The 68,628-nt window shown below is 40.6% G+C and overlaps 2 protein-coding genes across 2 annotated transcripts; both read right to left on the reverse strand.

Moving 5' to 3' along the window:
* Positions 1-22,891: 22,891 nt before the first annotated feature.
* LOC147335080 (uncharacterized) lies at positions 22,892-25,737 on the reverse strand. Its single transcript, XM_086275922.1, has one exon. It carries the CDS (start codon positions 25,696-25,698, stop codon positions 24,595-24,597), a length of 1,104 nt encoding a protein of 367 aa, XP_086132048.1. The 5' UTR covers positions 25,699-25,737; the 3' UTR covers positions 22,892-24,594.
* A 16,832-nt stretch (positions 25,738-42,569) lies between these two features.
* Positions 42,570-58,085, reverse strand: LOC147335081 (uncharacterized). The gene is made up of 3 exons (XM_086275932.1): positions 57,656-58,085; positions 46,894-46,971; positions 42,570-44,925 (listed from the first exon to the last, which is right to left on the reverse strand). Exon 3 carries the CDS (start codon positions 44,804-44,806, stop codon positions 43,667-43,669), a length of 1,140 nt encoding a protein of 379 aa, XP_086132058.1. The 5' UTR covers positions 44,807-44,925; positions 46,894-46,971; positions 57,656-58,085; the 3' UTR covers positions 42,570-43,666.
* Positions 58,086-68,628: the final 10,543 nt, after the last annotated feature.

Here is a 68,628-nt window from a genome sequence, read left to right on the forward strand (position 1 = left end):
AAAGTCCCAATCTGAAATACCAAAGGAATCTTTTTTTCCACTTTCTTAAAATTTCTGATATATACCTTTACATACATTACCATTCAAATGTTTTTGTGATTGATTGCAATTCAAGTCTTTCAAGTCCAATGATTAGCTTAAAATTGTACAAAGGTAAGTGTTGAACTGCTAGAGGTTTAAAATAATAATAGGGCTGGGTATCGTCACTAATTTCTATAGCTGACTCGATTCTGATTTACAAGCTCCCTATTCAGCTTTTATTTATTTTATTTTATTTAACACAGTAGCTTGCAAAAGTATTCGGCCCCCCTCTGCACATCACTCTGAACACACCAAACTGTCAAATATGGTGAATCATGCTCTGGACATCAGCGGGGACAGGGAAGCTGGTCAGAGTTGATGGGAAGATGGATGGAGCGAAATACAGGGCAATCTTGGAAGAAAACCTCTTGGAGTCTGCAAAAGACTTGAGACTGGGGCAGAGGTTCACCTTCCAGCAGGACAACGACCCTAAACATAAAGCCAGGGCAACAATGAAATGGTTTAAAACAAAACATATCCATGTGTTAGAATGACCCAGTCAAAGTCCAGATCTAAATCCAATCGAGAATCTGTGGCAAGATCTGAAAACTGCTGTTCACAAACGCTGTCCATCTAATCTGACTGAGCAAAGAAGAATGGGCAAGAATTTCAGTCTCTAGATGTGCAAAGCTGGTAGAGACATACCCTAAAAGACTGGCAGCTGTAATTGCAGCAAAAGGTGGTTCTGGCAAGTATTGACTCAGGGGGCTGATTAATTATGCAAACCCCACTTTTCAGTTATGTATTTGTAAAAAAATGTTTGGAATCATGTATGATTTTTGTTCCACTTCTCAGGTGTACACCACTTTGTGTTGGTCTTTCACGTGGAATTCCAATAACATTGATTCATGTTTGTGGCTGTAATGAGACAAAATGTGGAAAAGTTCAAGAGGGCCAAATACTTTTGCAAGCCACTGTATCTATTATACGTTCAGCCCCAGTTTAAGTTTCATGCTTTCCGCCCCCCCCCCCCCCCGTTTCAGACTTTATAATGTGTGTGTATGGGACAGAATGTTGGAGGTTAGAGTGAGACAGCTCAACTACTAGAGTGGGAAAAGGGGGAAATTTTATGTTAAAATCTTCTCTTTAAACTGCGTGTCCGCAGTGTCTGTACAATAGTGGTGGTGATTTTATTTTTGCCACCTTTTATGAAGTACCGATGTTTCTCACTGCACTGGCTGAGCTGCTCCTCCATTAGACTCCATTCCCAGTTGCCTGTGACAGCAAACATCTTCATTTTTCTATTCAGTGAGATTTATTGTAGGGCATTGTTTTTCAACCGTTTTTGAGTCGCGGCACATTTTATAGGTTAAAAATATCCAGTGGCACACCACCTACCAAACTTGCTCCAAAATGACACATTGTACCTTCATACAGTACATATAATGGCAAGTTAGTCTCTCAGTTTGTTTATACTCACTCAGTGTGAAACCTGGGCTAGTCTAGATGAACATAAAGATGATATTCTGGCAGGAATTGAAGAAAAGCATACATGAAGTTCTTCCTTAACAGTTCTTAATCTCTCTCTGTTTTTAGTTTTTATAGCAGCCATGCTCGAAAAGCTTTGCTCACATAGATATGTTGTAGAAAATGGGAGCAATGTCAAAATGGCTCTGTTTGCAAGAATGGGGAACTCCTGGGCAGCAGTCAACCAAAAACTGTCCAAAGATAGATCAGCAAAGCTCAGCTTTAAACCACGGTGTTGTCTCAGTTCAGTTAATTCCTCCTGCTCCTGCAAAGTCATATCCTTTCTGAAAACTGCTGCTGAGCTATATGGGCCCCTTACCCAGTCAAGGCATTCAGTGGAGACTGAGGGGAAATAATTGGACAAAAATTCAAACGTACTGCTCTGCTGTCACTTCCAACATAAATGAAGACAGAAAACTAAACAGCAGTGACGTTTGTAGGGTTACTGAAGTTGGGCTAGGTGGTATATAATGACGTGCTACGTGATCGCTAGCGACACGGCTATGTTAGCATAACATAAACAGTGAAGCTCCAGGATGAAAGCTACCATTTTTCCACTCAATAAAAGTTAACGTGAAGGTTCCTGATGGTTAGAGACAAATGCAATCGCACGGACCAAACTTCAGTCAGGAGAACAACTGACATAATCCATCCACAATATGAGATTAGGGTTATTAATATACTGCAACAACATGGGAATAGAGCAGCTGTGATAGAATACAGCATTAATGAATCAATGGTACAGAAGTGGAGGAAGCAAGAAGAATGAGTTGAGTAGTTTGATTTATCTGACTGCTTTGTTTAGCTTAATGTGTCTTATAGGCCTAATCCCGTGCACCTTATGTTCAGAAAAATACATATTTGACTTTTTTTATTTGGCACACTGCAGTTTAATGTTGCAAAGCACCTCTTTTAACTTCAGTGGATATTATACATGGTTATGCTCAGGATATGTCAGCCCATTTCTACTGGAAATGCCTTTTGGTTAAACTTTCAGCAAGGAATTTGCATTTGCACTGTTACATTTTTATATAGCTTTATAGCACATAAAAAAAAAACAGCTTCTTGCTTAAGTGAAAATGAATGGATGGTGTTTTTTTTGCGCTAGTAAAGTTGTGGAGTTGTATTTTGTCTCGCATCAATTGTATTGTCAATTATATTGTTATCGCAAATTTTCAAATATATATCGTGATAAATATTTTTGGCCATATCGCCCTGCTCTGCTTGTAGTAATTATTAAATTGTATTTTTGGACCAATTGTGTGCCGCGGCACAGTGGTTAGGAAACACTGTTGTAGAGCACTGCTGCAGAGCGTTGTATTGTATGGCATTATTGTGCCTCATAGAGTCAGTAACAACTAGGACTGGGCCATATCATACCGTTCATACGGCACACTTAAAATCAATCCTTTGATTTTTCTGATAATCGACAGTGCCCCTTATAATACTGTGCGCCTTATGTATGAATTCTGGTTGTGTTTACTGACCTCAAAATGATTTTATGTGGTACACAGCGCTCGAAAATCTGTCAAATGTTTTAGTATGACTTTGCTAAGCTACGAACCCGCACCGCTTGATGGATTGTCGGAGCATTACGGCTATCGTAGGCAGGAGCCTCGCAGAGTGATACATACTGTGCTTCAACATAATATTACCGTATTGTGTGTGTATAACCTCTTTTTAAGTAAAAATAAAAAACCAAACGTACAGCTTATTGCACCAGCATGCATCTGCTCTTATATAATTATCATTAGTTTACAGCTTTAAGTGTTTAAGGTATGTGCTAACTAAAAATAAAGACAAGATAATATAAATTTTAATGAAATTTGCAGATTGTTTTGGTGAAGTTGAATAAACTCTGTCGTCTGCTCCTTGCTATTTAAAATATAACAGGACACCGGAGTATATTCTTGAGCATCTCAAACTTAAGATAATCAGTTGTCTGCTTGATGTTTATTCAGCTGTGTAAAAACGATAACTTTAATCTCAGCCAAACCGATTTACTCAGAAACAAATAAAATACTGAAAAAAAGCCAAACAAAACTGAAAGAATAATAAGAGTAATATTAAAACTAACTAGCTGCCGCCATTGTTGAAAATTGAGTACGGCCGCGCTATGAATTCTGGGACACAGCTTCTTCTTCTTCTGGGTTTAACGGCAGCTGACATCCTTGTGCATGCAGTGCTGCCATCTTCTGTTTCAGTCCGTTATTACACTCTTAAATCCTACTACTTATTCCTGCGAGGTAGTGATGGCCAAATGAAGCTTTCCGAAGCACTGAAGCTTGTATTGAAAAACGGTTCATTACTCGAAGCTTTTCAACACAGTCCTCTCCGGTGACATCTGGTGGTGAAAATTTTGAAGAGCAGCTTGAATCTGCAAAATAAAACGGACTGCTCAATTATCACTGCTCACTCAAGAGTGGAGTTCTCTCTGATATTGGGCCACCGTTCCGTTGCTTTGAACATGTAATTGGTTTTGTTTTCTCGATTGGGGGGCTGAAAAAAATGTAATGCGTATTTGCGTAATACATTTTGATCAATAAACTTTCCCTATTTAAACATGCACTATGGTGTGGCCTTTCTTTGCTCATAACTCCTTGATGTTGGTAAATACAATAAGTGAGCAATATATATAATATACATATGAGAATGCACAGCACATTATGGAGTATGCCCCTGCTGTGAAGTCCTGCCTCCATCTACTTGTCGTTTAATCACTGGACAGCTGGACAGGTTCATACAAAATATTAGATTAGGCCAATTGTCCTATACATATTTTTGACCTAGGGGTGGGATTGATTGTGAACTGGAAAGGGAAAATGCTTAGGAAGCTGAGTACGGCTGCATCGTCACTGATTTGTAGAATCATTTTGATTCGATACAGGATCCGATTCAATTTGATTGGAATCTGGAAAGTTTTGCCTCAGTCAGAAATATTACAAGTCTGATCATTTAACAGTATATATCCATAATTTCGTATCTATTAAAAGAAAGCTGACACATGTGAGACTTAATTAGAGATGTAAACAGAGAGTTATGAAACCTGCAGCTGCAGAAGCCAGCGGGAAAAAAGAGGCAAACACAGCGCGGACCTGACGACACACCAAAATCTGACTCTGACGCGTCGGGTCCGCGCTCTGTGTTCACGTTTGTATGCAGAATCCGTAAACCTGCTCCCAGTTACTGTTTTAGCTGCATGGTGTTTGACGACATGTTGTGAGGTTTAACCTGAGATGCTGGCGTTTCAGGCATAATAACGTTAATTTACAAATCGACACGGGATTTTAATGAATCAATATCACTTTATTCAATTTAGCATGGATTGTAATCAGAAAGGCGATAATCAAAACCCACCCCTAATCAAGAACTTGCAAAGTAAAAACATGATCAATGTAAGGTAGCCCTTTTGTTATTTACAGTTAACAAGAGGATTAGTGTTACTGTGCGCTGGCTGAGTCTGTTTCTTTTCTTAGAAATAGTTTCTCCTGCCCTGGAGAAAATCCACTTGCATGGAACAGAAGAGGCTGTGGAGTGCAGGAACTACACTGCAAGCTGGTAGATATGCAGGTATTCCTGGGTCCTGCAGACTATCACCTAAAAACAATAAACAAAATGATTTTCTAAACTGTGTAGCAATGTCATGTACGTATAGTGTCAAATACATTTTTGTAGTCTTCATCAGCTTTAATTCACATGGAAGTGTTCCTAAAGTCATATGCTGTAATGATATTTCCATTATGAAAACATGATTTTGGACATTTCAAGTTTTTCACTTCGGCAGATAAAATGAATTGAGCAAAATCAACTCAAAATATTCCCACACGCCAGAACGTCCTCTCTTCCTCGCTGGCTCCATATCTGTCAGTGGAATGATCACCTCGTCGCTATCTGTCACCATCAACACACTCCACGAATCCCGTGGATGATTCACTTCCTTATATCCGTTTGAATCAGGTACCGAAGCAGTTACGTGCGTAATGAAGCTTCGGACGTCACTGGTCACGTGACTTTTGCCAAACGAAGCAAGCCTCGACACAGTGCTTCTGAACCAGTGTGTTGTTTTTTTCGACACACGCTCCGGAGCGTCAGCTTCAAGCGGGCCATCACTACTGCGAGGCGTCGACTATTAAATTGGATTAGTCCACGATCATGACTAGTCGACTAATCTTGGCAGCCCTACTTCATATGAAGGAAAACAAATAGGTGAACACAAATGATTAAAATAAATAAGGTGCTGAATTGCTGGAAACTCCAGTCAGACAAAATGACAGGGGCCGAACAGAACATACAGACGAAAACAAAATTAGCTAAGAGAGAGAAACCCTGTAGACAGTTATAGAGTTAGGCAACCAATATAATTATAATGTACTCACCCTCGATCCCCTCTGATTCAAACTAAAGATCCACGCGCGGAGAAGGAGGCAAGCGGGGCTTTGCAGTTGGACTAGGACTGGTAGAGACAGTGGGCTCACTGACCTCCACTCCCCAGCATGTTACTCCCGTCAATCACCACGAGGGCAAGTTATTTGTTTACAGGTGATTTATTCCAAACTGACCGACAGGATGACTTGGCGTTGTCACCGAGAGGCCAAGCTGCGTGAGCTACGAGAGCGTATATCTTTCCAATCAAGCATCAGAAACAGAAACTTGATCTGCCGGAGACCAGAGGGCGAGCAGTAAGGAAGCTCAGCACAGCCACACGATCTTTGCTTTAGCCGACTTGAAAAAAATATAAAAGTCCCCGTGGAAGATAAAAGTACGATCCACCGTGTTCTAAGCCCACTTTCTGCTCTGTGGACGATTACTTCTTCTTTATGTGTGATGGCGGTTGGCAAACAACGTTTCTGGTGCATTACCGCCACCAACTGGAACAGAACAATGAAACATGTTTTACTGTCTCGTTGAAAACAAAAGTCTAATTTCCCTGCACCATGGCTGTGTCCCACTCCAGCTATGGCGTTATTTTTGTGCCATTATTCTGAGCGCATGTTAAAAAAATTGCAGGTGCAAGTGTTGCATTTTGAGAAGAAATTTATTTTGAGTGAAGAAAAACCTAAATTTGAGTGAACTAAATTCATTGCTGCGTGCAAAAAATGTATTTCAGTGTTTGCTATTATCCATATACACACACAATAGCAGCCCCTCTCGCTCAGTTTTTGCATTTGCGCTTGCTCGCAATGTGTTGCTCGCGCTCTCAACATTTCTGCCCGTGCACGCTCAACTTTTTCCTTTTTCCTGCAGGTTAATACTGGCAGTGTCACCATGCCAGCTGACAGTATTTCATCATCAGCCAGTGTTGTTCTTTATACATCAATATTACCAAAGTTTACCATAAGGCAGCATAGAAAGTATTTACTTCCTTTCAGGTTTTATTCAAATGTTAGTCTTTTCAGTTGTTTCCCCATTTTTTTCCAGTTTCAAAATCAAACACCAGTTTGTGAGAAGATTATCTTCTTTTTTTTAACAGGCATTGGTTTTGCATTGGCATTGGCTAATTTGCCAATTGTATGTTAAAAATGTTCGTATTTTAATATTCAAAAATGTTTTTGCCCAAAACATATGTGCACTACATGTCAGTAAAAATACTATGCAAATATTGATGTCCTTGACTGCTGAATAAACACTGACTGATTGTATCTCTTGTACTTTATCAACGCAGTATCTAAAAACTTTGCACCATAGTGGTTAAAATCTCATTCTAATAAGAGTTAAAAGCGCATTCGGTTATTAGTAGTGATGGCCCGCTTGAAGCTGACGCTCCGGAGCGTGTGTCGAAAAAAACAACACACTGGTTCAGAAGCACTGTGTCGAGGCTTGCTTCGTTTGGCAAAAGTCACGTGACCAGTGACGTCCGAAGCTTCATTACGCACGTAACTGCTTCGGTACCTGATTCAAACGGATATAAGGAAGTGAATCATCCACGGGATTCGTGGAGTGTGTTGATGGTGACAGATAGCGACGAGGTGATCATTCCACTGACAGATATGGAGCCAGCGAGGAAGAGAGGACGTTCTGGCGTGTGGGAATATTTTGAGTTGATTTTGCTCAATTCATTTTATCTGCCGAAGTGAAAAACTTGAAATGTCCAAAATCATGTTTTCATAATGGAAATATCATTACAGCATATGACTTTAGGAACACTTCCATGTGAATTAAAGCTGATGAAGACTACAAAAATGTATTTGACACTATACGTACATGACATTGCTACACAGTTTAGAAAATCATTTTGTTTATTGTTTTTAGGTGATAGTCTGCAGGACCCAGGAATACCTGCATATCTACCAGCTTGCAGTGTAGTTCCTGCACTCCACAGCCTCTTCTGTTCCATGCAAGTGGATTTTCTCCAGGGCAGGAGAAACTATTTCTAAGAAAAGAAACAGACTCAGCCAGCACACAGTAACACTAATCCTCTTGTTAACTGTAAATAACAAAAGGGCTACCTTACATTGATCATGTTTTTACTTTGCAAGTTCTTGATTAGGGGTGGGTTTTGATTATCGCCTTTCTGATTACAATCCATGCTAAATTGAATAAAGTGATATTGATTCATTAAAATCCCGTGTCGATTTGTAAATTAACGTTATTATGCCTGAAACGCCAGCATCTCAGGTTAAACCTCACAACATGTCGTCAAACACCATGCAGCTAAAACAGTAACTGGGAGCAGGTTTACGGATTCTGCATACAAACGTGAACACAGAGCGCGGACCCGACGCGTCAGAGTCAGATTTTGGTGTGTCGTCAGGTCCGCGCTGTGTTTGCCTCTTTTTTTTTCCCGCTGGCTTCTGCAGCTGCAGGTTTCATAACTCTCTGTTTACATCTCTAATTAAGTCTCACATGTGTCAGCTTTCTTTTAATAGATACGAAATTATGGATATATACTGTTAAATGATCAGAATTGTAATATTTCTGACTGAGGCAAAACTTTCCAGATTCCAATCAAATTGAATCGGATCCTGTATCGAATCAAAATGATTCTACAAATCAGTGACGATGCAGCCGTACTCAGCTTCCTAAGCATTTTCCCTTTCCAGTTCACAATCAATCCCACCCCTAGGTCAAAAATATGTATAGGACAATTGGCCTAATCTAATATTTTGTATGAACCTGTCCAGCTGTCCAGTGATTAAACGACAAGTAGATGGAGGCAGGACTCCACAGCAGGGGCATACTCCATAATGTGCTGTGCGTTATCATATGTATATTATATATATTGCTCACTTATTGTATTTACCAACATCAAGGAGTTATGAGCAAAGAAAGGCCACACCATAGTGCATGTTTAAATAGGGAAAGTTTATTGATCAAAATGTATTACGCAAATACGCATTACATTTTTTTCAGCCCCCCAATCGAGAAAACAAAACCAATTACATGTTCAAAGCAACGGAACGGTGGCCCAATATCAGAGAGAACTCCACTCTTGAGTGAGCAGTGATAATTGAGCAGTCCGTTTTATTTTGCAGATTCAAGCTGCTCTTCAAAATTTTCACCACCAGATGTCACCGGAGAGGACTGTGTTGAAAAGCTTCGAGTAATGAACCGTTTTTCAATACAAGCTTCAGTGCTTCGGAAAGCTTCATTTGGCCATCACTAGTTATTAGGTTTATAGGGTTATTGAATTATGGTTAACGGTTGGTAGAATTGTTTTTAACATTATCTGCCATTTACATCTGCTACCCTTCTCCAAATCTGTGCCTCTACCTGGCCCCCCCAACAAAAATTTTCTAGACACGCCACTGCTTGGCAGCTGCACGCTTGACTTTTCTCAGTTCATGGGCAGTTATTTTGCGCCTTGGTTTTTCCACCTGCTTCTTGCGACCCTGTTGACTATTTTGAATGAAACGCTTGATTGTTCGATGATCACGCTTCAGAAGCTTTGCAATTTTGAGACTGCTGCATCCCTCTGCAAGATATCTCACTATTTTTGACTTTTCTGAGCCTGTCAAGTCCTTCTTTTGACCCATTTTGCCAAAGGAAAGGACGTTGCCTAATAATTATGCACACCTGATATAGGGTGTTGATGTCATTAGACCACACCCCTTCTCATTACAGAGATGCACATCACCTAATATGCTAAATTGGTAGTAGGCTTTCGAGCTTATACAGCTTGGAGTAAGACAACATGCATGAAGAGGATGATGTGGACAAAATACTCATTTGCCTAATAATTCTGCACTCCCTGTATAGTTATTATATTAATCATTCTTAGTTATTATAGCAGTGAGTTTGAACTGGCCAATATTATATGTATTGTCAGATTATTATGATATATATATATAAACACCCAGCACGCCCCTGCGGGCGGTTTATCCTTCAAGCTCGGGTCCTCTACCAGAGGCCTGGGAGCTTGAGGGTCCTGCGCAGTATCTTAGCTGTTCCCAGGACTGCGCTCTTCTGGACAGAGATCTCCGATGTTGTTCCCGGGATCTGCTGGAGCCACTCGGCTAGCTTGGGAGTCACCGCACCTAGTGCTCCGATTACCACGGGGACCACCATTACCTTTACACGTTACTGACATTTTTGTAGTAATTTGCACCTAAAACTTTTTTCATTTGATGAGTAACACTATAAAAGAGTTAATATTAAATTTAATTCTAGTTATGAGTTAAATTTTACTCTATATGGTAGTAGAAATTTTACTCCATGAGAGTTTAGTTTTAACTCCTATAAAGAGTTGAAAAATCAACTCCCGGAAAAGAGTTACTCTAACTCGGCACTAGAGTTCATTCGATGGTCACGCATGTACACTCAAATGTAGTTAATCTGAACTCCCAGAGAGTTTATTCCAAAGACCAGAATTTGCTGTGTAGGAGCTATTTGTTCTTATTTTTTATTATTTTGAAATTAGTTAAAGTTTGTTGTTAGTTTACTTATATTTTGGGGTTTATTTACAAGTTTATTTGTAGGTTAATATTTGTTTCAATGTTTTGTTTGTTTGATGTTACCTTGTTAAATTAGTCAGTAAGAGCTGTAGGGCCATTTTGTTTCTATAAATAAAGAGACTGGTATAGGACCTGAGACCTAGCTAATTAAGATGAGCACTCGGCTGTCAGGGTTCGTTTAGCTAATCTGTGCAGGTGAATGAATTTACCCGACTAAAGAAATCAAGAGAAACGCTCCGGGCTACTCAGTCACTAATTACTGTTACTGTACTTTTATTACAAGTATGATACTGTAAAAGCAACAGGCTGCACCCTGCCTCAGCTCCTGTGCAGAGCTGATTATTAAATATGTGCAAACAACAGCATGTTTTCAGTCTCTTGCCACATCTGTAAAGACAGAAACATTTTTTTTTTTTAAAAAGCTTGTACTTCAGTAACTCCTCATTAATCGGGAAGTATGGATTAAAGTACAGTAGTGTACTGTAATACTGAAAAAAGAAGAGAAGAACTTCAGATCCTGAGTGTGTGAGGACAGAAGAATCAGCTTTATTTCAATTTTGAGGGATACAATTTACATTTGAGTTTGTGATGATTCTGTTGTCTTTGTGACTACAGGAGCTGCCCTCAGATTCAGACCTCAGCACCACCCAGTGACAGCAGACAGATCATCCAACATGTTCACATGTTAACTGCAAAATGAACTGATGAAAACAGTACAAAGGTTAAAGTACCACATGTGCTGTGGTGAAAGCTGCAGCTTTATTGATACAGTTAAAGACAAAAAACAAAAGGATTAATCACTCATGTAACTGTGTCACTATATATCAGCATTAACAGGACCTCAGTTTGGTGTTTCACTTAGCTGCTGATCTCAGACCTGCACAGCTTCCATTTTAAACACTTTATGTACTCAGCTGCATGAAGAGCACGTTTGAGTTTCTCTGACACAATTAAATAAAACCTGATGAAGGTCAAAGGTCGTCACTTGTATGTTGAACTACAAACTTGTGATCTGGAATTCTTTCACAGTTTTTTGCAGATAGTGTGTTATTTACCACAAAGTGATTCAAAGTTATTCATACCAGAGTAACCAGAGAGGATCATATGTTTTTAAATATATAAGTTTCTACAGGACTGAATATAATATCTTTATGTAAAAGTCCGGAGCCTCTGGGGAGTATCCGAGTATTTATAACATTACACAAACCAAAGGTCTCCATCACAGTGTTCATGAAATGCTGGGTTTATCCATCTCCTGGGGCGGGCCTACGGGGGAGCTCTGAAGATTTCCCTGTGAGGGAGCTGTTGGTGAAGGTCATGAGTCCTGCTTGATCAATGCGATGAGCTTCAGTGTTCCTGTTGTTTCTTAAATGATGCCTCTCTCAGTGGGTCAACAGAACATCTGGCACAGGACAGCTGTGATGAAAGAAAGGGAAGAAGTTTCTCCAAACCTTTGGACCCAGGAAACCCAGGTCTCCCTCACTAGTTTCTGTCCAGGGTGAATGTAGCCATTGATATAATATGGACTCTATTATTAAATGAAAAAAACAAATTACACTACACTACTGAAACATTCTGCTGATGTTTTTAAAGTTTCCATGTCACCAGGCTGTAGAGGGCTCTGAAGATTTAAACCGTTTTAGATCCATTACACTCACAGTCTTATGTTAAAATCTCAAAGGACAGCATTATATTTTTGATATTAACAGTAACTCTGAGCCTCTGTAGAGTGTGCAGATGATCTCATCGCTGTCTAAAAATGGATAAAAAAAAAACCCTAAGAAGTGCTGAATCATTCAATAACACAGACTATTAGAGTAACAGGTGTGTAGCATTTCTAACTAGCAACAAGCCTCCAACACAGTGCGTATGCTAGCGGCTAATCTAGCTAACGAATTAACAACAGAGTGATTTTAGAACTATAAAATGATAAGCTGTGTTTCTTTTTTTTATAACAGTGACATGGTTGTATTTACCTTAATTAAATGAGTCGTCAGTCGCGGTAAACCAGCAAAAAACTCGATAACAGACACCAGGCCCATTATAGCACCATTGAAAAAGAGGCTCTTGCCTTACTCCTTGCGTTACAGCATTTTGAGGTCTATGTCGGGTCAAGTGTGCTGCCTGTGCAGGTGTTTACCGATCACAACCCACTGGTGTTTCTTTCCCAAATGCGCAACTCCAATCAAAGACTTATGTGCTGGTCGTTGTTATTGCAAGATTTTAACTTGGAGATCAATTACAAGAAAGGGAAAGAGAACGTGTTGGCTGATGCCCTGTCTAGAGCACTTTCTCCTTGAATTAAACATTTTGGGGGTAATGTTAATTCTTGGGAAAGGGGGTGTTATGACTGTGATCGTAATCATGTGTGAATTTGAGTGTCCAGGTGCTCCTCCGGGATTGGTGCATCCAGGGTGGATGGCTCACACCGATTGGCTGAGGACTGGGAGGCAGCGGATAAGAAGAGACCGCCAGGGATTGCCAATTCATTCATCCTCGGCCCAACCCAACCGGCAGACCGTTCACTGTGTCAAAATATTATGTTAATGTAAGAGCATGTAGGGGTGGACCGCCTTTTTGTTTGATCAGTTTTCTCCTGGTTTTGTTAGGCAAGGAGGAAAGTGATTGTCATTTGGTTTAGTTCTTTTGAGTAGGTAAGTTGTGTTTATTCCTGAGATAGGTTACCTTTTGTTTGTTGTTTTGGCCTTGGGTTCACCCTGAAGTTATGATATGCTCCCTTCCTTTGTTTAACTGCACTTATTGTAAATAAATCACTGTCACAAAATATTAAGTGTGTGACGTGCTGCTTGGGGTTGGACGGGGATGGATCACCCTTTATGTTGTGGTCTGGCCGCGCCTAGACGGGCCATAACACTGGGCTACGTAAAAAGTGTAGAGGGGCATGTTTGCGGTCATGTCCAGCGGGTGTATGGGCGGGAGCGTTACACAGTCGGTCCACCTCAAGTCACTACTGCGCAGACTCTGGCTCCAAATTTGCAAGATGGCAGCCTCCACAAGTGGGATATTTCGGCTTCATTTTTGCACAATGGGAGGAGGCGGTGTCGCGTCATCCATCTTTTTTACAGTCATTGGTATGCACTAACACTTAGGACCATATAATAATAAATATGTCCGTGATGAAAGTTGGGCAGCACGCTAACGTCCTTACTCCACTCTGTATGCTCGTATGGGTCAGACCCTTTAACTCCTTTAATTTTTTTCCTCGTACTGTTTTTTGCCTTATCGTCAAGTCTGTCTTCATACGGACCTGCCGTGTTCTCCGTCGTTTTGTACATAACTGTTTTTGGGGCAAATAAAATGGAAGTAGGGATTAAAACCGCAGAATTAATGATTACCGGTGCTGGAAATACTAGCGCTTGGTGCAGTGTTTTGATTTTGTTGCCACTCGTACTTGACATGCAATGCGTGAAAGTCACGTGGTCTGTCAATCTCTATTTGTGCCACAAAACCAGCCAATCACAGACTTAAATGTAAAAAAAATCTGATTGGCTGTTTCGGTCTCCAATCACCTCGAAATGACAAAATGCAATATCAGACCATCATACCAGAATCCATTTCGTCCAAAATGCAAATGAGGCAGTGGCGAAGGGAGACAGAGTGGCGGATTTTGAAATATTAGTGTATGACATCTCATGAAAAAGAAAAAAAAAATAAAGCACTGAAACGTGCGCCGCTTTTCAGTATGGTTACTACCGTTTATGTCAGAACCAGATACCGGTACCCATCCCTATTAATGACGACATTAATCAAATGTGAAGCATAGTTTTGATCTTCTTTTACTGCTGGTTAAGTGAATTTTGGTCAAAGAGTGACAAAAACCTGCATCTGCAGCATCTGAGAGATGTTAGTTTTCAGCCCGTGTAGGGTGAGAAAACCGACATCTCACAGGTTCTGATGTGTCGGGTCCGCACTTTGTGTTTACGTCTTTGTTTTTACGTCTTTGTGTGGAATCCGTTTATCTGCTCACTTTTGCCGTTTTAGCTGTTTGGTGATTGTTGAAATGAAAGCTTTAACCTGAGATTCTGGCATTTCTTGCTAAATACATTAATATTTAAAAATGGATTGAGGATTTAATTAATTGATTTTGCTTTATTCAAGCTAAATTCGATTTTAATCAGAAATCACATAACTGAAACCCACCCCTAGTGGAAACAGGAGTATTTTTCAAACAGAACTTCTGTAATTAGGGAGCTTTCCTCATACCTTGCACCGACACCTTTTATCGCTTTTCCATGGCTGCTGCGGAGACTCAGGTCTTTTGGATTCTACTGGGGTGGCAACATCTCTGTTGGGGACAGGAAAAGACTGAACAGGCTGATCCTGAGGGCCAGCTCTGCTCTAAGGCGCCGTCTGGACACAGTGGAGGTGGTGAGTGACAGGAGAATGGTGGCTTAGCTGTCATCCCTGTTGGACATCCAGGAGACTCTGATAGCACTGAGCAGCTCCTTCAATGACAGGCTGCGGCATCCATGGTGTGGGACGGAGAGATATTGCAGGTTTTTCCCTCCAACTGCTGTCAGACTCTGAAAACTTGTCTCTGCAGATTACCACACGTGCAGACAGACAGACAGACACACACACACACTTGTAACCGTCACCCCGATTTCCTACTATGAAATCAAACAAAACAGATTTCATTTAATATTTTATTCCGTTTTATTCCATTAATATTATTCTGTTAACATTTTTCAGTTTTATCTACACAGTGCCAAATTGCAACAACAGTCACCCAATTGGGTAGCATACAGTGTTCAGGAGTAATGGAATATATGTACGACCATTACGTATTTAAAACAAAAAATATGAGTAACTGTATTCCATTACAGTTACCGTTTAAAAAAGGTGGTATTCAGAATAAAGTTGTTTTATTGAAATAAAGGAATTACACGGCGGTATTTTCCTGTTTCATATGTTGAGCTATGCTCTCTCTATTTTTTTTGGTAATTGCACACTGGTGGAAACCCAAACAAAACACGCATTAAGAGGCGCAAATGCCTGTGTCTCAATCTCACATCTCATAATGATGTAAAGAAATATTTTTTAAAATGATTTCATATAAAGCCAAAAGGCAGAGTGTTACAGGTATCACCCTAAAGAATGTAGCCTCATGGGCAGTGTAGTTCGTGCTGCAGGGAGAATGGACTGCTATACCCGTGTCTGTGAGCACCAGGGAGGGAGAAAAAGGAGAGTGTAAAAGTACGAGCTGTCACCGACCAGAAACAGGAGCTGGAACCATGTAAATATAATAACAACCACTGCAGCCAAAAAGAATGCCTGATGAGCCCAGTTGTAAGTATGCTATTAAGACTGGACGGTACACTTTTTTGTGTTTTCCTCTGAAACAATAAGTTCTGTTGGAGCAGCCTTTCAACGTCTCTCTCGTAATCCAACATTGTGGACCTCATACTGTACTGTACTTACTTACAGAGCAATTCAGGATGACAGTTTCAGCCACCCTGTCCAGTACCAAAGTCCCTCTGTATGCGAGTGAATGTTAGAAGCACTAAAAACCTTAGATAAAGTGCTTGTGTGAATGGGTATGATTGGGTGAATGCATGAGTTTTATAAAGCGCTTTGAGTGCTTATTGTCAAGGCTGTGTGCAGGCAGGCAGGATAAAGAACCCAATATGCAGACTCATGGAGGCGGAATTCAAAGTCCTCTGCTTTATCGTAGGCCAAGTTAAAAAAAAAACAAAAACGGAACAAAACTTAAACTGAGCCACGAACACTGAGAACAGAAACAGCCATGCCAGTCTGAGGGTACAACATGACACTTACAGAAAGGAACACGGGGCTTAAATACACTGAGGGAGTCATCAAGGAATTACAGACAGAAGGGGAACACAGCTGGGAGGAATGAGACCTAATGAGACAGGGGAGTGACGCTAGCAACACTGACATAAGACATAACCCTTCAAAATTAAACAGGAAACAACTCACGAAGACACAGACTTGACACAGAACTAAACCTACAGTCGTGGCCAAAAGTTTTGAGAATTACATAAATATTGGAAAAGTTGCTGCTTAAGTTTTCATAATAGCAATTTGCATATGCTCCAGAATGTTATGAAGAGTGATCAGATGAATTGCATAGTCCTTCTTTGCTATGAAAATTAACTTAATCCCAAAAAAAACTTTTCCACTGCATTTCATTGCTGTCATTAAAGGACCTGCTGAGATCATTTCAGTAATTGTCTTGTTAACTCAGGTGAGAATGTTGACGAGCACAAGGCTGGAGATCATTATGTAAGGCTAATTGGGTTAGAATGGCTGACCTGACATGTTAAAAGGAGGGCGATGCTTGAAATTGAAATCATTGTTGTTCCATTGTTAACTATGGTGAACTGCAAAGAAACACGTGCAGCCATCATTGCGTTGCATAAAAATGGCTTCACAGGCAAGGATATTGTGGCTACTAAGACTGCATCTTAACTCATTCACTGCCAGCCATTGGCAGTGAATGAGTTAAACCCATTGACTCATTCACTGCCATTGACGGCTATAGACGTCAATGAATGAGTTAATCAACAATTTATAGGATCATCAAGAACTTCAAGGAAAGAGGTTCAATTCTTGTTAAGAAGGCTTTCAGGGCATCCAAGAAAGTCTCCTAAAGAGGATTCAGCTGCGGGATCGGAGTGCCACCAGTGCAGAGCTTGCTCAGGAATGGCAGCAGGCAGGTGTGAGCGCATCTGCACGCACAGTAAGGTGAAGACTTTTAGAAGATGGCCTGGTGTCAAGAAGGGCAGCAAAGAAGCCACTTCTCTCCCAAAAAAAAAAAACCCATGAGGGACAGATTGATCTTCTGCAGAAAGTATAGTGAATGAACTGCTGAGGACTGGGGCGAAGTCATATTCTCCGATGAAGCATCTTTCCGATTGTTTGGGGCATCTGGAAAAAAGCTTGTCCAGAGAAGAAAAGGTGAGCACTACCATCAGTCCAGTGTCATGCCAACAGTAAAGCATCCTGAGAGCATTCATATCTGGGGTTGCTTCTCATCCAAGGGAGTGGGCTCACTCACAATTTTGCCCAAAAACACAGCCATGAATAAAGAATTGTACCAAAACACCCTCAAACAGCAACTTCTTCCAACAATCCAACAACAATTTGGTGAAGAACAATGCATTTTCGAGCACGATGGAGCACCGTACTATAAGGCAAAAGTGATAACTAAGAGGCTTGGGAAACAAAATGTTGAAATTTTGGGTCCATGGCCTGGAAACTCCCCAGATCTTAATCCAATTGAGAACATTGTGGTCAATCAAAAACCCACAAATTCTGACAAAGTCAGTGAAGTGATTATGACAGAATGGGTTGCTATCAGTCAGCATTTGGCCCAGAGGTTGATTGAGAGCATGCCCCATCGAATTGCAGAGGTCCTGAAAAAGAAGGGCCAACACTGCAAATACTGACTCTTATCATAAATGTCATGTAATTGTCAATAAAGGCCTTTGAAATGTATGAAGTGCTTGTCATAATATTTCAGTGCATCACAGAAACAACTGAGACAAAGATCTAAAAGCAGTTTAGCAGCAAACTTTGTAAAACTAATATTTGTGTCATTCTCAAAACTTTTGGCCACGACTGTACACTAAGGCACAAGACACATACAAGACACAAAACCTAAGAACAAAACCTGAATAAACTGTAACATGGAATTATACTAATAAACAACAAAGCATAACAAAAACATCAGATTACAAACCATAATACAAAGGAATATAAGAAACTGAAAATGCTGGGTTAAAATGACCCAGAACCGTGACACATTGAGAGTAGAAAAGCGCTATTTAAGAACCAGTCCATTAACCATTTATACCCAGGGAATGCCATACCCTGCATTTACAGATCCACAAAGAAGGTGTTCCACTCAGACCCATTGTTAGCAGCATAAACTCAGCCACTTACAACATCTCGAAACACCTTGCTACCATCCTAGCACCTCTTGTGGAGAACACCCACAAGAACTCCACCAACTTCACCGACAAGGTCCAGAAACTTACCCTGGATCCAGATGAAACTATGGTGTCCTTTGATGTAGTCGCTCTCTTCAATTGCATAGCTACTACGGAGGCAGTGGAGACTGTCAGAAAACGACTACAAGAAGACAGCACCTTGGAAGACACAACCAAATTCACCTTGCCAATCAGATTTGCACATTGTTGGACCTCTGCCTTACCACCACATATTTCAAATACAACAAGGGTTTCTACAGTCAAAAACTTGGATGTGCCATGTACTCCCCGGTGTCACCTATTGTAGCCAACCTTTATATGGAGAAGGTGGAAAGAAAGGCTCTTGGCTCGTTTAGAGGGAGAGTACCTTAATCAAAACCCAAGCAGTGGAATCCTTCACTGCTCACATTAATGCCGCGGATAAAAACATCAAGTTCACCAGAGAACACACAAAGGATAACTGTTTGCCATTCCTGGACTGTGCCATGCGCATTGAAGAGAATGGAAACCTCAAAATTTAAGTTTACCGGAAGCCCACACACACGGACCAGTACCTCCTCTCTGACTGACACCACCCCATGGAACACAAACTCGGAGTAATCAGGACTTTACAACACCATGCAGGAAATTTTCTGCTCTAAGCCTGAAGGGAAAAAGAAGGAACACACACACAAGGAAGCTCTTAAAACATGTGGTTATCCTAATTGGGCTTTCATCAAGTCAGTAAAGATGCACAGAAAAGAAGATGAGACATTAGCTAGGCAGGATAAGAAAGACAAAGGCAACAACATTGACATCCCCTATGTAGCTGGTGTATCAGACAAAACTCCTAAACACAAACTTAACAATGTAGTGTTGGTATTAAAAAATTTGCATTGCCTCAATAAAGGCATTAGACTATGTGTCCTTGGGGAGTAGAAAGCTGTAGACTTTCGCCCACGCTTGCCTGGGAAAATGTAGATAAGAGGGGACCATCTCTAGTGGACAGTTACTGAGACACAGGGTGGGCCATTTGTATTGTATTTGTATGCCATGGATCTCAAAATGGTGGTGTGCCCCTAACACTTTTATTACAGAAGCTTTCTCATTCTACAAGGTGGGCCATTTATATGGATACACCGTAATAACATGGGAATGGTTGGTGATATTAAAGTCCTGTTTGTGGCACATTAGTATATGTGAGGGGTAAATGCAACCCTCTTCTCCCACTCTTCACACACTGATAGCAACACCGCAGGAGAAATGCCAGCACAGGCATCCAGCATCCATAGTTTCAGGTGCTGCACATCTCGTATCTTCACACCATAGACAATTGCCTTCAGATGACCCCAAAGATAAAAGTCTAAGGGGGTCCGATCGGGAGACCTTGGGGGCCATTCAACTGGCCCACGATGACCAAACCACTTTCCAGGAAACTGTTCATCTAGGAATGAACGGACCTGGCACCCATAAAGTGGTGGTGCACCATCTTGCTGGAAAAACTCAGGGAACGTGCCAGCTTCAGTGCATGAAGAGGGAAACACATCATCATGTAGCAAATTCAAATAACCAGTGGCCTTGAGGTTTCTATTGATGAAGAATGGACCCACTATCGTTGTACCCCATATACCACACCAAACCATCACTTTTGTTGTTCCAACAGTTCTTGGAGGGATCCATCCAATGTGGGTTCATTTTGTTTGTTAACTTCACCATTCACATAAAAGTTTGCCTGAACAAAATCTTCTGTGTGAACTGAGGGTCATGTTCCAATTTTTGTTTTGCCCATTCTGCAAATTCTGTGCGCCGATCTGGGTCATCCTCGTTGACATGCTGCAGTAGCTGGAGTTTGTAAGGGTGCCATTTGTGGGTAGCTAATATCCGCTGAAGGGGTGTTCGACTAATGCCACTCTCCAGTGACATGCGGCGAGTGCTACGCTGTGGGCTCTTGCTGAATGAAGCTAGGGCAGCCACTGATGTTTCTTCATTAGTGACAGTTTTCTTGCGTCCACATTTTGGCAAATCCAACACTGAACCAGTTTCACGAAACTTAGCAATCAGTTTGCTAACTGTAGCATGGGAGATGGGTGGTCTCGTAGGGTGTCTTGCATTGAAATCTGCTGCAATGACCTGGTTTCTGCGTTCACCAGATATCAACACAATTTTGATCCGCTCCTCACGTGTTAACCTCTTCGACATGTCAATGGCTGTGAACAAAGAGAAACTTGTAAATAACTCATGAAAGAATAAAGTTACGTTGAAACCAAGCACACCATTGTTTTTCTTGTGACATTACCAATAAGTTTGATGTGTCACATGGCCCTCTTCCTATTGAAAAAACAAAAGTTGTATCCATGATGGCCGACTTCTAAATAGCCACCATGGTCACCACCCATCTTGAGGAGTTTGCCCCCTCACACATACTAATGTGCCACAAGAAGGACTTTAATATCACCAACCATTCCCATGTTATTACGGTGTATCCATATAAATGGCCCACCTTGTAGAATGAGAAAGCTTCTGTAATAAAAGTGTTAGGGGCACACCACCATTTTGAGATCCGTGGCAACGTGTCATGCAGGACGCATATCCCTTATAGAAGTAATAAAGCGTTAAATGGCCTATTGAGCAGTGTTTTGTCTTCCATTGGATGCCTCTGAGGAATCAAAAGAACTCAGCGAAGTGTTGATATTTACAATAGTGTAGAGCTGGGCGATAGAACGATAACGATATGTATCGCGATATAACTTTTACTCGATAGAGAAATTAAGCTATCGCGATAGACCTCGCCGCTCTTGTCCTCTTTAAAAAAAAATAAATAAATAAAAAAAAAAGGTCAGCCGATCCAAATTCAGTAGCGCAGAGCCGAACCAATAACAGCCGCAGCGTCACGTCGCGTGACTTGTTACGTACAGCACAAGTGCCAAGCCGCACGTGTGTTTGTTTGGGAAGCAGCCAGCGGGTAATGGAGGAAATGAGTGTGCCGACTAGAAAAATCAACCGAAGAGAAAACAGATGATGGTTCCAATGCCGGAGAGATTGTCGAACGGAAGAGCCATAGAAGTTCCGTAGTGTGAAGGTATTTCGGCTATTTCAAGTCTGACAAAAAACAGAGTAGCGTGCACTGTAAATTGTGCTGAAAGCAAGTCTGGAAATACAATAAACTGGTGCATGCATCACACTGTGCGCCACGTTATTGTTTCGGTGAAATGAATTTCTACAATACTGTTACTGTTAATTCTACTCTCTGCAGTGTTTAAATGCTTACATATACACACAGTTACTGTCCGTCCACACATACGACTCGGTTCTGCTTCTATGCCCCAGCTTTGTTTACTTTTTCCCACCGAGGCTTCTAGACTTCTGATTGGCCAACATTTCTGCACGGTTAGGAATCTAGCGCCACCTGCTGCTTTGGCATGTTCATAGCAGCGTTTTCCTTCATTTCTGCCTTTATGTGTGGACGGGATTATTTTTTAAAACGAAAACGGAAAATCTCCGTTTTCAAAAATACCCGTGTACGTGTGGACGTAGCCTCAGTCTCTGACTGGAAGCGCTAATTCGTCATTCGGCTTTTGTCAGACTAAAGTAACTGTTAAAACTGTTTGAAAAGCTAAGCTATACAACAAGGAGAGATTGAGAATTTCCTTTTAGTTCTCAGTTTATTTGATATTGACAGAAGTTAGTCAATTTTGTCTGTTCTTCTGTAAAACAAACTAAGATTTATTTTTAGAATTAATATTTTGTTTCTAAGTGGAATTGACAATTTAGTCTGTTTCATTTGTTCTATTTTGAAACTTAAACGCTTTAGCGGCTGCCTTTTGTGTAGTTTGCAATATTTGCCTTTATTTATCTGAAAAAGTCTCATGTTCCTTAAGTACATCTACCCTGTTGAACTTATTATGGGAAATAAATATTTAAAAACAAGCTGCTGATAATTTCACATTTTACTTGTGAGCAACGGCACATTTAAATCTTACAAATATAGTTATTTGGCTTATATCGTGATAGATATCGTTATCGCCTGAAATGAAAAAAACATATCGTGATATGAAAAAATCTCATATCGCCCAGCTCTACAATAGTGTATGCAGTAGTGTAGCGAGGAATTCCCAGACCTCTACATTGGATAGACCAAACAACCACTTCATAAATGCATGGCACAACATAGAAGAGCCACCTCAATGGAACAAGATTAGGCTGTCCATCTGCATCTAAAGGACAAAGGTCACTCGAGGATGCCAATGTTCACATTTTGGACAGAGAAGACAGATGGTTTGAAAGAGGAGTGAAAGAAGCCACCTACGTCCACTGTGAATAATTATCTTTGAACAGAAGAGATGGTTTACGACACCAACTGTCTGCCATTTCTAATCCAATTTTGAGATCCCTTGCCAGACGCCTTAACAACCACGGTCAGAATACGGTCCTCTCAAGTTAGTATTGTCATGATGGTACTGAGTGACAGACAGAAGAAAGGACTCACAGACAGGGAAATAAACGCAAAGAGGCAGATTTATTGTTGTAGCAAAAAAATACTCTCAAACACCAAAACATACAAAAATACTAATAAACAAAACCACACACATACACAACCCAAGAACTGGAGGTTTCATTAGGAACATAATAATGATGAAACAAGAATAGGTATGTCCCAACTGCTGAACACAGAAACTAAAACTAAGAAACTAAGCTGGGAAAAGGGCAAACTGGGAAGACAGAAGAGCAACACCAAACGCAGTTCAGACACAAGCATTTCATTGCATATCGTAGTTTGTATGACTGTGCATGTGGCGAATAAAATTAAAACTTGAAAGTAAAACAAACTTGGAGAAAAGGTTGATAAAACAATGTGAAAAAGAGGGTGTCAGGTTTATATTGTTGATTGTCATTTATGCTTAGAAATATTTACTCATATATGCTTAAGAGTTTATAGTCGATGTCATATTGATAGGGGTCTGATCCTTAGTAGTCTACAAGGCTTTGTGTGCATTCCAGAGTGTTCTGGCATTCACACCCACATCCTGGGAGCATGGGAGAGGTCGTACCTTCTTTTATTGTTTCATGGTAGGATAAACACATCTATATCTGTTTTAGTATAAGTGCCTTATGTTTAGATGGACTGCTGGACTTCCAGACCAGCAGGTTTAGGGAAGTCGTTTATGGGGTCACATTCTGACCCCACACACACACATACCTACTCACACACACACAGACAGTACTCTTTGTTCACATATATACCTACGTAAGACGTCATGTGTTAATGAGCCTATGCATATTCATGTAACCTCAATAAAAGAGCAGTGTTACGAGGGAGCAGACGAGAGCAACTGGAGTCGGGCGAAGGAATGGCGCTTGTCCAGTTCTCTCCCGTGCACAAGAATCATAAAGAACTTTACCTGCTTGTGTCTTGAACGTTCCAGCAAATAGGTTTATGCTACAAACCTATCAGAGGGAAGATATGATAACAGAACCTAAAGACTAGAAATTACAAATATTACATAAAGCAGAAGAACAAATACAAGAACAGAAATAGAAATAAACACTAAATATTACAATATTCAATAAAACTGAAGCTAGAAACCGCCAATGCCCCAAAGCACAAAACACTGGGTCAAGACCCAGTACTATGACAGTTATAGGAGTCTGCAATCTTAAACTTAACCTCCTAGGACATGGCATCCACATATGTGGACATCACATTTTGGGTTATTTAGACCAAAATACTAAATTTTGCTTTACAAGGGCCTGATATCCACTTACCAGGACATTATACTGCTACTGTTCTATCAAAATTGTAAATGAATATCCTCATATGTGGCTTATTTTTCTTAAAAACAAAAATAAGGTAAAAAAAGAAAAAAAAAATCTGGTAATTCTTTCTTTTGATGTTCTTGGGCCCCAATATGCCCAAATATCAAAGAGAAATTAAAAATGCATGCCGTGGAAGAGTTCGGGTCTTAGGAGGTTAAGATGATTGACCAGGACGTCCAAAAGAACTTTGTCAGAGCAATGTCACATTGGTCTGCCAGTTTTGTCATAGCACGACATATAGTGTGGATTTTCTGATGACTCAATAATATTTGTTATAAATGAAAGACTTTCCACAAATTTCACAATTACCATAATTCAACACACACTATAATTGCAGTGTGAACGATCAGATTTTTTTTGAATGTGTACATAGAAGTAACAGCCTTTTAGCACTGACTGCTTAAAAATGAATTAACTCCAGTGTGGATTAGTTGATGATTTCTTAAAGTATCCATGCGACCAAAACCCTTTCCACACTGACAACAGACAAATGGTTTAATGCCAGTGTGGATGGCCTGATGTTCTTTTAAGGTTGTATGCAGAGTAAAAGATTTTCCACACTGATCACAGATGAATGGTTTCAATCCAGTGTGGATGAGCTGATGTTTTTTTAAGCTGCCACTCTGAGTGAAAGCCCTGTCACATTGATCACAGCTGAATGGTTTAAATCCAGTGTGAGCGAGCCGATGTTGTTTTAAGTTGCCATTCTCAGTGAAGGTCTTTCCACACTGATCACAACTAAATGCTTTCAATCCAGTGTGGATGAGCTGATGTCTTTTTAAGCTTCCACTTTGAGTGAAAGCCCTGCCACATTGATCACATCTGAATGGTTTAAATCCAGTGTGGATGAGCTGATGTTTTTTTAAACTGCCACTCTGAGTGAAAGCCCTGTCACATTGATCACAGCTGAATGGTTTAAATCCAGTGTGAGCGAGCTGATGTTGTTTTAAATTGCCATTTACAGTAAAAGACATTCCACACTGATCACAGCTGAATGCTTTTAATCCAGTGTGGATGAGCTGATGTTTTTTTAACTTGCTATTATGAGTGAAAGCCTGTCCACACTGATCGCAACTGAATGGTTTAATGCCAGTGTGAACGAGTTGATGTCTTTTTAATTTGCCATTGTCAGAAAAAGACATTCCACACAGATCACAGCTGAATGGTTTAAATCCAGTGTGGATGAGCTGATGTTTTTTTAAGCTGCTACTCTGAGTGAAAGCCCTTCCACACTGATCACAGCTGAATGGTTTAATGCCAGTGTGGACGAGCTGATGTATTTTTAAACTGCTATTACGAGTAAAAGCCTTTCCACACTGATCGCATGTAAGGCTTCTGTTCCCACTGTCAATGCGCTGTCGTCTTCTGGCCTGCTTCATAGTGGTAGAAGTCTTCTCCACAGGGATCACAACAGGTTCATCTTTACTTGCAGGAACTGGTTGGGTTATGTTGCAATCATCAATGGACCGAGGTTTCGACATGCTTTCCATTCTTTCGCCTACAATGACAAAGAACCAAAACAGTCACATGCAGTTATGGAACGACCAAACCTACAAAGTGTACATATGACGCCACATTGCATTCTTAGAACCTTACTTCAAATTAAGACCATACTTCCAAGAAAGAAAATCCACATATGCATTTACGCATCTATATACATCTACATACTTATATACAGACGTGGACAAAATTGTTGGTACCCTTCGGTCAATGTAAGAAAAACTCACAATGGTCAAAAATAACTTTAATCTGACAAAAGTAATAATAAAGTTTTTTTTTTTATAAATCTTAACCAGTGAAAGTCAGCTGAATTACTTTAAAAAATAAATGCATGAAACAGGCCTGGACAAAAATAATGGTACCCTTAGAAAAAAATGAAAATAATGTGACCAAAGGGACATGTTAATCCATGGTGTGTCCAATCTTGTAATCAGTCAGTGGGCCTATATATAGGACTCAGTGTGTTGATTGATGACATGGTGTGTATCCCACTCACCATGGACCAGAGAAAGCAAAGGAAAGAGTTGTCTCAGGAGATTAGAAAGAAAATCATAGACAGGCATGTTAAAGGTAAAGCCTATAAGACAACCTCCAAGCAGCTAGATGTTCCTGTGACTACACTTGCACCTATTATTCAGAAATTGCAGATCCATTGTACCGTAGCAAACCTCCCTGGACATGGCCGCAGGAGGAAAATTGATGACAGATCAAAGAGACGGATAATCTCAATGGTAACAAAAGAGCCAAGAAAGGCTTCTAAAGAGATCCAAGCTAAAATTCATACTCAAGGAACATCAGTGTCAGGTCACACCACCTGTCATTGTTTGAGCCAAATTGGGCTACATGGGAGACAACCAAAGAGGACTCCATTGTTGAAAACAAATTATAAAAAAGCCAGACTGGAATATATCAAACTACATGTTGACAAGCAACAAAGCTTCTGGGAGAATGTCCTCTGGACAGATGAGACAAAAACTGAACTTTTTGTCAAGGCACATCAGCTCGATGTTCACTGACAGAAAAATGAAGCATATCAAGAAAAGAACACTGTCCCAACTGTGAAACATGGGGGAGGCTCGGTTATGTTCTGGGGCTGCTTTGCTGCATCTGGCACAGGGTATCTTGAATCTGTGCAGGGTACAATGAAATCTCAAGAATATCAAGGGATTCTGGAGAGAAATGTGCTGGCCAGTGTCAGAAGGCTTGGTCTCAGTCGCAGGTCATTTGTCTTACAGTAGGACAATGACCCAAAACACACAAACACCCAAGAATGGCAAAGAAGGAAACATTGGACTATTTTGAAGTGGACTTCTATGAGCCCTGACCTCAATCCTATTGAGCATCTTTGGAAGGAGCTGAAACATGCAGTCTGGAAACGGCGCCCTTCAAGTGGGCCAAAATACCTGCTGAGAGGTGCAGAAGTCTCATTGACAGTTACAGGAATCGTTTGATTGCAGTGATTGAGTCAAAAGGTTGTGCTGCAAAATATTAAGTTGTGGGTACCATAATTTTTGTCTTGGCCTGTTTCATGAATTTATTTTTTAAATAATTCAGTTGAAGCATAGTTGAAAAGCAATATCTGACTTTCATTGGTTAAGATTTATAGAATTTTTATTTATTATTACTTTTGTCAGATTAAAGTTATTTCTGTGCCCATTGTGAGATTTTCTTTCATTGACCAAAGGGTACCAACAATTTTTTCCATGTCTGTATACCAGATGCTGATGTTTACTTTCCTTTTGTCATTTATGTTGGAAGTGATAACAGAGCTGTTAATTTGGTTCACAAATCCCTCAGTCAGAACATTTATTATATTTAGATGGAAGCAAGCGAGTTAACTCCTTGGTAACTTCTAACTTAGTTAAATGTCATAAATTCCGTGTTCATGGATGTTAAACTTAATTGTTACACCTGGTAGAACAGCCACACTCATCTTTTTATTGATGGTGAAAGAATTTAGACAGTTTTTCAGCTCTCAGTAAGGCTGCAGTGGTCATTTGACTTTGGGACCTGCACCAGAGTTTGGGCCCAGACATGGCTAATGACATCAGACATAAAGACTGGATAGTGCTGGTCTACCAAGTCATAACCAGGTCACTAATAGGCAAGTTAATTAATACAGTTGATACACTTTAAAAAACAAAACAGGTTAGCTGAACGAAAGCACTTATACTGCGGACAACCAATACATGTCATCGTCCCAAAAAACATGGCCGCTCCAACGGCTTCAAAATAGTTTTAAACAACAAAGATTTAATGAATAACAAAAAAAATAAAAATTGTAGTTATTCTCAAGTATGTTTTTTGTGTAGTGGAGATAATTTGTAACATATTTTGAGTAACTTGTCATAATAGTCGGGTTTCCTTTTAATGAAAGCAGGTTGAGAACCTGACCTGGTAAACTAACTGAATAATGACCTCATTGAATTGAGCTGTTTCTGTGGAATGACTCGTTCTGAAAACTGATGAGTACATACCATAAATATACATTTTTAAATATAAACAATGTTTTACAAGTATTTCACAGACAAATGAACAATTACAAACAAGTCATTAATAGCGATGGGTATCAAAACCCAGTTCTTGTTGAGAACTGGTTACCACTGTTTCAATTCCTTGGAATTGTTTGCCATTTTTGCAAACGATTCCATTATTGATTCCAGTCGCCCCGAATGACGTCACCATGTTGCGGAGCGTCATTTACCTGGCAGGAATCACCGCGCCTAAGCGGCTCAAACGCTCAAAAGTTTGGTTATACTTTACGAGAACGGATGACAACAGGGCAACTTGCAATACTTGCAAAGTAGATATTTCATTTAGAAATAGTTAGCTAGTTTAGTGTTTTCTGTTAATTTATGTTGTAAATTTATGTTGCATATAGCACCTTGGTTCCTGGAGGAACGTTGTTTCGCCTCACTGTGTACTGTTAAACTGTATATGGTTGAAGTGACAATAAAGCCAACTTGACTTGACTTGAGGAGGAAACACTACGAATATGCAAAAGCATTTGCTCACAAAACACGCGATGACCTTAAATCAGGGCTGCCCAATCCCGGTCCTCGAGAGCTACTATCCTGCAGATTTTAGATGCATCCCTACTCCAACACAGCTGAATCACATGGTTTGATTACCTCTTCAGCATGCCATCGTGTTTGGCAAAGGCCTGATAACAAGCCATTCATTTGATTCGGGTGTGTGGGAACAAGGATGCATCTAAAAGCTGCAGGACGGTAGCTCTCGAGGACCGGGATTGGGCACCCCTGTCTTAAATGAATGTCGTGGTTTTAATTCCGCTCCAGACTCGTGAATCTCAACCCAGCAGCAGCGGTAAAGTTTGCACGTCCTCTCCCGTTAATACGGCAGGTAAATAATCAACTAACAGTGCATATTATGTTAGCGCAATCTGCCTTATTACAAAACCTGCCATTACTGTGCATTTAGGTGACCGTGATGAGAGAGACAGACAGAGTCTGGCTCAGATGCTGGCAGTTCTCACTGCAGTCTACCAGTAGCATCTCCTTTCAGGCCAGGATAGACGAATGTCACCGAGCTGTGACTAAGTTTGTGGTAAAAGGCTTGAACCCATTTGCCACAGCAGATGCCCCCAATTTTCGGTATGTGAATGTGTTTAATTGTAGGCAGGGACATTACTGGATATTCTTGTGTAATTGCTACAGAATAATTTATGTTACCCTTTGTTATTGCTACAGAAGAATATTTATTTTATTATTTTACATTTACAATTTTTTTTCCTGGGGACCCTGTGCCCATTGAAAAGCCGTAGGCTGTGGATCTCTTATCTCACTGTTGGGTTTGTAAGGCCGTGTTACTCCTAAATTTCTATCTTGTTCAAAGAGAAGATATAAAACAAAGTTCTAAGCTAATCGACCTTAGTGTTCTCCTTTTTTAAAAAGAATCGATAAGAGAATCGATAAAGAATCGAATCGTTAAACAGAATCGAAAATGGAATCGGAATCGTGAAAATCTTATCAATACCCATCCCTAGTCATTAAGATATTCTAGTTGCTTTACGAAATTTTTCTTCAGCAGTGATCTGTCTCTCATTTGGGAAAGACAGGCAAAATGTCAGTGTGTACAGAATTAGATGTTATTATTATTAATAATAATCAAAATAATTACAGATTAATGTCTGTAGAATAATGTTGGTGATTTTTCTTTGTCACCTTTGATGAAGAACCAATGTTTCTGACTACAGGTGCTGAGATGCTGCTCCAGCAGACTCTTCGCCTCCTGCCAGTCACCTGCGACAGCAAAAAGATTTTTATTTTTTAATCCAGTTAAAATTATTGTAGGGCACTACTGCAGACCATTGTATTGTGTAGCATTATTGTGCCTCGTAGGTTCAGCACCAACATCAGAATCAGAAAAACCTTATTAATCCCAGAGGGAAACTAAGTTGTCATAGCAGGAAATATACAACAAACAACATGCACTCACTGAGCTTACGAAGACAGGGAGCTGCTACAACAGCCTGCCGCTAGAACAGCGTCATCTTAAAAGACACATTACTGGTTGGTGATTCTGTTATTAAATGTTGAGTCTGTTGTATTCTATCCACCTCATCAAATCATAATACTCAGTACAACATCTTCATTTGAAGGAAAACAAATAGCTGAACACAAACGATTAAAAAAAAACAAGGTCCTGCTGGAAGCTCCAAGCAGACAAAATGACAGGGGCTGAACGGAACGTACAGCCGAAAACAAAATTAGCTAAGAGAGAGAAACCCTGTAGACAGTTATCGAGTGAGGCAACGAATATGATTATAATGTACTCACCCTCGACCCCCTCTCAGAATAACCCGAACTAAAGATACCCCAGCGGAGAAGGCCGGCTTTGTAGTTGGACTAGGACTAGTAAAGACAGCTGGCTCACTCTCCTCCCATGTTAATGGCTACCTTGCAAAGAGACCAAGCTGTCCGAGCTACGAGAGCGTATATGTTTCCAATTACGCATGAGAAACAGAAACGTGATCTGCCGGAGACCAGAGGGGCAGCAGTAAGGAAGCTCAGTACAGCCCACACAATATTTGCCTCAGTCGGCTTGAAAAAAACCTCAAACTCCTTGATAACAAGTATGATGACTGTGATTACACTCTTTCTTCTGAAGGCCTACTTTGTGCTCTGGGCGGGCACGCGCACTACGTCTTCTTCGTCTTTGTGGTTTGTCGGCGGTTGGCAACAAACGTTGGCAAACAAGGATGTGGTGCAATACCGCCACCAACTGGTTTGGAGTTTGTTCATGATTCGCTCATACCAAATAATAACACTAATAAAAAAAATAAAAATAAAAATAAATAGATGAATACTACCGCATATATACATCCTCGTATCCTTCCATACAAATCAGCCTGTTTTAGAAACAGGCTAATAAAGCCCCCAAAAACTTTCACATCTGGATTTCCTTTTCAAAAATCCTTTATATCTTGCTTAATCTTGTTTTCCCCCTGGTTTTAAATTATATAACTTCTTTTTTCCTGATCTATTTCAGAGTGCAACAGAACATGTTCTATGTTTGTCATTTATTCCACAGCGACTACATTTCCCCCCTAGATGTATCCCTGTAATGAATAGTTTACAGTTTAACCCAGTGTGTCCAAAAATGAATCTCCTCTCTCCTGGTGCTCTCTGTACTTCTTATGTGTCCTGTTTTCCTTTGAATAGAATAAAACCACCCCCTTGTCCTCTCCTCCTCCCACCGCTACCATCTTTTCCTCATTTTCTGTGAATTATCATGCTCTCCATTTCTGCTTTGCTAATACTGATATTTAAATGTATCTGATCTCCTTTAACAGTATGTTTTGCAATTTTATCTGCCAATTTTATCAGCTTTGTTATTATTTTTATAATTATGTATTATACTGACAATTTCATTCACACAGCATTCTATATAAAACAGCAAGTATATGTAAACTATCAATTCCTTTCTGCTTAGGCGATTGTGGCTCAAGAGTTGGGAGTTTGTCTTGTAATCAGAAGGTTGCGGGTTTGAGCCCCGGCTTGGACAGTCTTGGTCATTGTGTCCTTGGGCAAGACACTTCACCCGTTGCCTATGGTGGTGGTCAGAGGGCCCGGTGGCGCCAGTGTCTGGCAGCCTTGCCTCTGTCAGTGCGCCCCAGGGCAGCTGTGGCTATAATGTAGCTTGCTATCGCCAGTGTGTGAATGTGTGTGTGAATGGGTGAATGACTGAATGTAGTGTAAAGCGCTTTGGGGTCCTATGGACTAGAAAAGCGCTATACAAATGCAGGTCATTTACCATTACCATTTACCATCAGATGATATCAGCTCAGCACATAAGCAAATCACAGAAGAATGGGGCATAACTGAGAAGGTGATTGCAGTTGTCACAGACAATGGTGCAAATATAGCTGCTGCAGTTCATAAAGCTGGATGGAGGCATCATACATGTTTTGCACACACACTGAATTTAGTTGTAAAAGACAGTGTCAAAGCTGTCCCAGAAGTGGTGCAGGTGCTGGAAAAATGCAGTCGTGTCCTTTTTTCACCACAGCACAAAGAAGCTCAAGGATATTCAGCAGTTGAAAATTTCAGAACACAAGCTAATTCAGTCAGTAGATACCTGCTGGAACTCTGTCTTTTACATGTTGGAGTGGATCTGTGTGCAAAATAAAGCCGTGACCACAGCCTAGCTTTTAGGGAAGAATGCATTGTGCTTAAATGTGGGAAAATTATCCCTGATTAAGGAAACAGTTGATGAAGAAGTAACACAGGAAGTTTAATCTGAAAAACATGTTTAAGTCTCCAAAATTATTCCACTTGTGTCACTCTCATGCTCCCACTCTTAACTGTAAGCTCAACACCTACTGTTGGTTCTGTCTCAGGGCCTTCTACTTCAGGGTCTATCCCGAGTCCTCCACCCGAAGGTCCTGCTGCAACAAAAGGACAGATTTTGACATGCAGGTTGTGTCAAGCCAACATCACCTGTCAGCTTTCAGTGATGTACTAATTAAAATACGCCGGTACTCAGAGGAAAACCTAATTCCCTGAAATAAAGATCCATTGGTTTGGTGGCAAGAGCATGAACAAGCCTTCCCATCCCTAAGCAGACTTGCAGTGAGATACCTAGGAATTGTTGCTTCTTCTGTACCTAAAGAGAGAATCTTTTCAAAAGCAGGAGAGGATGTGAGCAAAAAACGGTGCAGATTTAAAGGGAAAACTGTAAATATGCTTTTGTTCCTAAACAAAAACCTGTGAATAAGGGAATGTGTTACTGTCAAATGTTTTTGCTGAAATGTAAAGCCAAGATAAACGTTAAATGACATGTTTAATTATTTTGAAGGGGAGAATCTTTGGTTGCCAGTCTTGAAGAACACCAGCGCATATCCACACATGAAAGATGGAGGGTCCAGATACTTATTTTACACTTAATGGAGCACTGTGGGGAGTATTTCTTGTATATAAACTATATCAGCTATAAGGTTGTTCGTGGTTTGTGTGTGTTGTACGCACACATGCACACACATACACACAGACACACACTCTTCATTTTCATGACTATTTACATTGTAAATGCTCACTAACTGAAAAACATAGAAGTAGGCATTAAAATTTACTGCCTAATTTACTGACCTCTACATTGGAGAGACCAAACAGCCACTTCACAAGCGCATGGCACAACATAGAAGAGCCACCTCCACAGGACAAGACTCAGCAGTCCATCTGCATCTTAAGGATAAAGGACACTCTTTCGAGGATGCCAATGTTCACATTTTGGACAGAGAGGACAGATGGTTTGAAAGAGGAGTGAAAGAAGCCATCTATGTCCACTGTGAGCGACCATCTTTGAACAGAGGCAGGGGTTTACGACACCAACTCTCGGCCATCTATAATCCAGTTTTGAGATCCCTTCCCAGACGCCTTAACGCCCACTCACATCCTGGGCCATCTGATCTCAGGAATTCGCATGATAAGGTGGGGCCAGGTTTCACAATGAACTCACCCGAAACTCTGGCGGATTGGGTCCCACACCCAGTTTCACACCTTGGCTCAGGCGATTAGAGGATCATCAGGGGGTCCTTTTGTCCCTCTGTGGGGGGTTACTCCCACTAGGTTTATATCTGGGACTCTCCACCATTTGACCTTAGAACTGAAGAAGCTTCTCGGATGAGAGGTGAAACGTCTTCAAGTAACTTAAAGAAGTCCAGACACTTTTCTTTGCAAACTCCTTCGACTTTCTAGCAGTCCTTCACAAACAAGGAACAGTCTGACTGTTCTCTCCATCTGTCAGCTGCTGCTGGCTCTTCCTCCTCCTCTTCCCCACACTGCTGAGCCCGGGGTCTTTTGGAGTGTAATTTGTTTCATAGTTAGATACCTGACTGCCAACTAGGGATGGGTACCGGTATCCGGTGCCATGATGGCACCGGTTCTGTCATAAACGGTAGTAACCAGACCGAAAAGCAGCGCACATTTCGGTGCTTTATTTTTTCCTGAGCTGTGATACACTTTAGATTCTAGCCAATCATTTTACGTTTCCGAGGATAGTAGGCGGGTCCAGGTACGTACGTTCTTTTAGAGCAGAGCTACAGCAGAGGCGGAGCCAGATATTTGAAACACCCGGGGCTTAGCCCAAAAGGGTAGTATGCATGTGGGATTTATTTTTTTTTGTTTGGGGGGCAGAAATGACTGAAAGATTAATAGGCTCTGTTTTGAGTTTTGTTCAAAAAAGAATGACTTGATATAGGGAAAAATATATATCACATATGCAGGACACCTTAAACTAGTTTTTTAATTAAGCAGCAAAGCAGAACAAGGTCAGGGCTGTATCAAGACACGAGGACTAAACCCCAATTCAACCAGACCCAGAACTGATCCGGAATTAAGACAGGATTACAACAGTTCAAAATCAGGACTACTGAGGACTTAACCAAGACAGAACCAGAATCAGAACTAGATGATAGTAGCACTAAAATCATCATAGACCTGCACTACACTTGTTTTTTAATTCTACCAAAGTACACTATTTAGACTAAGAAAAGTTTATATAATTATTTAGCCTTGTTGTGCAAACAAGCTGCATAATGTAATAAATGTAGAATTTGAAAAATAACAAACCTAAAAAGAAACACTAGGTACAAGATACAGTGGGGCAAAAAAGTATTTAGTCAGCCACCGATTGTGCAAGTTCCCCCACCTAAAATGATGACAGAGGTCAGTAATTTGCACCAGAGGTACACTTCAACTGTGAGAGACAGAATGTGAAAAAAAAATCCATGAATTCACATGGTAGGATTTGTAAAGAATTTATTCGTAAATTAGGGTGGAAAATAAGTATTTGGTCACCTCAAACAAGGAAAATCTCTGGCTCTCACAGACCTGTAACGTCTTCTGTAAGAAGCTTTTCTGTCCCCCACTCGTTACCTGTATGAATGGCACCTGTTTGAACTCATCATCTGTATAAAAGACACCTGTCCACAGCCTCAAACAGTCAGACTCCAAACTCCGCCATGGCCAAGACCAAAGAGCTTTCGAAGGACACCAGGAAAAGTATTGTAGACCTGCACCAGACTGGGAAGACTGAATCTACAATAGGCAAGCAGCTTGGTGTGAAAAAATCAACTGTGGGAGCAATCATCAGAAATGGAAGACATACAAGACCACTGATAATCTCCCTCGATCTGGGGCTCCACGCAAGATCTCATCCCGTGGGGTCAAAATGATCATGAGAACGGTGAGCAAAGATCCCAGAACCACACGGGGGGACCTGGTGAATGACCTGCAGAGAGCTGGGACCAAAGTAACAAAGGTCACCATCAGTAACACACTACAACGGCAGGGAATCAAATCCCGCAGTGCCAGACGTGTTCCGCTGCTGAAGCCAGTGCATGTCCAGGCCCGTCTGAAGTTTGCCAGAGAGCACATGGATGATACAGCAGAGGATTGGGAGAATGTCATGTGGTCAGATGAAACCAAAGTAGAACTTTTTGGTATAAACTCAACTCGTCGTGTTTGGAGGAAGAAGAATACTGAGTTGCATCCCAAGAACACCATACCTACTGTGAAGCATGGGGGTGGAAACATCATGCTATGGGGCTGTTTTTCTGCCAAGGGGACAGGACGACTGATCCGTGTTAAGGACAGAATGAATGGGGCCATGTATCGTGAGATTTTGAGCCAAAACCTCCTTCCATCAGTGAGAACTTTGAAGATGAAACGAGGCTGGGTCTTCCAACATGACAATGATCCAAAACACACCGCCCGGGCAACAAAGGAGTGGCTCCGTAAGAAGCATTTGAAAGTCCTGGAGTGGCCTAGCCAGTCTCCAGACCTCAACCCCATAGAAAATCTGTGGCGGGAGTTGAAAGTCCGTGTTGCTCGGCGACAGCCCCAAAACATCACTGCTCTCGAGAAGATCTGCATGGAGGAATGGGCCAAAATACCAGCTACTGTGTGTGCAAACCTGGTAAAGACCTATAGTAAACGTTTGACCTCTGTTATTGCCAACAAAGGTTATGTTACAAAGTATTGAGTTGTATTTTTGTTATTGACCAAATACTTATTTTCCACCCTGATTTACGAATAAATTCTTTACAAATCCTACCATGTGGATTCATGGATTTTTTTTTCACATTCTGTCTCTCACAGTTGAAGTGTACCTCTGGTGCAAATTACTGACCTCTGTCATCATTTTAAGTGGGGGAACTTGCACAATCGGTGGCTGACTAAATACTTTTTTGCCCCACTGTACATGAGGACCTATGATACGGTGATACTTTTGGTAAACAACCATTTGAACAACAGGTGTGTCTCACCTGCTCATATTCATCTCTGTTCTGTCCTCTCTCTCCCTCTCTGTTCCTCTCTCTCCCTCTTTGTGCTGACAATCATCAAATATACAGTTGAAACCAGATATTTACTCTTCAGATAAAAACACTTTTTTTTAATTGTAACATCAAATCAGACTAAATGTTTATTTTTTTTAGATTGATAAATATAAAAAACATATTTGTTAACTTTAAGAGTAAAGAGAGAAACTGTCTGTATTTCTTAATTGTAAATGGCACCAAATTGTATTCAAAATTGAGCCACACTTATGGAGCTCCACAGTTCTTTTCCTGGTGTTTTGGTTGACATCTCTTGATGTTCCCATGTCACAGAAACAGGCTCTGTGTTTTGCCTTATATGCATCCACAGCTGTGCCACTAATTTACTCACATGGACTCTACTAACCTGTCAGAAGCTTCTTCAGCTCAGAATGGAATCGTCTGGAGTTTTCTTATTAATTAACAATAAACTTAGTGTACATGTACTCCTACATTTGATGAAAGTGATGATAAATAGACAGCTCTGTCTCTCTTTATTCTGACATTTAACTCATTCAAAAGATGTTTCAATATTTATCTAAAACAAAAGTTTACTCTAAATTGATGTTGTACAGTAAAAATGTTTTATGTTTTCCCCCTAAAGTGTAAATATCTGGTTACAAATGTGAATATCCTGCTGCGTACTGAAATCCCTCTTGTTTTGCATAGAAATATACTGAACAACATACAAAGCATAATATATAAAATAACATTTACCTGAGTTTTTTCTTTGAAAGAAGCCTCTAATGTCCATTCTTATATTTCAGTACATAACTGAAACCGATTTAGTCGGGGAGGGTAAGAACTGAAAATATGAAATAAACACACATGTAAGCTAAGACTCTCTAAAGAAACAGCATTGTTGTTGTTCGGCTTTTCATTTCGCCATTTGTTGATTCACTTGAAGAACAAGTAACGTAATATTGGTCAAGTGATCAGTTTGATATCAATCTTTCGTGATACACCGTCATATTTACATTATTTGTACAGTAAGAATGATTTGCTTTGGTACCTGCTCAAACTTAAGCTCTCCTTAGTATGGCTGGCTCCGTTTCTCCAACAGTGCACTCACAGGCAGCAGCTGCCCCGCCCCCTCGCTCAGTCGCTTAGTGCCTGAGCTCGGATCATACCAATATCAGGGGGGATTCACGCACAGTCGTAAATTCCCACAGTGCACTATGTGCTTCGAATATTGTGTGTAGTAGTGATGGTAAATTTGATTCTTTTTACTGAATCGAGTTTTAATGAGTCACTCACCAAAGTGAATCGGCTGTTTTGAGTCATTTGATTCACTGAGTCAGTTGACCAGAGAGTGCAAATAAATTTACATTTTCACCCAAACTTAATTTGTTTCTCTTTTCATGTAAATCCCACTGCTAAGATGAATGATTCTAAAAAAAAAACCACAAAAAAACCCCAACTATTTTATAGAGCAAAAAAAGAGCAAAAACATTTCTAAAATTAAGCAATTTCCTATCAAAATTGCTTAATAAACATTTATTTTTGTTTATTTTTATTTTATTAGTATTTTCCTTAAATGTGTTAAATATATATTTTCTCATCTAAATGTCGACTGAGCTGTGAGCCAGGGGGCGGTAATGCGCCTTAACATTGGTTGCCAACCAAGAAGAAGAAGAAGCTGCGAGCCAGGAGGGAGGGGGTGAGTGAGTGATTCGTTCGCTCGTTCTATGATTCAGGACAGGAGGGAGGGGGTGAGCGAGTCCTGAGTGATTCGCTTAAGCTTACGATTCAGCACAGGAGGGAGGGGGTTACTGAGTTCTGAGTGATTTGCTTAGGCTTACGATTCAACACAGGAAGGGAGGGGGTGAGTAGCTCAAATGTGTTGTTAGCATGTTAGCAGAGCGATGCTACTCTGAACCGAGGAGTTATTTTCTTGATGTGAACTTCTACTCAGGGTTTTTTCTTCCAGTTCAGAGCAGAAATGCTTTTGTTAAGAAACTGGCTGTTGTTTCCCCCCCCCCCCCCGCAATTTTAATTATAAGCTAGATATATTTCTACTAATGGAATTAGTTTGCTAACAGCAACAGGGATGTCAGTGAGTCAGTTGGGCTTGTGAATCATGATTCACGAGTCAGTAAAGTGATTCTCGAGTATTGAACGATTCGTTCACGAATCGAACATCACTAGTGTGTGTGTATTTTTGTCCTAGATTGTCTGACGCAGCAGTTAGGGGGCAAACTCTATGTCCAAGTTTGTCTTTGCACAAGCAGTGCAGAAATGGCTCCGATACGCCCCAGATCGTTTGGGTGGTGCAGGACGCACATCATGCATCCCCATCCCAGAGTAAAAAATTACAAACTTCTGTGAAACATATAAATGTAAATCGGAAACTGTCTTTTAATAAAGTATTTAGCAAACGAAACATACCTATTGACCTTTTTTGTTTATTATTTATTGCGGATCATCTATACGGATGTGGCGGTTAACTGAACCGTGTTTCCCCAGGTAAATAGCTACTTCTTCATCGAGGTCGCTGTTAGTTAGCCCTTTTATGATTACTGCGTTTGGGATTTTAATTGCCTCTTTAAGTACTACGTCCATTTTGTCAAACTAGGTTTTGATTGTTTCTTATCGTTGTAATACTTAATAAGATGAGTTTCATGCAGTTTCAAATCAAATCAAATCAAATCACTTTTATTGTCACATCACATGTGCAGGCACACTGGCACAGCACATGTGAGTGAAATTCTTGTGTGCGAGCCCCACAAGCAACAGAGATGTGCAAACACAACAACACAAACGGGCAAAATACAAGAATGGCCAACCTGAAACTAATAAATATATGTACAATATATAATAGTGTATGCATTTCTGGATGTGTATACTAAATAATTTCCTACGTGTGTGTGTGTGTGTGTGTGTGTGTGTGTGTATACACATTTTTACAAATTAAATAGTAAAAAAAAATAAAAAAAAATAAAAAAATAAAATAATAATAATAATAATAATAAAATATATAAAATATACAGAGTTGAATATGTGCAAAACAAGTGGCATTTATATACAGTGTGGAGTGCATAATGTTGAAGTTCCAGTAGTGAAGCTGAGGTGTCTATGACGTGTTCAGCAGTCTGATGGCCTGATGGAAAAAGCTGTCTCTCAGTCTGCTGGTACAGGACCGGATGCTGCAGAACCTCCTTCCTGATGGAAGCAGTCTGAACAGTTTATGGCTGGGGTGACTGGAGTCCTTGATGATCCTCCCCGCTTTCCTCAGGCAGCGCTTCCTGTAGATGTCTTGGAGGGAGGGAAGCTCACCTCCAATTATCCGTTCAGAGCACCGCACTACTCGCTGGAGAGCTTTGCAGTTGTAGGCGGTGCTGTTGCCATACCAGGTGGTGATGCATCCAGTGAGGATGCTCTCAATGGCACAGTGATAGAAGGTCCTGAGGATGCGGGGGCTCATGCCGAATCTTTTCAGTCTCCTGAGAAAGAAGAGGCGCTGCTGCGCCTTCTTCACTGTTTTGTTTGTGTGTACTGACCACGTAAGATCCTCAGCCAGATGTACTCCAAGAAACCGGAAGCTACTCACTCTCTCCACAGCAGCGCCGTTGATGGTGATGGGGGTGTGTACTTCTCTGCACCTCCGGAAGTCCACTATCAACTCCTTTGTCTTTGCGACGTTGAGGGTGAGATGGTTGTCTTGACACCAGTGGGTCAGGGCGCTGACCTCCTCCCTGTAAGCCGTCTCATCACCGTTGGTGATAAGACCCACCACTGTAGTGTCGTCCGCAAACTTCACAATGATGTTGGAGCTGTTAGTGGCTGTGCAGTCGTAGGTGTAGAGTGAGTACAGGAGAGGGCTCAGTACACACCCCTGTGGAGCACCAGTGTTCAGTGTGATGGGGGATGAGGTGATGCTGCCCAGTCTGACCACCTGGCGTCTGTCAGACAGGAAGCTAAGGATCCAGCTGCAGAGGGAGCTGCTCAGTCCTAGATCCTGCAGTTTCCTGTCCAGCTTCGAGGGAACGATGGTATTGAATGCTGAGCTGTAATCTACAAACAGCATTCTCACATACGTGTCTCTCTTCTCCAGGTGTGACAGGGCAGTGTGTAGTGTCAGGGCTATGGCATCATCAGTGGTCCTGTTGTGGCGGTATGCAAACTATAGAGGGTCCAGTGAGTCGGGTAGTGCAGAGCAGATGAAGTCCCTGACCAGCTTCTCAAAGCATTTGCTTACGATGGGGGTCAGGGCTACAGGTCGCCAGTCGTTCAATGAGGAGATGGTGGAGGATTTCACAATAACTCCTGGCTGGCTCGCCAACTTGTAACACTGATGTGCGTGTTTCGAATACTCCCAGATCAAAAAAAAGAGTATGTCACCCAAATTTGACACCAAAGAGCTCAAAGATTTGGCCCAGTAGGTTCGGCTATGTACAGGAGAGGCGAACTGAATGAGACTCAGACAACCGCGAGTTTTGAAAAATAATCAGAATACTTTATTAATCCCTAAGGAAATAATGTGGATTACAGTTATTCTAGGAGAAATTCTAAAAATAGCAACAGTGACAGACTAAACTCCAAACAATACATTGTTAGAGATTTTACACATTTAGGAAATAGCACTAATATATAAAGATCAATCAATTATAAATATCAAGGATTAACAGAAGGGATAATAAATAAATATCAAGAAAATTGACAAGAATATTACAGAGTAGAAAAGAGCTTATGTAAAAAGGGTGTAACTTTTGCAGTGTTTACAGTGTGTTGGATGGAGGAGTTGTACAGGGAGATGGCCACAGGCAGGAATGACTTCCTGTGTTGTTTGTTTTTTTCTGTTAATCTCAAGCTGTGTCCCAAAACGTTGGCTGCATCCTTCGGAGGACCCAGCCTTCGCGGTCTACGTGGGCTGGGTCCTTCAAAGACCGAGAAGGCCAGAAGTGCGAGGCTGTGAAATGGGATGGTCTAGCCTTCAGATTTGCGTCACCACTGTCTTGGTGGAGTTTAATAAACTCGGCCGTCTGCTCCTTGCTATCTAAAATATAACAGGACACTGACGTAAATTCTCGACCGTCTCACACTTCTGTTTAATCAGTTTTCTGTTTAACATTTATTCAGCTGTGTGAAAATCCCAGAGGAACCCACTCGATGGATTAATAAAGTTTTATTTAATCTAATAATCTAATAACTTTGATCGCAGCCAAACCGATTTACTCCAGAACAAATAAAACACCCAAAAAAGGCAAAAAATTACATTTTTAAGTTATCTGAGTGACTTATATCATGTTTAACCTGAGTAGCAAAAGAGCGTGGGTCTGAAAACGATAAAGCCGGGAGTCCGCTGCTCTTGCCGGCTGGAGTGACCATTGAACCCCCCGGCTTGCTATCGAGCTGGTGGGTAACAGACATCTCCGAAAACGTCGGCACACTTTTGCAAATATGTAATGTCTTGATAAACCAACCAGATATTTGTAAATTACACAGCTACTTTCTCGCCTTAAAACATGTTAAAAGTTTATTTTGTGGCCCAGAAAGATTAATAAGAGTAATTTTCAAACTTAGTAGCGGCCGCCATTATTGTCAGCTGAAATTTGACTGGGCCGCGCTATGAATTCTGGGTTATGGTTTGCCACGAAGCACACATCCGACCCATCCTTCAAATTCGGGGAAATGAAAGACGCATTTGTCAGCTGCATTTGAAGGAGTCGACGAATTGGGACAGCCTTCGTCGCCTGGCTGTGATGTAATCGGCCTTCAAATGCGGCCTCCGGAGGATGCTGCCGACGTTTTGGGACACAGCTTCAGTCTCTCACTGAAAGTGCTCCTGTGACTAGCTGGTATGTCATGGAGTGGGTGGGAAGTATTATCCATGACTGTCTTTATCTTGAACAACATCTGCCTTCAGACACCACCCTAACGGAGTCCAACATTACTGGCCTTGTGGATCAGTTTATTTAGTCTGTTGGCATCTGTGACCCTCAACCTGCTGCCCCAGCTTGCAACAGCATAGAGCAGTGGTCCCCAACCTTTTTTGCGCCACGCACCAGTTTATGGTAAATGGTAAATGGCCTGTATTTTATATAGCGCTTTACTAGTCCCTAAGGACCCCAAAGCGCTTTACACATCCAGTCATCCACCCATTCACACATACATTCACCCTCTGACCACCACCAGTAGGCAACGGGTGAAGTGTCTTGCCCAAGGACACAACGACCAAGACTGTCCAAGCCGGGGCTCGAACCAGCAACCTTCCGATTACAAGGCGAACTCCCAACTCTTGAGCCACCATCGACTGCCCGACAATATTTTCACAGACCGGTCTTTAAGGTGTTGCGGATAAATACAACAAAATAAAACTAGTGCCGGTATTGAAAAACAGAAGATTTATTCATAACACACGTGGAAAGACCCAGGAAAACCGAGTTAACGATAAGAAAATAACGCTAAAAACCCTGAAAACCATACATTTCACACCTGAGCCTCAACTCTTGCGACCCGGTACCAAACGACTCACGGACCGGTACCGGTCCGAGGCCCGGGGGTTGGGAACCTCTGGCATAGAAGATAGCACTGACCTTATGCAATCTTGGACTTTGTTGTCATTGTCGGTTGTTGATTTGTCCTATTCTCATTGTCTGATGGATTATAATGGCTGTTTGTACAAAATTTGAAAACTATGCATACTCTCTCTCTTCATAGATAGATAGATGCGTGTGTTTGTGTTTATCTGGCTAAATTCGATATGGTTCCAGCAACAGTTTTTACAGTAAGATATGTTTTATATGCATGTACAATCTTTAATATACATATATACACATGAAAACATACATATATGTTATCTGTGGGTGTGGGGCAGAGAGGGTGTTCGCCCAGGGCACCAAACAGGCTAGGACTGCCACTGCTGACAAAACACAGAATGTGAAAAAGAGGGGAGGCATGATAACAGAACCTAAAGACTAGAAATGACAAATATTAGATCAAGCAGAAAAACAATTAAAAGAACATAAATAGAAATAAACATCAAATATTACAATATACAATACAATACGAAAGAAATTCCACAAATTCAATACACGCTACAATTGCAGTGTGAACAATCTGATTTTTTAAAATGTTTACATAGAATTGGCCGCATTTCAGCACTGACCAATAAAAAATTAATTAACTCCAGTGTGGATTAGTTGATGATTTTTTAAAGTATCCATGCGACGAAAACCCTTTCCACACTGACAACAGACAAATGGTTTAATGCCAGTGTGGATGGCCTGATGTTCTTTCAAGGAACTCATGCAGCTAAAAGATTTTCCACACTGATCACAGCTGAATGGTTTCAATCCAATGTGGAGGAGCTGATGTTTTCTTAAGTTTCTACGCCGAGTAAATGATTTTCCACACTGATCACAGCTGAATGGTTTAATTCCAGTGTGGATGAGCTGATGTTGTTTTAAATTTGTAATATGAGTAAAAGCCTTTCCACACTGACCACAGACAAATGATTTAATTCCAGTGTGGATGAGAAGATGATCTTTTAAGCTTTTACTATGAGTAAAAGACTTTCCACACAGATCACAGGTGAATGGTTTATCTGTAGTATGGATGAGCTGATGTTCTTTTAAACAGTTACTATGAGTAAAAAACTTTCCACACTGATCGCAGCTGAATGGTTTAAATCCAGTGTGGATGAGTTGATGTTTTTTTAAGCTGCCACTCTGAGTGAAAGTCTTTCCACACTGATCGCAGCTGAATGGTTTAATGCCAGTGTGGACGAGCTGATGTTGTTTTAAGTTGCCATTTTCAGTAAAAGCCTTTCCACACTGATCACAGCTAAATGGTTTTAATCCAGTGTGGATGAGTTGATGTTTTTTTAAGCTGCTATTCTGAGTGAAAGTCTTTCCACACTGATCGCAGCTGAATGGTTTAATGCCAGTGTGGATGAGTTGATGTTTTTTTAAGCTGCTATTCTGAGTGAAAGTCTTTCCACACTGATCGCAGCTGAATGGTTTAATGCCAGTGTGGACGAGCTGATGTTGTTTTAAGTTGCCATTTTCAGTAAAAGCCTTTCCACACTGATCACAGCTAAATGGTTTAAATCCAGTGTGGAGAAGCTGGTGTTTTTTTAACTTGCTATTTTGGTTGAAAGCCTGTCCACACTGCTCGCAGCTGAATGGTTTAATGCCAGTGTGGACGAGCTGATGTCTTTTTAAGTTGCCATTCTCAGTGAAAGTCTTTCCACACTGATTGCACATGAAGCTTCTGTCTCCACTGTCAATGCGCTGGCGTCTTCTGGCCTTCTTCATAGTGATGAAAGTCTTCTCCACAGGGATCACAACTCATTCATCTGTACTTGCTGGCATTGGTTGGTTTTTGTTGAGGTCATAAATTTGGAGAGGTTTCAGCACACTTCCCCTTCTTTTGCCTATGATGACAAAGAACTAAAACAGTGACATGCGCTTCACAAAACCTATTTAGTGTACATATACATACATATATCTATACTAGGGCTGCCACAAACGATTATTTTGATAGTCGACTAGTCACCGATTATTTTTGCGATTAGTCGACTAATCAGATCATCATCCACTGGACGTAAAACGTACAGCTTATTGCACCAGCAGCATCTGCTCTTATATAACTATCATTAGCTTACAGCTTTAAGCTTTTAAGGTGCTAACTAAAGATAAAGACAAGATGATAGTTTATTCAGTTTTAATGAAATTTGCAGATTGTTTCGGTAAAGTTTAATAAACTCCTTGCTATCTAAAATATAACAGGACACCGGAGTATATTCTCCAGCATCTCACACTTCTGATAATCAGCTGTCTGCTTGACGTTCATTCAGCTGTGTAAAAACTATAACTTTAATCTCAGCCAATCCGATTTACTCAGGAACAAATAAAATACAAAAAAAAAAAAAAAAAGCCAAACAACAACATTTTTAATTTATCTAAGTGACTCATATATATTTAACCTGAGTAGCGAAAGACGGCGGTGGGTTTGAAAACAATTTGCCGGGAGTCCGGTGTTCTAACGGCGCTAATGAGCCTAGCCCCCGGCTAGCTATCGAGCTAGTGGGTAACAGACGTCTCCGAAAACGTTGGAGCGCTTTTGAAAATATGTGGTGTCCTGATAAACTGAGCCGATATTTAGGTTTACACAGCTACATTCTCGCCTGAAAATATGTTAAACGTTTATTTTGTGACCCAGAAAGAATAATAAAAGTAATATTAAAACTAACTAGCTACCGCCATTGTTGGAAACTAAGCTGGGCCGCGCTATGAATTCTGGGACACAGCTGCTTCTTCTTCTTCTTCGGGGTTTAACGGCAGCTGGCATCCTTGTACATGCAGTGCTGCCATCTTCTGTTTCAGTCCATTATTACACTCTTAAATCCTACTACTTAGTCCTGCGTCTTTTGTGATCTTACAAAGCTTCAAACGACGCGTCGACTATTAAATCAGTCGTCGACGATTTTGATAGTCGACGTAATCGTGACTAGTCGACAAATCGTGGCAGCCCTAATCTATACACACACACACACACACACACACACACACACACAGTGTGAAAAATAGTAATCAATACAAGGGATGGCTATTTTAAAGAATCTAACATTTTTAAGAATCTAAAATCTGAGTATGTTTTGAGTTATTTAACATTTTTTTGTCTCCTAATTCCATATGTGTTCATTTGGAGTTTTGATGGTTTCAATTAGAATCTATAATGTAAAAAGTCATTATAAAACAGAAAAATCATGAGAAGGTGTGTCCAAACATTAGACCGGTGGCTTAGTCAGCCTGGCTACAGAGCTGTTCCTGTTTTCCTCATTTACTAAGATTTCATAACTTTATAGAGGGCTTTTTCTTGTTCAGGTCAAAAGAAGCATGAATTAGTCTTCAGTGTAGGTGTACTTATAAGTTCTTCCAGGGAGTCAAACTTCTCTGGTTTGTTGCCTTCTTTTTCAGAGCAGCCAAAGTGTGCAGAGGATGTAATACTATTTACAAAATACGCTATCAGAGATTATCAAAGGAAATAAAGCACAACTGTGTATCAGCTGTGAAAAATGTATCATGTGCAACACTAGAACATATTAATAGATACTTTATTATACAACATGTAGAGTGTGTAAAGGTTAAAAAAAAATACAGGACCAAAAACTGATCCTTGAGAAGCTTATTTTCGGGAGGGTTAAAAACGGCTAATTTCATCCATCCATTGATTTAATGTAAGCAGGTTGAGAACATTATTTTTTTTCAGCAGTGATTTGTCTCTCATTTGGGATAAACAGGCAAAATGTCACTGTGTACAGAATTAGATGTTATTATTATTATTAAAATAACAACCAATTAATGTCTGTAGAATAATGTTGGCGATTTTTCTTTGTCACCTTCAGTGAAGAACCAATGTTTCTGACTACAGGTGCTGAGATGCTCCTCCTGCAGACTCTTCGCCTGCTGCCAGTCGCCTGTGACAGCAAAAAGATTTTTATATTTAAGCCAGTTAAATTTATTGTATTATTATAAGGCACTACTGCAGACCATTGTATTGTGTAGCATTATTGTGCCTCGTACTAACATCACAAACATCAGAATCAGAAAAACCTTATTAATCCCAGAGGAAAACTAAGTTTTCATAGCAGGAAATATACAACAAACAACATGCACACACTGAGTGTAGAAACAGAGTTATGATGGATAAATACTGGATAGTAGGAACAAAAAGAAGGGGGGGGAGGGGGGCGCTTATGAAGACAGCTGCTACAACAGCCTGTGTTCCAGATCTACTGGCGTTTAGATCAACTGGCGTTGGTCGAACAGATGTGTGACAGTCTTGCGTTTCAGGAGCTGCTACCGACAAACCAGCAAAAGAAAAAAAAAAAAAAAAAGCCAAATGTCTTGATGTTGTTGAACAACAAAATGTTTAAAAATGTGGCGAGTTTACCTGGTGATATCCTCATGTGCGATGCGATCGCGAAAACAGCAAACAAGTAATACCACGCCGATGTTGTTTACGGGACAGCAAGAGTAAACAATCGGGAGACTCTTGTCGTCGTTATCGTTCCCCTCGTACGGTTTATTTCTCCGGTTTCAGCGTTTTTGCTCCACAACTACAGCGAGCAGTTTACTTTATGCACTAACATGGAGTCGAGTCAACCAGCGCCACCTCTGGCCAAGTGCCACAGCCTACAGCCAGATCAACTTGTGACACACATCTGCACCACGTCTGAATTCGTTTCATGCACAACACATTTGTACTAGGGCTGCCACAATTGGTCGACTAGTCACGATTACGTCGACTATCAAACTCGTCGACGACTAATTTAATAGTCGACGCGTCGTTTGAAGCTTTGTAAGATCCTGAAAGACGCAGGACTAAGTAGTAGGATTTAAGAGTGTAATAACGGACTGAAACAGAAGATGGCAGCACTGCATGTACAAGGATGCCAGCTGCCATTAAACGCCGAAGAAGAAGAAACTGTCCCAGAATTCATAGCACGGCCCTGCTCAGTTTCCAACAATGGCGGCACCTAGTTCGTTTTAATATTACTCTTATTATTCTTTCTGGGTCACAAAATAGACGTTTAACATATTTTCAGACGAGAATGTAGCTGTGTAAACCTCAAATATCTGCTCAGTTTATCAAGACACCACATATTTTCAAAAGCGCTCCGACGTTTTCGGAGACGTCTGTTACCCACTAGCTCGATAGCGAGCCGGGGGCTAGGCTAACTAGAGCCATGAGAACACCGGACTTCCGGCAAATCGTTTTCAAACCCACCGCCGTCTTTCGCTACTCAGGTTAAACATGATATACAAGTCACTTAGAGAACTTAAAAATGTTATTGTTTGGCTTTTTTCAGTATTTTATTTGTTCCTGAGTAAATCGGATTGGCTGAGATTAAAGTTATAGTTTTTACACAGCTGAATAAACGTCAAGCAGACAGCTGATTATCAGAAGTGTGAGATGCTCGAGAATTTACTCCGGTGTCCTGTTATATTTTAGATAGCAAGGAGTTTATTAAACTTCACTGAAACAATCTGCAAATTTCATTCAAATTTAATAAACTATCATCTTGTCTTTATTTTTAGTTAGCACATACCTTAAACACTTAAAGCTGTAAGCTAATGATAGTTATATAAGAGCAGATGCTGCTGGTGCAATAAGCTGTACGTTTTACGTCCAATGGATGCATGATCTGATTAGTCGACTAATCGCAAAAATAATCGGTGACTAGTCGACTATCAAAATAATCGTTTGTGGCAGCCCTAATTTGTACCCTTCAATTGTGTCTGTTTGTGCGTCATGCAAATAAACCTTTGAAATGAATGAAATGACCCTAATATTTCACTATTGTTGTAACATCACATGTCGTTAGCGTAGTCTGTCTGCGTCTTTTCTCTGCGAGCAAACATTTTAGAGTTGGTTGTTATATACAGTCTGTATAAGTGTGGTTAATCTAATAAACATTTGTAAGGAGATGGCAGTTACTGTGAATGTACAGCAGGTGATCAGTAATAAACAGTCAGACAATGACTCTGACAATCTCATTCAATCTTGCAGACTGAATGCACCTTCTGTGGAAAGTGGTACCACACAGTGTGTGTGGACTTCCCCTGTGCAGAAGGAGACTACAAATGTTGTGGGTGCTAAATAAACAGAAAAAAGTGATCCCTGTTGTCTTTGCTTACTGATTGTTTTTAGTGTTGACAATCCACATTGCTGGGATTGCATCTTTCAACATGTTTGTGGGTAGATTTGGATGTACCAGGGGTTAGTGCAGCCACTCAGCCTCTACTCAATGTGATCATAGCAGCAGGTGCAGATGTGTCACAAGTTAATCTAGTAGTAGGCTGTGGCACTTGGCCACAGGTGGCAGTAGTGGACTGACCTCCATTTGAAACTGGTCCAGCTGCTGTGTGATAGTGGATCTGCTACAAATTGAAGATCATAAGCAAGTTTTGGAAATGAACCCTTGTATTATGTTGAAGAACAAAAAAATGACATTGATTTTGTTGCGGGTCACTTGGTGTTCGCTTGCTCTGCGGTAGAGTATCACTTCCTGTTCCTGCTCAAACACAGTGGTGTTTCTGAGTAGCTTATTTGCCTAGCAATTTAATTAACAACTTTTAAATACATTCTTCTTTCATAGTATAATCTTCACGTGCTTCATCCGAAGCACACTTTCTGTGTACTCACTACCTAATTTATAGCCAAAGTATTCACTCACTGTCTCTGTACTGTCTCGCTAGCTTAGCTTAGCTCGTAGCTGACTCATTAGCACCATGGCTACTTCACCTGTCCCTCCTGCACTTTCTTGCTCATTGTGTCAGATGTTTAGTTACTCCTTGGCCTCCTTTAGCAGTAATGATATCTGTAACAAATGTAGCATATTTGCAGCTCTGGAGGCCAGGATTACTGAATTGGAGACTCGGCTTCGCACCCTTCATTCACCCGTAGCTAGCCAGGCCCCTGTAGCTGGTGCAGCCGAAGATAGCGTAGGCCCCGCTAGCTGTTCCCCGGCAGATCCCAAGCAGCTGGGGGAAAGAGGGCGGCTGGGTCACGGTGAGGAGGAAGCATAGTCCTAAACAGAAGTCCCAGGTACACCACCAACCCGTTCATGTGTTTAATCGTTTTTCCCCACTCGGCGACACACCCGCCGGGGGTCAAACTCTGGTAGTTGGCGATTCTGTTCTCAGACATGTGAAGCTAGAGACACTGGCAACCATAGTCAATTGTCTTCCAGGGGCCAGAGCAGGCGACAATGAAGGAAATTTAAAACTGCTGGCTAAGGGTAAACGTAAATTCAGTAAAATCATAATTCACGTCGGCAGTAATGACACCCGGTTACGCCAATCGGAGGTCACTAAAATCAATATTGAATCGGTGTGCAACTTTGCCAAAACAATGTCGGACTCTGTAGTTTTCTCTGGTCCCCTCCCCAATCAGACCAGGAGTGACATGTTTAGCCGCATGTTCTCCTTAAATTGCTGGCTGTCTGAGTGGTTTCCCAGAAACGATGTGGGCTTCATAGATAATTGGCAAACCTTCTGGAGGAAACCTGGTCTTGTTAGGAGAGACGGCATCCATCCCACTTTGGATGGAGCAGCTCTCATTTCTAGAAATATGGACAAATTTATAAACAAACAACTTAAACATAAACAATTACAAAGAAAGAACAATACAGTATCCACATCTGAACCAAAGAGTAAAACAGTGAAATGTGGATTATTAAATATTAGGTCTCTCTCCTCCAAGTCTTTGTTAGTACATGACTTAATAATTGATCAACAAATCGATTTACTCTGCCTTACAGAAACCTGGTTGCAGCAGGATGATTATGTTAGTTTAAATGAATCAACACCCTCGAGTCATTCTAACTACCAGAAATCTCGAAGCACAGGCCGAGGGGGCGGTGTGGCAGCAATTTTTCCACACCAGCCTATTAATTAATGAAAGACCAAGACAGACTTTTAATTCATTTGAAAGCCTGATGCTTAACATTGTCCACCCCAGCTGTAAAACTCAGAAACCAGTCTTATTTGTTATCATCTATCGTCCACCTGGGCCTTACACAGAGTTTCGGTCTGATTTCTCAGACTTTATATCTAATTTAGTTCTGAGCTCAGATAAAATAATTATTGTGGGTGATTTTAACATCCATGTAGATGCTAAAAATGACAGCCTCAACATGGCATTTAATCTGTTATTAGACTCAATTGGTTTCTCTCAAAATGTAAAAGAACCCACCCACCACTTTAATCACACTCTAGATCTTGTTTTAACATATGGCATAGAACCTGAACATTTAACTGTGTTTCCTGAAAACCCTCTCCTGTCTGATCATTTCCTGATAACATTTACATTTACAATAATTGATTACACAGCAGTGGAGAGTAGACGTTTATCAGAGTAGATGTCTTTCTGAAAGCGCTGTAACTAAGTTTAAGAATATAATCCACCCACTGTTATCATCTCCAATGCCCTGTACCAACACAGCAGAGCAGCTATCTGAACGCTACCCCAACAGAGGTCGATTATCTTGTTAATAATTTCACCTCCTCACTACGTACGACTCTGGATACTGTAGCTCCTGTGAAAACTAAGGTCTCTAATCAGAAGTACCTGACTCCGTGGTATAATTCTCAAACACGTACCCTAAAGCAGATGACTCGTAATCTGGAGAGGAAATGGTGTGTCACAAATCTAGAAGATCATCATTTAGCCTGGAGAAATAGTTTGCTGCTTTATAAGAAAGCCCTCCGCAAAGCCAGAACATCTTACTATTTGTTATGGCCCTAGCTGGGCCTCCTGATACTGCCCTTGTGTGGGCGTGGTGTTTTTCTCCGCCTCCTCCTCTTTTGCTCCACCCCTCTGTCTCTCTCTTGCTCTCTCTCTCTCCCCAGGACACAGCTGCTGCTCATTGGACTCACTTACCACCTGGGCCCAGTCAGCAATCACCTCTCTGAGGTCATATAAGCTGGGGATGAGCTGTGAGCAGGGTGTGGGGTGTCTCTGCTTGGTGTGTAGGTAGCCTGCCTGAAGTGTGGAGTTGTGGAAGCAGTATAGCTGCTTTACGTGAGTAGTGTGGGCTTGTGGGCCTTGGCAGCAGTAAAGCCAGCTACTGTTAGTGACAGGGTGAGCTTGTGGGCCCCTGGAAGTGCCTCCTCGTGGTGTGGAGTTTTTGTTTGGTTGTTGTGTTCTTTGTTGTTGCCACCTTTTTTCGGCATGTTATTGGTAATACGGCGTTGCCGGCTCCTTATGTTATGATTATCTACAATAAAGAGTATGTTATTTACTAAGAACACCTGTCTGTTTTCCTTTCATTCTGTTCTGGACTCATTTGTTACTGGTCCCCTCACTCGCATGCCTAGACCCCTTTGGGGGGGACGTAACACTATTCATCACTGACTGAAGAAAATAAGAACAACCCCAGGTTTCTCTTCAGCACTGTAGACAGGCTGACAAAAAGCCAGAGCTCTTTTGAGCCAACCACCCCTTTAACGTTAACTAGTAATGACTTCATGAACTACTTCACAAATAAAAGTTTTATCATTAGAGAAAAAATTACCAATAATCATCCCACAGATGTAATATTATCTACAGCTGCTCTTAGTACCATTGATGTTAAGTTAGACTCTTCTTCTCCATTTGATCTTTCTGAGTTAACTTCAATAATTACTTCCTCCAAACCATCAACGGGTCTTTTAGACCCCATTCCTACAAAACTGCTCAAAGAAGTCCTGCCATTAATTAATTCTTCGATCTTAAATATGATCAACCTATCTCTAATAATCGGCTATGTACCACAGGCCTTCAAGCTGGCTGTAGTTAAACCTTTACTAAAAAGCCATCTCTAGACCCAGCAGTCTTAGCTAATTACAGGCCAATCTCCAACCTTCCTTTCATATCAAAAATCCTTGAAAGAGTAGTTGTCAAACAGCTAACAGATCATCTGCAGAGGAATGGTTTATTTGAAGAGTTTCAGTCAGGTTTCAGAGCTCATCACAGCACAGAAACAGCTTTAGTGAAAGTTACAAATGATCTTCTTATGGCCTCTGACAGTGGACTCATCTCTGTGCTTGTCCTGCTAGACCTTAGCGCAGCATTCGATACTGTTGACCATAATATCCTATTAGAGCGATTAGAACATGCTGTAGGTATTACAGGTACTGCACTGCAGTGGTTTGTATCATATCTATCTAATAGACTCCAATTTGTGCATGTAAATGGAGAGTCCTCTTCACACACTGAGGTTAATTATGGAGTTCCACAGGGTTCAGTGTTAGGACCAATTCTGTTTACATTATACATGCTTCCCTTAGGCAGTATCATTAGAAGACATAGCATACATTTTCACTGCTATGCAGATGACACCCAGCTCTATCTATCCATGAAGCCAGATAACACACACCAATTAGTTAAACTGCAGGAATGTCTTAAAGACATAAAGACCTGGATGGCCGCTAACTTTCTGCTTCTTAATTCAGATAAAACTGAGGTTATTGTACTCGGCCCTGAAAATCTTAGAAATATGGTATCGAACCAGATTCTTACCCTGGATGGCATTACCTTGGCCTCCAACAACGCTGTGAGGAACCTTGGAGTCATTTTTGACCAGGACATGTCCTTCAATGCACATATTAAACAAATATGTAAGACTGCGTTCTTCCATTTGCGCAACATCTCTAAAATTAGAAATATCCTGTCTCAGAGTGACGCTGAAAAACTAGTTCATGCATTTATTACTTCCAGGCTGGACTACTGTAATTCATTATTATCAGGATGTCCAAAAAACTCACTGAAAAGCCTTCAGCTAATCCAAAATGCTGCAGCAAGAGTACTGACAGGGACTAGAAAGAGAGAGCATATTTCTCCTGTTTTGGCTTCCCTTCATTGGCTTCCTCTTAAATCCAGAATTGAATTCAAAATCCTGCTCCTCACATACAAGGTCTTAAATAATCAGGCCCCATCTTATCTTAATGACCTTGTAGTACCATATCACCCTATTAGAGCACTTCGCTCTCGCTCTGCAGGCCTACTTGTTGTTCCTAGAGTATTTAAAAGTAGAATGGGAGGGAGAGCCTTCAGTTTTCAGGCCCCTCTTCTGTGGAACCAGCTTCCAGTTTGGATTCAGGAGACAGACACTATCTCTACTTTTAAGATTAGGCTTAAAACTTTCCTTTTCGCTAAAGCATATAGTTAGGGCTGGACCAGGTGACCCTGAATCCTCCCTTAGTTATGCTGCAATAGATGTAGGCTGCCGGGGGATTCCCATGATGCATTGAGTTTTTCCTTTCCAGTCACCTTTCTCACTCACTATGTATTAACAGACCTCTCTGCATTGAATCATATCTGTTATTAACCTCTGTCTCTCTTCCACAGCATGTCTTTATCCTGTCTTCCTTCTCTCACCCCAACCGGTCGCAGCAGATGGCCGCCCCTCCCTGAGCCTGGTTCTGCCGGAGGTTTCTTCCTGTTAAAAGGGAGTTTTTCCTTCCCACTGTTGCCAAAATGCTTGCTCATAGGGGGTCATATGATTGTTGGGTTTTTCTCTGTATCTATGAAGCGCCTTGAGGCGACTTTTGTTGTGATTTGGCGCTATATAAATAAAATTGAATTGAATTTTGACCCGTACTGTGTAAATCCACTCAGAATTGTCAAAAAACTGCAATAAAACAATAGCAACTTTACTTCCCATCAGATAAACATGTAGAACACAGACATACAACTGTTAGACTTTCCATAACTATTTTAGGTACAATTTGGTTTTTCATTCTTACAAACACATTTCTTTTGAACTTGCCCAACGTTCTCAGTTTTTCAATGCTCAACATTTTCAATTTTGTCCACATGATGGACAGAATGTAACTGTGTGCTTTCTGCAGATGTACTTCTTGCATTTCTCACAAAAAGTGCTTGTTTTCAAACAGGAATCTTCCTAACTAAGATTTAAAACAAAAGATTCTACGTCTCCTCCAGTCTCACAAACAGATGACAAACCAAGCGACACACCTGAGTCACTGACTTTCTTAAATCCACTCACTCTCACTGGCTCGGTTTATTACTAATCACTGTGTAACTGCTGTGAATTCACAGTAACTGCCGTCTCCTTACAAATGTTCATTAGATTAACCACACTTATACAGACTGTATATAACTACCAACTCCCAAGTCATGTTGATGGATTGCCTATATTGGCTGGAAATATTAATTTCCAGGGAAAAGACACAGGCAGACTCTGCTTACAGGATGTGATGCGACAACACTAATGAAATATTGATGTGTCATATTTGTCCAAGGTGTATTTCATTGTTATGGGAAAAGAGAATATTAAAATCATGATGACCAATTGGAGTGGTGATTTCTATGACTTTGTGTATATAATTTGGAATTTTGTACAAATGTAGGCCAATAAGGAATATATGATATCATTTCATTCTTTTCAAAGGTTTATTTGCATGACGCACAAACAGACACAATTGAAGGGTACAAATGTGTTGTGCATGAAACGAATTCAGACGTGGTGCAGATGTGTGTCACAAGTTGATCTGGCTGTAGGCTGTGGCACTTGGCCAGAGGTGGCGCTGGTTGACTCGACTCCATGTTAGTGCATAAAGTAAACTGCTCGCTGTAGTTGTGGAGCAAAAACGCTGAGACCGGAGAAATAAAACGTGCGAGGGGAACGATAACAACGACAAGAGTCTCCCGATCGTTTACTCTTGCTGTCCCGTGAACAACATCGGCGTGGTATTACTTGTTTGCTGTTTTCGCGATCGCGTCGCGCATGAGGATATCACCAGGTAAACTCGCCACATTTTTAAACATTTTGTTGTTCAACAGCATCAAGACTGACGGAGTGTGTTTGAGATAACCTCACAAGTGTCACAGGTGACACATTTGGCGTTTTTTTGCTGGTTTGTCGGTAGCAGCTCCTGAAACGCAAGACTGTCACACAACTGTTCGACCAACGCCAGTTGATCTAAACGCCAGTAGATCTGGAACACCTGCCGTTAGATCAGCGCCATCTTAAAAGACATTACTGGTGGTGATTCTGTATGGGCTCAAAATATGGTCATAAATATTTTGTACTTGTAAAAAAGATGTGTGTGTGTGTAAAAAAGATGTGTGTGTGCGTAAAAAAGATGTGTGTGTGGACTTAGAAAAAAAACCCCTGCAAGTTACAAGTACGGATTTTGACCCTATTTTTCTTTCTTTCATCTGATTGGTCAATGTCATGTCAATCACAAATGTAACAATCCAATCAGAGAACAGATGGGTTTGGCTGTTGGAGGGGCGCTTTTATGAACTGCAGGTCCTTGAAGGGTGATACAGTTTGAAGCTGGAGGATCGCTATATAAATATCCGATAGCAGGTAGGTCCCCTAACTTTCAGTAGCTGTTGAAAGGATAAAGTTGTGGTATATCAGTGGTTAGAAATACCATTATTACTTTAGGATTAGTTTAACACAAAGTCAGGGCCGACCCAGGACCATTGCTGTGAGTCACAGTGCGCAGCATAAAAGTCCTTTCACATCGGACACAGGATGTGCTGCTAATGCTAACTGCTAACTAAAAGCAAAGGATCCAGAATTTGTTACGCTGGCTGCTGGGCTCTGTGGGTTTTTGCAGCAGCTCTACCTGTACTAGATGCACCTGCTCCTTGTCTTTTCTATCTCTGACTTTATGTCCTCTACAAGAGTTTGTTTTTTTTTGCTGCTTCTTCAAATGTTCAATAAAAACATGTATGCTAATTCATAACGAAGAAAGCTTTGTAATGAAGACTGTCATTTCCAAAACACTGCCCGCCCCCACCCCGCGGTCCGCAGCGCTGTTGGAAAGGCTGTGGAAGTCCCTGTATTAAACACGTAATCCTGTGACACAAAAATCACCAAACTCGGACGACCACAGACTGTTTTCCTTCGTGGTGATGAAGGAAAACGCTGGGTTGGCATGTAAAAGGGCATTTATTCCCTTCAAAGACCTGCAGTTCAAAAAAAGCGCCCCTCGACAGCCAAACCCATCTGTTCTCTGATTGGATTGTTACATTTGTGATTGACATGACATTGACCAATCAGATGAAGGGAAGAAAAATAGGGTCAAAATCCGTACTTGTAACTTGCAGGGGTTTTTTTTCTAAGTCCACACACAAATCTTTTTTTACACACACACAAATCTTTTTTTATACACACACAAATCTTTTTTACGCACACACAAATTCTTTTTACACATACAAATCTTTTTTACGCACACACAAATTCTTTTTACACATACAAATCTTTTTTACGCACACACAAATCTTTTTTTACACATACAAATCTTTTTTACAAGTACAAAATATTTATGACCACATTTTGAGCCCATAATTCTGTTATTAATTGTGGAATCTGTTGTATTCTATCCACCTCATCAAATCATAATACTCAGTACAACATCTTCATTTGAAGGAAAACAAATAGCTGAACACAAATGATTAAAAAAAAATAAGGTCCTGCTGGAAGCTCCAAGCAGACAAAATGACAGGGGCTGAACAGAACGTACAGCCGAAAACAAAATTAAGATAAGATAAGATAAGATAGTTAGCTAAATTAGCTAAGAGAGAGAAACCCTGTAGTCAGTTATCGATTTAGGAAGAAATTATAATGTACTCACTCTGGATCTCCTCTCAGAATAACCCGAACTAAAGATCCCCCAGCGGAGGAGGCCGGCTTTGTAGTTGGACTAGGAGAGAGACCAAGCTGTCCGAGCTACGAGAGCCTATATCTTTCCAATCACGCATGAGAAACATAAACGTGATCTGCCGGAGACCAGAAGGGCAGCAGTAAGAAAGCTCAGCACAGTCACACTATATTTGTCACACCACAAAAGTCTCCGTCGTAGATAACAAGTATGATGACTGTGGCTATAATCATTACTCGGTAAGTCTACTTTCCGCTGTGTGCACGCGCAGTACTTCGTCTTCTTCTTTGTGGTTTGTCGGCGGTTGGCAATAACGACTCATTACCGCCACCAACTGGTAGTGATGTGTCCTGTGTGTCAAAGCTTCGAAGCGTGTGTCGGCTAATCTTGGGGGAGTTTTTGTAAAGCGCGTATCGAGGCTTTCTTTGATTACGTATGCAGTGACGTTCAAGGCCTCGCGGGCAGCCCGTACCATGTGACTGATTCAGGAACTGGCTCGCCGGTTCGCGCCAGATTCGAAATAAAATTGGCATCAAAACACAGCTGATTTCCCCCATCACATTGTGTTGTGGAATTAGATTACGTACGTGCTACATAGATACTTGAGCATTTCATCGTCGATAGAACCAGCAAGGTAGAGATTTTTTTAATCTCCTCTCTCCTTATCTCATCTGTTCTTATAAAGTATGCACACAGTAATACATATCCCAAATGATAAGTACCATAATAAAAATAAACAACATGACTGACTTTAATTATCCATAAAATCATCACATTCTCTGTAAGATTAAGGTCAACTATTGAATGGTGTATATTTTAAAGACTTTAAAACAAAGTTAACGCTGAAAGTACTAACATCACTTTTTTTTTTTTTTTGGACGATTTCTGGACGATTCTAGCACCAGTTTTTTACAGAACGTTGTGTGAAATCAAGGAAAATATGGAACGCCAGGACTGCCATAATGAATTAATTAAATACACCATTAAATCATTAGTTAAATGTGTCAATAATTAATTAAAATTGGAATTAATTAATTAAATAAATAGTTATGACACATGTAATTAATTAATTATTGACACATTTAATTAATTATTTATGTAATTCACATTTTAATTAATTATTGACACATTTAATTAATTAATTATTGACACATTTAATTAATTATTTAATGGTGTATTTAATTAATTCATTATGGCAGTCCTGGCGTTCCATACAAAAAGGGCAGACTTCGATCAAATATGAATTCTGAAAACATTAATTTCCTGCTAAAACCAAGGAAAAACCCTCTATATCCCTCAAGCTATCGTCCAATATCCCTTATAAATGCAGACCTTAAAATAATCTGCAAAGCTCTCTCAAAGAGACTAGAGAAAATAAACCCCCTCTTAATTCATCCTGACCAAACTGGTTTCATAAAAGGTAGGCACTCATCAACAAATACTTAATTTGATAGATTACTCATACAGTAAAAACCTTGAAACTACAATATTTTCTTTAGATGCAGAAAAAGCATTTGACAGAGTTAACTGGAAATTTCTATTTGCAACTTTACACAAATTTGGTTTTGGATCCTCTTTCATTAACTGGTTAAAAATATTATATAATTCCCCAACAGCTTGTGTCAGAACAAATGACCAAACATCCTCCAGTTTCTGTCTCCTGAGGGGCACCAGGCAGCGATGCCCACTCTCCCCTTCACTGTTTGCAATTTTTATTGAACCACTAGCAGTAGCAATTAGACAGAATTCAGTAATTAAGGGCATAAAATGCAAGAACGTGGAACATAAAATCAGCCTTTATGCGAATGATTAGGGATGGGTACCGGTGTCCGGTGCCATCATGGCACCGGTTCTGACATAAACGGTAGTAACCAGACCGAAAAGCAGCGCACATTTCGGTGCTTTTTTTTTTCCTGAGCTGTGATACACTTTAGATTCTAGCCAATCATTTTACGTTTCCGAGGATAGTAGGCGGGTCCAGGTACGTACGTTCTTAGAGCAGAGCTACAGATTAAAAATGCCCAAGACGAAGCGGTCAAAAGTCTGGCTGTACTTCACAGCAAAATATGCAAACTCAGCAGCCTGCAACAAGTGCTTTAAGCTGATACTGTGATACTGTCAAAGGAGGTAACACCTCAAATCTGATGAAACACCTGGCGACGCATAGCGTTTTTTTTTTTTTAAAGCCGAGAAATGCGTCGTATTTGATAGCTTGCTGCGAGAATAGACCTCACACCGTGCACATCTACTGCGGGTGGGTTGCCTGTTATCGGACCCGGAGCAACATCCCCCAAAAACACGAAGAATGGAGTCCTGGCCCCTAGCCCTGCCAGTGTAGCAGAAATGATGACGGATGATGATGCAGCAGCAGCCGTTCTTCTCTGCGTGAGTAGCTTAATGTTGTTCGTGTGTAATTTACATTGAGTAGGCTAACCACGTTATTACATTAATGCATGTAAGGTGAACTAGCAAACATCATCATAGCTACATGCGGCTGTCTTCTTGTTTGATGGCAGATGCTCCCTTCACCCTGGCCAAAAAGGCTAAAATGACCAAAGAAAAAGTGGAAAACAGCTGAACATGAGAGGTTTTTGGACAAAGTTTGTGTTTTTTCCGTTGTTTAAGCACTGCTTCCAGCCAAGAGTGATACCATATATGCCCCATAGCTGCAGAAAAGGCTAACATTGCTATCTTTTTACAAAAAACCAGCTGAACATGAGAGGTTTTTGGACCAATTTTGTGTTCTCCATTCTTTAAGCACCGGTTTGAGCACCGTTTGAGCACCGGCACCGTTTCAAAAGTACCGATTTGGCACCGGTATCGGATAAAACCTAAACGATACCCATCCCTACGAATGATGTGTTACTTTTTCTCCAAACCTCACAAACCAATATCTCTGGGGTGATTGAATTTATAAACTCTTTTGCAAGAATATCAGATTACTCAATTAACTGGTCAAAATCTACAGTCCTTCCGATTAATTGCTCCTTCCATAATTCTTCTTCTACACCACTGCTATCAGGAAATATAAAATATTTAGGTATTAATGTTTCTCCCAAGCTTGCAGATCTGACTAAATTAAACCATATCCCACTTTTAAAGTAAGTAGAAGGTGATCTGGCTACATGGAACTGTCTACCCATATCACTCATGAGAAGGGATTCTGCTATAAAAATGATGGTCTTACCAAAAATAAATTTATTCTCAGTGATCCCAACTAAACCGCCTCAAAATTGGTTCAGATGTCTAGATTGATAGATGTCCAAATTCCTTTGGAAAAATAAACCCCCACGTATAAGCTTAAAAACACTATAAAAGACCAAGATTAAAGGAGGATTAGAGCTGCCTAACTTTCAGCACTACTTCTTAGTCAACAGGCTTCAATTTATCTCAGGATGGCTAAAACATACCCTCTTAGATTAACCTTGGTTAGATGTAGAACAAGCACTTTGCAATAATCTAGAGATTTCAGATCTACCATTTATCAGCTCAAACATCCAACGACATGAATGCTTCAAAAGCATCAACATCAGCTCTTCTCTGACAGCATGGTGGGAGTTTCTAAAATTGACGGAGTCTTCACTAATCCCATGCAAACGTACACCTATCTGGAACAACCCTGACATATTACAAAATAATAATATGATAAACCTTTCAGATTGGAGTGGTAAAGGAATCAAATATTTAGAACATATATTAGAAGGAACAGAATTTATTTCATTTGACAGACTAGTTACACAATATGGGATCAACAAGAAAAGATTTTTAGAATATCAACAAATTAAATCCATAGGAAAAAAGAAATTTAAACCAGGTCAAGTTGAACTACAAACACCACCAAGTGTGGTTCAATTTCTTACTCTTAAAACCCCCAAATTACTTTCCAAAATATACAGAATGCTTTCTAAAACAGATGAGTCAATATCACTTCCTATTGCAAAATGGGAAGAGGATTTATCAGTTAACTTAGACCAAAACTTCTGGTCTCAGATATGCTTAAAAACCTTTCGGTAGGGATGCACCGATACCGATACTGGCATCGGGTATTGGGGCCGATACTGTAAAATGTGTGTGTACTCATACTCGTAAAAGTTAACCGATACCATGAACCGATACTAACTTATTTCATTAATCAGAGGGTGGCATGTCATTTCTGTTGTAGTTTTTTAGATTGGCCACTAGGGGGACACCTCGCGCTAAACAGGCACATGGTTAGGCGAGTGAGACTGGCAGCTCCAGATAAAAAAGAGAAACTGGAGGCTGCTGTAGCTAGGCTAAGCAAAATGTCAGCAGTGTGGAACGGAACAGCCAACTTTAACTCAGGTTTTGGAAAAACGATGAAAAATGTCAAGAGAAAATCCACGGGCAGTTTAAATAACAGAGGCTCTGACTCATTTTATCGCTCTGGATGACCAGCCAATGCCTGTGTTCTGACAAAACGTCCTACCTTGTCAAAACATCCTACCGTAGCGTAAATTTATGGTCTTATCTATCAATCCGTGCTACCTTATCAGAATATGCTACCTTACGTAGTTAATGGCTCGGTCGTATAGGTAGGACGTTCAGATGGCCAAATCACACTTAAAAACTTTGAGTTATTTCGCTAGGACGTTAAGAACATGCTTCCTGCTGGGATTTATTTAGGTAGCATGTTCAGATGGCCAAATCACACTATTAAAACATGGTTCCTGCATAGTTTTATTTGGGTAGCATGTTCAGATGGCCAAATCACACTATTAAAACATGCTTCCTGCTGGGATTTATTTGGGTAGCATGTTCAGATGGCCAAATCACACTATTAAAACATGCTTCCTGCTGGGATTTATTTAGGTAGCATGTTCAGATGGCCTCCAGCACACAATCATCTAATGTTGACAACGAATGCAAAGAGACATGGAGGGGAAAAGACAGCTGTTTATATTAGAAGTTGTTATGTGTTTTCCTTACATTTTTTGCATTTATATTCTTGGTTGCTCTCTTTATATTTTGCACATGCAAAATGTGCCCATCTTTGGCAAGATTCACACTGCACCTGGAAAGGAAAAATAAATAGCTCATATTATGTTTGGTGAATACTATTAGTCAACATTTTAAACATGATTAGCAAGTAATGATACTAAGACTTATGTGTTTCTTTTGTTTTGTTTTGTTTTACCATTTCAATCATGCTGCGGTCAGCGTCATTTTTTTAGAATCATTCATCTTAGCAGTGGGATTTACATGAAAAGAGAAACAAATTAAGTTTGAGTGAAAATGTAAATTTTTTTGCACTCTCTGGTCAACTGACTCAGTGAATCAAATGACTCAAAACACCCGATTCACTTTGGTGAGTGACTCATTAAAACTCGATTCAGTAAAAAGAATCAAATTTACCATCACTAGAACCAGTAGTCCATGTCCGTTGCTATAACAGTAGTTCATGTTTAGAATAAAAGATCCCAGCTCACTGACTTAATAGGGGCAATAGTGTGCCTAAAATGTTACGTAATCTTGCTGATCGATCTTTTACTTTGTGGTAATCTTAGATGAGTAGCTTTATGGACAAAAACCACCAGGTCATTCAGTGTTCCCTTAGTGCTAATGTGTAAGAGATGTTGGTGTACTATAACTGAAGTAATGTTGTTAAGTCCTTAAAGTCATATTATTTTATTGTCATGAATCTATTTTTATCTTTGTATGATACCTGATATATATGGAATATGGCTTAACCCTCCTGCCATCCTTTAAAAAACTCACACCCATTACCCTAGGGACCATTCTCAGCCACGCCCAAAAACGCCATAAAAAGACCATATATCCATATTTTATTCCACTTTAAATTAGCCAACCTTGTAAAACTACTTCTCCCTGAAATATTCATGTAAAGTTTTAATTATATTTTCGTTGTTTTAACCCTTCAAATCCCAGTGTTATTACATGAGCGCCCTGTGTTATAAGCCCCAAAAAACAAAAAACGAAACTAAATATTTCCACAAAAAACCAGTTGAAGTAATATGTGATTGTCATTATAAGTAGGCCTTTAGATGGACCAAAGATTGGCACCAACATACATTTTGACCTGCCATTATTTTTTTTGCATTTTTTTTGCAATTTAAAAATTAAAACTTCAAGGCCCTGAGTCTTCATTGACATCCAAGAAAAGAAGAAAAAATAAAATCATATAATGATCATTTGGGGTTGAAAAATAGCGTTTATAATGGAAGTCAATGGGCAGGAAATGGTCCCCAGGGTGATGGGTGTGGGGATTTCTGCTGCTCAGCCATTTTAGGCTGATTTAAGGAATTCACACTGGAATATTAACATTGACAGGTAAAAACTATCCTGTGGCAAGTTTGGTTATATTCCACTGAACACAGTGGAAATGGCAGCCATTTAACACATAGCAGTGGCACAAAAAGGTCCCAAGAAGGCAGGAAGGTTAAGTAAACTAAAGCCTAAAATACTTAAGTAATTTAACATTATATAATTCACATATAAAACTAAGAATTGTAATTTTAAATGGTTTAAAAACATGTAGAATAGCATATGTAGGCAAGCATATTTCTCCTTTTTTTTTTTTTTTATTTTTTATTAAGAAGCAAAGACAAGAAGGGGGGAAAAAGAAATAGGGCAGGGTTTGGTGGTTGAATCATCTGTCCCCACCAATGCCAAAACCTAATCTATGCCCTTGGATTGCAGAAAGTACTCTCTCTGTTCGTGTATTTAACCCTTTAAGACCTACCATAGAGCCAAGGCCGCCAGAGCTTATATTATATTTTTACATGCTGTGGAGCCATTTTTGGGAGCATTTCAAGTTGCTATACACCAATACAACCATTATAGCCCAGATTTTAATAATATGTATTCATTAAGTGCATAGTAATTACATAAATTGCAAAAAAGTGCAATAAACTACAAAAAAATTGAAAATCGTTTTTGCTTTTTTAACATATATTTGTAGTTAGAGAAATTTAGGAGGCTTATCCCTCAAAACTGTAAATACAAAAAAGTTGCACAAAATAGTTTCCCACCACAGGAAATTTATTTTGAGCGTCTTCATAGTTTTATTTTCGAAATACGCCAATTTTTATACACTGCAGGAAAAACAAAAATAAATATTATACTGCAAATTTGCAAAAAAGCAGCATATGCATCAAAATAAACTATTTCCAGCAGTGCAATATGAGTCCTAAGCATCCCAGAAACGACACAGAAAGTCATAAAGTCAAAGATAACTTTTAAAAAGACCAGTATAGGCCCTGAGGGTAAAAAAGACTACATTTCCGCGAAAATGACGTCACTTCCGGTTTCGGGCAGGTAATGGCGGAAATGCAAAAGTTCGCGCCGACGTCTATTCCAACGCAGGAAGTGTTATGAACAGCTGATCGGATCGGCAAAGCGTGTTTCTGGAATATTATGTTTTTGTTCCTGCAAGCGCTTTTTATGCAGTTTTTGCAAAGCTTTATGTGGAAGGAAACCGTGACCTAGGACAAGCTGATGGCATAAGATGTAAGTACAACTCCTCCGGTTTCATATGCAAAAAAAATTTTTGCGCTAGCTTACGTGGTTGCAGTGCTACTGGGATTTAAAAATAGTTACGCAAAACAGAGCGTGCCCGCTCCGATCGGCTCTAAAGGGTTAAGGGCTACAGCAGATGCAGCTGTTTTGGTGGGAAAGAAGCAGCCTTTGTGATTGGTGGATTCAAATTTAGCAGCTCCAGGCTGTTTGACTGACCTAGACACACAATGGCCAAACTCTTAAAAGCGCCAGTGTGTGTGTGTGTGTTTCGATGACGCAAATTTCGGATGATAACACCTACTTCTTTCTGGCAGAAATCATCATGCCCCTCCCATGTAATACCTGTAATCGAGAGTATAGAGTATGTCTGGGGAGTGTGAATGGGTGTATAGTGTTCATTTCTGTTTTTTCTCCATGTTGGGCGAGTGCTGAGTATTTGTATTTCTGTTAATAAGGGTGGGAATGTATGCTTTTGTCTGTGTGTGCCAGTTTGTCTATATCTATGAGTCAGGTCGAGTCCCTACCTCCGCCTAACTTGGAATATCTAGCCTACCTTCACCCACCTCACTACCTGCTGGTGGCCGATGCCCTCAGTCGTCGGTGAGTTGGTGGTTCTCTGCGTTCAGGGCTGAGCACTCGGGTGTTTATCCAGCTCACTCCTGATGGCTGCTTGGTGGGGCATGGCGCCTGTGGCCAGATCGGGCCCCTTCCGATGAGGTGGTGTTGCCTTGGGTCTCTGTGGCTCGGTCCACTCTGGTGCGACTTGCTACCGGCGGGCCCTGTGGGCTCGTCACTGCGGCCCTCTGTGGCTTCTGCACCGTGGTGCTGGGTGACCCCACATCTGCGGCTTTCCTCAGCTCTTTCAGGGAGGGTGGTGCGGTTGCCTCTCTGGTGGTCCTCCATTTGCACTGTGGATGTCCGGCCCTGGGTCTCCTCTGCGCCCGCTTCATGCTCTTGGGGGGTAGGGCTATGGCTCCCCAAACCCTCAAGCAGATCTTTGCATGGAGAAACCTTTTGAACTCAAGAGCGCTCATGTGCACAGTTGTACACAAGGGTGCTCACATACACTACAGTAGGTACCAAAAGTATTCAGATTTTCACTCTTTGTTATATTGCAGCCATTTGCTAAAATCATTTAAGTTCATTTTTTCCTCAATGTACACACAGCAACCCATAGTGACCGAAAAACACAGAATTGTTGACATTTCTCTAGATTTGTTAAAAAAGGAAAAACTTAAATATCACATGGCCCTAAGTATTCAGACCATTTGCTGTCACACTCATATATTTTACTAAGGTGCTGTCCATTTCTTCTGATCATCCTTGAGATGGTTCTACACCTTCATTTGAGTCCAGCTGTATTTGATTATAACCAACTGGTGTGGTTTTCCATAATGTTTAGTGAAAGAAGAGATCATGTCAGAATTTGCTTGTCTCATGTTAGCATTGTCATGATGGTACTGAATGTAAAATAGAACACATGACTCACAAACAGGGAAATAAACACAAACAGGAAGCTTTATTTTTGTGGCAAAAAATACTTTCAACTGCAGAAAAAATTAGAATCGTTTTTTTAAGGAGGCGTTCACGGAGCCATATCTTGACAAACACACACACACACAGTTGCTCTTTGTTCACATATATGCTTGTTTAAGACATCACATGTTAATGAGACTATGCATATTCATGTGTGTAAATAATAAAAGCAGCCTGCAGGGGGAAGCAAGTTGAAGTGAGTTGGAGAGAACTGCTTCCCTCTCGTGAGTGAAAACTTGAGCTCTGTGTGACCTCGTTCCTGAGTGAGTTTCTGTTTATCCAGCAGTATCAGGGGTAAAACTCTGACAGGGGCGACATGGGCGGTTGCCCAGGGTGGCGGCGGCATCACGGGCATCTCCCAAAAAAAAGTTGCTCGTACTCATACTGCCCAATCATCAGCCAGTGCATTTTGGAGATGGCATAGGCACCGATCAGTTTTCTGCCGTCCATTTTCTGCGAGTAAAGGTACCCTCTGTTTGCAAGGTGCACCTGCTGCTTGCGGCACAGAGAAGAGAGGGCGGGGCTGCGGGGGATTCTCTGGCTGGCTGGAGCGGCATCTAATAACCAACTTGCAAACTAAAACAAAATAAAAACAATCCAACTGTTGGGTCTAAACTCAGACCCCGCTGTATCCAGGACTTATTCCCATGAAAGAAAAGCAAGGCAACAGTGTTCGATCGATTTCTTGCGCAAGGGAGGCCTCTCGTCTGTGACCAGCACGTTGAAATGACCACGCTGGTGGCCTCCTCTCGCCGCCTTTTATTGACAAACTTCAAACAATAGTTTACAAAACACCTCCCCTTGCAACCCCCTTTGGTTACAAAGACAAGGCACTGTATGTAAGTGTGTGTGTGTGGGTGTTATGTGAGAATGTGTGTGTGTGTGTGTGTGTGTGTGTGTGTTTGATCAAAGGGTCATAAAACCTAAAAGCAGGAACAACATCCTTGGTCATAAAGAGGGTAGTCTTCCCCCACACCCAATGTATGGTTTACCAAAGATAACACAGTGAAACCATACAAAGGGTAGGAAGCTCTACCAAACATCAAACAGATCTTCAAGTTAGGATGTATCTACAATAAAACCTCCCCCAGCACAGAGTGGCTGGAGAGGTGGTCAGGATCAAAGGAATGGCTTTGATCCTACTGCTTAAACTAAGACTGTACAAATTTAAGAAACACAATGGCAACATTCAACAATTAGACTTAACATTTCCCTCCTTTTTGTCATTGTTCTTAAATTTCAACTTATGCACCCTTTGTTTAGACAGTGTCAGTGTAGATTTCATTCATGCACAGTAAACTACATCCTATACATAAGCAAATCAGTATCAACAGTCCAAAAACAGGAATTAATATTTTCAAAAGAAGATGCCACCAAGGACCAGACGGTAACCAAGCTATCCAGCCTTGTGGCGGATCTACTCCTGTCGTGCAATTCATTATGTATTTCTTCAAGTAAACAACTGAATGTCAAAGGTCAAACAAGAAGAATCATCATTCTCAAAAATCATATGTCACTACAATCCAACTGTATACAGACATAGGTATTTAAATGCATCAGTTGACTTTATTGTTTGTCCATGTGGCTCTCAGCTAACTTCAAAGCTGCAGCCTGGTCAACACCCTTCTTTATGACTCCTATCAACCCCCAAATCTTCTCACTGTAGGCATCCTGTGGGGGTTAGAGTCAACTTGTGAATTATCTGCATTTACAACTCTTCTCCTGTCCTGTTGTCACCACAGAAAAAGCTTTGTAAAGGAAATTGGATCCAGCTGTTTTGATCTTCTTGGCTCAAAACCTCAAGTGTTCATGATGTAAATGTAGACAAAAGGCTTCTCTGTTTACATCCTTCTTGCAGAAGACAAAAGAATAAGTGATGTTACCATGTTCCATGGTTAATCTCCAACTTGGGC

This window comes from Aulonocara sp. 'chitande type north' Nkhata Bay, linkage group LG3 (assembly GCF_057382095.1).
Source record: "Aulonocara sp. 'chitande type north' Nkhata Bay isolate Kocher_YH1m ecotype deep benthic linkage group LG3, A_spYH_male_GT1.1, whole genome shotgun sequence".
NCBI lineage: Eukaryota > Metazoa > Chordata > Actinopteri > Cichliformes > Cichlidae > Aulonocara > Aulonocara sp. 'chitande type north' Nkhata Bay.

Excerpts from the sequence above, each read along its gene's own strand:
- LOC147335080 (XM_086275922.1), bottom strand. The coding sequence starts at position 25,698 with ATGGAAAGCATGTCGAAACCTCGGTCCATTGATGATTGCAACATAACC.
- LOC147335081 (XM_086275932.1), bottom strand. The coding sequence starts at position 44,806 with ATGAAGAAGGCCAGAAGACGCCAGCGCATTGACAGTGGAGACAGAAGC.